We start from the raw sequence: 72,089 nt of genomic DNA, 5'->3' as shown, positions 1-72,089 counted from the left end.
GGCCACTAGCCCAACAAGCCTGCCCACTCTAAGGACCCTCCCCCCTAAGCACTTCCATGAAGTGAACCCACATGCTTATCCCATTTTTTCTTAAAATCGAAAACGTTGCTTGCCTTAATTACCTGAAGTGGAAGATCATTCCAACGATCAACCACCCTTTCAGTGAAGAAATACTTCCTAGTATTGCTATGAAATCTCCCACCCCTGAGTTTCAACGGATGCCCTCTTGTCTGTTTTTGAGAAAGACATGGGGGAAGCCACTGTTTGCCCTGGATCGGTAGCATGGAATGTTGCTACTCTTTGGGGTTCCGGAATCTTGCTATTCTTTGAGATTCTCCCTTGAATCTTGATACTCTTTGGGATTCTAGAATCTTGTTACTCTCTGGGATTCTGGAATCTTGCTATTCTTTAGGATTCTATATGGAATGTTGCTACTCCTTGGGTTTTGGCCAGGTACTTGGGACCTGGATTGGTCACCGTGACAACAGGCTACTGGGCTTGATGGACCATTGGTCCGACCCAGTAAGGCTATTCTTATGTTATTACTGGGAAAGATAAAAGGAATTGACCCCGAAATATCCACAAAGAAGAAAATCCAGAGAAAACCAAAAAAAACTCTGTGGAGTGATGATGTTCCTAAATGGACTTTATTTGAAAGTGTCAAAGTTCCAAAGGTCCACTGAAATCATCCACATAAAATAATTCCATCCACATAAAAGTGAATCATCCACATAAGAGCCTTAAAGGACCTAGTCCGCTAGGGATACAGGACCCAACACGGTCCGCGTTTCAATTGTGTGGTGAGCAGAAAGTGAGACACTGCTTGCATTTGCAATGGACCCCTGAAGAAGACTTTTTGTCAAAACGCGGACCGTGTTGGGTCCTGTATCCCTAGCGGACTAGGTCTTTTAAGGCTCTTATGTGGATGATTTACTTTTATGTGGATGGAATTATTTTATGTGGATGATTTCAGTGTAGCTTTGGAACTTTGACACTTTCAAATAAAGTCCATTTAGGAACATCGTCACTCCACAGAGTTTTTTTGGTTTTCTCTTTATTACTGGGAAAGAGCCAGCATGAATTTAGGAGTGAAAGGGAGGCTGGTCCATGCAAAGCTATTGGGATTTCTGTAAGGTATTTGATAGAATCATAAGAACATAAGCAGTGCCTCCGCCGGATCAGACCATAGGTCCATCCTGCCCGGCAGTCCGCTCCTGCGGCGGCCCAGACTGGTCACGACCTGTCCGTATCACCAGAAGAGGCTCCCTTGCCACCTTGGTTTCTCATTTAAGTCCTGTCTTCCTATCGAAGTCCTAACCTTCCGGTCTTGCACATGCACGACTTGGTTTGGTTTCTATACTCATTACTTGGTTAGCTTTTTATACTTGTGTTACATCCCAGCTCCTCCCTCAGTATCCCACGATCCCTTTATCCCTCAGGAATCCGTCCAATCCCTGTTTGAATCCCTGTACCGTACTCTGCCTGATCACTTCCTCCGGTAGCGCATTCCAAGTGTCCACGACCCTTTGGGTGAAAAAAAACTTCCTTGCGTTTGTTTTGAACCTATCTCCCTTCAGTTTCTCCGAATGCCCCCTCGTACCTGTTGTCCCCTTCAGCCTGAAGAATCTGTCCCTATCCACCCTCTCTATGCCCCTCATGATCCTGAAGGTCTCTATCATATCTCCCCTGAGCCTCCTCTTTTCCAGAGAGAAGAGCCCCAGCCTATCCAACCTCTCAGCGTATGGGCAGTGTTCCAGCCCTTTTACCAGTTTCGTTGCTCTCCTTTGGACTCTCTCAAGTACCGCCATGTCCTTCTTGAGGTATGGCGACCAATAATGAACGCAGTATTCCAGATGCGGACGCACCATCGCTCGATACAATGGCATGATGACTTCCCGTGTTCTGGTTGCTATGCCCCTCTTTATGATGCCCAGCATCCTGTTGGCTTTTTTCGAGGCTGCTGCGCACTGTGCAGATGGCTTCAGTGATGCATCCACCAGCACACCCAAGTCTCTCTCAAGTCTGCTGTCTCCCAACAATGCCCCCCCCCCCCAATTTGTAGTTGAACAACGGGTTCTTTTTCCCTATATGCATGACCTTGCATTTTTCCACGTTAAAGCGCATTTGCCATTTGTTTGCCCAGTCTTCCAGTTTGTCCAGGTCCCTTTGTAGGTCCTCACACTCCTCCCTGGTCTTAACTCTGCCGCACAGAATCCTGCAGGAGAATCTTCTGAAGAAGTTAAAGAGCCACAAAAGAGATGGAATATGATTTGATAACTGAGCACAGAAGTTCTCAGCCCAATCCTAGGACCCACCCAGCCAACTCGGTTTACAGGATATCCACAAAACATATGCATGAGAGAACTTTAGGGGGGGAGGGTTGCCAGATTTTCCCCAAGGAAAATCCGGACTCATGGCTACGCCCCCCAGGAACGCCCAGTTCTGCCTGTGTCACACCCTGGTCTGCCCCCAGCCCCACCCCCAGCCGGCGTCCGCACATGCGCGGACACGATGCAATGATGTCAGACGCAAGTGACATCACCGCATTGCATCCGCGTATGCACGAATGCCCCCTCCCAACGCAATTTTAACGAAAAGCTTTTCAAAATCCGGACAAAGTGCCGGGTTTTGAAAAGCCGTCCAGACCCCTGGACTTGTCCTCGAAAAGTAGGGCGTGCCCAGGGAAATCCGGACTTCTGGTAACCCTATTAGGAGGTAGTTTTCGGCTTGTAAACTGTTCACAGCCGCAGGCTGATCTAATCCTGGATATTTAATGTCGGGACATATGCAGCTTCCGGCATTGAATATCTGGGTATGTGCAGTCCTGAAAGTTCAAACTGGTGCCCGGTTAACTCGGCACCTAATGCTAGGACAGCATTTTTGCGGTCGTAACTTTATCCAATAACTTTGCCAGCGAGTGGATTGAATATCATCGCTAACCAAATAAGTTGCCACTTTGCCCAGACTCTGCTCCTGGACCGTCCCTAGTCTAGCTAGCTAAACTAGTTAGAGCCTCTATTTGGCTGAATACTGGTGGCCAGCCATCTTAGCAAGGTTTAACCAGGCAGAAGCTTCTCCTATCCCATTAAACCCCTTTGAATATCTATCCCTTCCTATATTAACTTATGTACCACCTGCCCTCTGGAAAGTATGGCATGCAAAGACGGACATTTCTCTCATGCGTGCTCACTGTGGATATTGTACAAATCTGGCTGGCTGGCTGGATCTAAAAAACTGGGTTGAAAACTGCTGACAATGGACAGGAAACAGAGTGGGACTAAAGACTAGTTATAACAGTGAAGTGCCCCAAGGATGTGTACTGGGCCAGGTCTAAACTTATTCACTAGTGATATAGAGAGGAAGGCAAAGAATGAGCTGATCAAATTTGCAGATGTTCAAATACAGGCAGGCTACATAAGAACATAAGCCGTGCCTCTGCTGGGTCAGACCTAACATAGTAACATAGTAACATAGTAGATGACGGCAGATAAAGACCCGAATGGTCCATCCAGTCTGCTCAACCTGATTCAATTTAAATTTTTTATTTTTTCTTCTTAGCTATTTCTGGGCATGAATCCAAAGCTTTACCCGGTACTGTGCTTGGGTTCCAACTGCCGAAATCTCTGTTAAGACTTACTCCAGCCCATCTACACCCTCCCAGCCATTGAAGCCCTCCCCTGCCCATCCTCCACCAAACGGCCATACACAGACACAGACCGTGCAAGTCTGCCCTGAGGTCCATCACGCTCAACAGTCCACTCACGCGGTCCAAATTCCTTCTTGAACTCCAATACCTTACCCTGTCCTATCACTCCTTCTGGAAGCGCGTTCCAGGTGTCCACCACCCCGTTGGGTGAAGAAGAACTTCCTAGCGTTGGTTCTGAATCTGTCCCCTTTCAATTTTTCCGAATGCCCTTTCGTTCTTGTAGTTGTCGAAAGCTTGAAGAATCTGTCCCTCGGAGACTGTTCTCGTTGGCAGATGAAATTTAGCGTGGGTAAGTGACACACACTGGGGAAAATAAATCCTAATAGCGGGTGTTATTCTATAACTACACAGACTGCTCAAAGGTGAAAAGCATGCACGGTTTTTAGCAGAGCTGAGAGGAATTTTCAAAGCAGAAGTTCTTACCAGCACTTCTGCTTTCAAAATGACCTCAGAAAAACTGTGCTGCAAAAAATTTCAGTGATAATTTATACATATGTGGTTGACTTTAAAAAAAAAAAAAAATTCTTTATTGATTTTATTAAGCATATAAAAAGTGCAACATTTAAATATTCAATAAACAGCACTTAACATAGAAACATAGAATATGACGGCAGAAAAGGGCTGTAGCCCATCAAGTCTGCCCACGCTAATGACCCACCCCCAGACTTCACCCCGCTAGAGATCCCACATACATATCCCATTTCTTTTTAAAATCGAGCACGCTGCTGGCGTTAATCACCTGCAATGGAAGTTCATTCCAATGATCGACCACCCTTTCGGTGAAGAAATACTTCCTGGCGTCGCCATTAAATTGCCCGCCTTTGATTTTCAGCGGATGACCTCTTGTGGTCGAAGGTCCTTTAAGAAAGAAGATATCGTCTTCCACCTCGATGCGGCCCGTGATATATTTAAAAGTCTCAATCATGTCCCCCCTCTCTCTACGTTCCTCGAGCGAGTATAGCTGCAGTTTATTCAGTCTTTCCTCATATGGGAGGTTCTTGAGTCCCGAGACCATCCTGGTGGTCATTCGCTGAACCGACTCAATTCTCCGCACATCTTTTTGATAATGTGGTCTCCAGAATTGAACACAATATTCAAGATGAGGTCTCACCATGGATCTGTATAGGGGCATTATGACTTCGGGCCTCCGGCTGACGAAACCTCTACGGATGCATCCCACCATTTGTCTAGCCTTGGATGCAGCTTTCTCCACCTGCTTGGCAGTTTTCATGTCTTCACTAATGATTACCACTGAATCAATTTCCCCAACTGGATGTGTGTGGAAACCAATAAAGAAAAAAATTGAATCTGATAGGTAAATTACAAATCTAAACTATTTAACAAATGAATCCAATGGACCCCCAAATCTCTTTAAAATTCTTGATTTTCTCTCGCTGCTCTGCTAACATTCTTTCATATTGGTAATATAGACAGAGGGCTCCTTTTACTAAGGGGTGTTAGGGCCTTAATGCGTGGAATAGCATGTGCTAAATTGCCACGCACACTAGACCTTAACGCCAGCATTGAGCTGGCGTTATTCTAAAAGCGTACCGCACGGTAATTTCGTGTGTGCACTAAAAAACGCTAGCACGCCTTAGTAAAAAGAGCTCAGAGTGCTTCCCACCAAAATGTACGATTTAGTCGATCCCAATTTTTTTAATTTCTAGTGACTACCGTAGTTGTATGGCCACCCTAGTCATTATAAAAAGTCTATCTTTATTATTATCAATTGGGCTTTTAGGTCTCAACGATGAACCAAATAGAATCACATTATAGGACAACGGAACAGAGACTCCTAAAACAAAATTAATTTTGCCCCAAATTGATTTCCAGAAATGAAGGGCTCCTTTTACTAAGCTGTGATAGCGTTTTATAGCATGCGCTAAACCCGCGCTACGCGGCTAGAACTAACGCCAGCTCAATGCTGGCGTTAGCGTCTAACGCGGGTGCCAAAACCGCTATCGCAGCTTAGTAAAAAGAGCCATAAGTATCAATAAAATAAATGATAATAATAATAATAATAATAATAACTTTATTCTTGTATACCGCAATACCATGGAAGTTCAATGCGGTTAACAATAGAAGAAAACTGTACATTTACAGCGATGATACATATTACAGTGTTGTTACATTTACAGAGATGTTACATAAATAGCAGTAATAAAAAGGCTTATACTAAAGAAGAGACAGTACGTATATAGCGATGTTACATGTTATAGCGGTGGTAAATGGGGGCAATGAAAAGGCAGGGCAATTAGATAAAACAGAGATTGAGAAAGAGAGGCCATAATGGCTTGGGAGGGGGGCGTAGTCAGAGGGAAGGAGGCATGTCGAGGTCAGGAGGGTGCAGGGAAGGAGGGAAGGCAGCGTTAGCGGAATTTGTCGAAGAGGTGTGTCCCTACTTCAGGCCCCTACCTACCTCGGCTTCAGAAAATTACTCAAAACGCACCTATTCCGCGAACAAGACCCTTCACCCACTTTCTCCCGCAATTTAACCAACTCCCGCCCCACCCCCCTCCTACTGCTCTCCCCCTTCCCCCCCCTCTCTTTTGGTTCTCTCTCTCTCTCTCCCTTACCTTCCAACCTTCTTCGTTGTTTGAAACTCTGACAAAATTGTTGTAAATCCGTGTGTCATCTCGGATCTTAATTAATTGATGTGAACCGCCTAGAACTCCTTGGGTATGGCGGTATACAAGAATATAATAATTATTATTATTATTAGATTTTTGTATTATCCAGAATATTCTATATAAGAGAAAAAAATAAAGTTTGTCCCTTAGATGCTGAAGCTGTATCACACATCCTCCAAAAAGTTTGTCCCTTTTCCGGTTCCATTTCCCTCCGCTCGGTCTGGATGAATTCACTTGCACACAGGCCAGACACACCTACTTCTGCATATTGGACGAGCAATTTTGTGAATCTGAATTGTATTTTAATATGCTGTAAGCTGCATTGGATCGTTCTAAATTGGAATACGAAGTGAAAGATTTGATTCAATTAGGATTCACATTAGAAGCTATCAGTCTGGTGAAGGATTGTAGAACAGCTGAGAAAATACACTGAAATTCTCAGTTCAGTAGGCAGCAGGGGTCAAGAAAAGGAAGTCAAATATTTAAAAATTATTTGGAAATGAATAGAAAATGAACCCCTTCTTTTACTAAGCTGCGTCAGAGGTTTCTACCGCAGCCCGGAACACGAAATGCACCGATGCTCATAGAATTCCGATAAGCGTCGGAGCATTTAGTGCCCCAGGCCGCGGTAGAAACCTCTAACGCGGCATAGTATAAGGGGGCCAGAATTGGCAATAGAGTAATTAATGTCTGTTTTAATTTCAGACAGGGGACGCACCTAGCCAGTCAGATTTTCAGGATATCCAAAATAAATATGCATGAAAGAGATTTGCATAAAGTGGAGGGGGGGGGGTGCAAATTTATCTCATGCATATTCATTGTGGCTATCCTAAAAACCTCGGTTGAGAACCCCTGATCTAGGATGCTGCAACCCTTATAGCAGGGAATGCTGTTCCGATTGCTACGTCTCAGAAAACAGAAAGCGGAGAACCAACAAAGATACAGAGGAGAGGGACAAAAATGATAAAGGGAGACGAGAAGACTACAAGGTAGAGAATGACATGGGGACAATTTGTCCCCGTTTCCATCCCTGTCCAGGGCTCTGTCTCCAACCTTGTCCCGTCAACTCTGTCCTCATTTGCACAAGCCTTGAACACATATTTAAATCTTTTTATTAAAATATAAAAAGAGACAATATTCTGTACAACTGTTAATAAATCACAAACAGAGTTTCCATTTCATAGAAACATAGAAATAGACGGCAGATAAGGGCCCACGGCCCATCTAGTCTGCCCACCTTAATGTCCCTCCCCTACCTTTGCCCTGTGAAGAGATCCCATGTGCCGATCCCATTTGGCCTTAAAATCAGGCACGCTGCTGGCCTCAATCACCTGTAGTGGAAGACTATAGCAGGGAATGCTGGTTTTGGTACAACCTTCCCAAAGATTGAGTTGCCTGTGTTTATGCATCATCTGGGAAGATAACTGGATTGTCTTTCAGACATGGGTGTAGACGAGAACCTAAATTGTGTAGTGGGTGAACAGGAAAATAACCCCCTCCCCGCAGAAGCGGTTTTTAGAGCAGGCCGGCACGCTGAATGCGCTGCGCTGCTCCCAGCGCTCCTACGAACTCTATGAGTGTCAGGAGCAGCGCAGAACATTCCGCACACTAGCCAGCGCTAAAACCCCTTTTGCGGTTTGGTAAAAGGATGGGGGGGGGGGGGGCAAATGGCTGGTAGAAAACTGGAACGCTCTTCCGGAGTCTGTTATAGGGGAAAACACCCTCCATGGATTCAAGACAAAGTTGGACAAGTTCCTGCTCAACTGGAAAGTACGCAAGTGAGGCTGGACTCATTTAGAGCACTGGTCTTTGACCTAAGGGCCGCCGCGTGAGCGATGGACCACTGGTCTGACCCAGCAGCGGCAATTCTTATGTTCTAAATGTTGGAGATGTTCCTTGATGCCAGCAATGATGGATGAATCTGTTGCAGTAACAGTAAGATGCTTGAGCAGCTGGGCACATGATGGAAGGATGTTGCAAGTGGTGAGAGTCTGACAAGACTCTTGTTGCCACATCAAAGGCAGACAAGACACTAATGATGTCATTTAAATCCAATAGCAACTTCTGCAGTTTTTTAAATAATAATTAAATTCAATTGCCAATTGTCTAAGATGTGTTAAGTTTCTACATACTGATACTAGTCTCAAGTTTAAATTAGAGAATGACATGAGGACAAAGTTTGTCCCTGTTCCCATCCCCACAAGCTCTGACCCATCCCTGCCCTGTGGTTAACCGTGCGTACCTGTCCACATGTCATTCTCTACTGAAAGGGGGATACGATAGAAGTTTATACAATCAAGAGTGCAGTAAATAAATAGGGAATGGCCATTGACCTTTGCAAATAGTATTGCAAATAGGGCAGACTTCAGGAAAACGTATTTCTTTCAAACTGTCGCAATCAAGAGGTGCCACGGCTGATTCGGCCATGGATCAGGCCACGGCCCCTGGATCCGCACCAAAAGGATTCATCCAAACACAGACAGGACTTCCCCAGATAGTCAAACCCAGCAGTAAACGTAGTGTCAACTGGATAACTCCAGCGCCCCTTACAGGTGTCAGTTCAGTCAGCTGCAGTCCATTCCTCGGTCCAGTACAATCAGGGATCCAGGTCACAGTGCACTTTTTGCGATCACGCACATAAAATCCGCCCAAACCACCAAAATAGCCCAGAAAAGAACCGTGATTGGAGCCCAAAGAGAGAGCAATCATTTACATAGCTAATGATACAAAAATTCCACGCTCTCTTCATTTCCTTAAACTCTGGGACTGTTCCCAACCCTTTCCCCTATGGGTTCCACTATAGTCCCTAGGCCAGGGGTAGGCAACTCTGGTCCTCGGGGGCCGGAATCCAGTCGGGTTTTCAGGATTTCCCCAATGAATATGCAAGAGGCAGAGATTCCCAAGACACTAAAAAAACTATTCCAATTACTAAAAGAACTCACAGACACCAAACCCTATCTGGCCAATAACGACACCTCCACCCTCAGCCACCGTTTCAGCTGAATACTTCAAAACCAAAATCACAACTGCCAGGACTGGAACCCCTACCCACCTAGAAGAGATCACAATGCCCCCTACAGAAAAAGAATCAGCTGCAACAGACAGAACCTGGTCCCACTTCTCCACAATTGTTTTCTATCGAAGAATTTTCGAACTTGCCTTAGGTTTCTCATGACTGCGAATGATTTCTGTATTGTTTTGTTGAGTTGTGGCTGCATGGTACAGCCTCTGTCTATCATCATTCCCAGAAGTTTTAGAGTGGGTTGGTCCAGTCCCTAGTCCTGGGTCTCCTAGACCACAGTTCTTCAACCGCCGGTCCGCGGACCGGTGCCGGTCCGCAAAAAAATCTTGCCGGTCCGCGAAGGATTCAGGACCCCGCCGCAGCAAAAGGTGCCGGTGTCAGCTGACTTGCAACTTCCTGTTGCCGTCGCTATGCCGGCACTCCTGCCTGCCACCACCGACTCCTGCCGCGTATGTCTCCGCACCCCCATTAAAGCAGCGGCAGGTCTGTGTGCTTTTAACTTCGGCACACAGCTGCCCCTAGGCAGTATTTTAGCGTGGTTTCATGAGGCAGCCTCGGGGCCTTTGTTAGGCCGGCCCATATCGCATCATCGAAGCGGGCCGGCCTACCAAAGGCCCCGAGGCTGCCTCATGAAACCGCGCTAAAATACTGCTTAGGGGCAACTGTGTGCCGAAGTTAAAAGCACACAGAGCTGCCCCTAGCCTACGAGGAAACATTTGCTGGAGAGGGAAGGGAGTAGAGGTGCTCCTAGACAAGGGAGGGGAAGGGGCTACTGCTGGCAGGGGAGAAGGGAAAGGGAAGGGATGAGAATTATTGTTGGATAAGGGGAGAAGGAAAGGGAGAAGGGGTACTCCTGGACAAGGGAGGGGAAGGGGCTACTGCTGACAGGGGAGAAGGGGAAGGGAAAGGGAAGAGAGTTACTACTGGATAAGGGGAGGAAGAAAGGGAGAAGGTACTGCTGGAACATTGGAAGGAAACAGCTGGCAGGGAGATTAGAGGAGGGGAAGGAGTCAGGATGGAATGGAGAAATCAGATGAGGGAAAGGGGAGAGACAGAGGAATGACAAGGTAGAGAGAGATTGATGCTGGGAAGGGGGGTCAGATGAAAAATAAGGAAAGAGGGACAAAGATGCTAGATCTGGTGTAGGAGAGAGGGGCATAGAAAGAATGCAGACACCATAAGGGAGGGGGAGGGGTAGGGGTAGAGGGCAGACAGTGGATGGAAGAGGCAGATGCTGGATTGAAGAGACAGAGGGCAGACGTTGGATGGAAGAGAGTGAAAAGACGATGAAAGCAGAAACCAGAGACGACAAAAGGTAGAAAAAAATAATTTTATTTCTATCTTGTGATTAGAATATATCAGATTTAAAATATGTATCCTGCTAGAGCTGATGTTAGACATAACTGGGGAGTGCAAAGCCCAGGCAGTGCGTCTTTAGCTTCCAGCTGGCTTAGGGCTTTCTCTGACCAGGAGGCAGTTGCCCTAGTTGCACTCCCCCTAACACCATTCCTGCCATGTGTGACTGCGGTATTCTGTTAGCATGATATTTGTGTAGCATTCTGTAATAATTTGGCTTATTCAGTTTTCTTGATAGTAGAGGGGATATATGTGAACGGGAGGGGAGACGGGGGTTTTGTTGATCCTTGCCCTGTATTATTTATATTTATAAAATGACAATTGTACAGAATATTGTTTCTTTTTATACTTTAATAAAATATGTTCAGTATAAAATCATAACTATTTGAGGCTTGTGCAGATGGGATCAGATGGTTAATGGGACCGAGCTCGCGAGGACAGGGCGGCAATGGGGTTTTTTAAAATTTCAGTCTTATTAGTTTGCCGGTCCACAAAATAATTATTTTATTTCTGCCGGTCCATAGGTGTAAAAAGGTTGAAGAACACTGTCCTAGACTACTGCAACATCCTCTATCTCCCCTTCCCCACAACCATGATAAAACAACTACAAACAGTACAAAACACAGCTCTGAGACTTATCTACTCACTGAGGAAACACGACCACATCCTCGATTCACACTGGCTCCCAATACAAGTAAGAATACTCAGCTATTTCCTTTTTGGCTCCCCGTACAAGCAAGAATACTCTTCAAATTCTACTGCCTACTATTTAAGACCATAAATGGAGACTGCCCAGCCTACTTGAACAACCGACTATGGTAATCCAAACCAGACATAGGATAACCCACACTCCATTCACGCACCCTCCAATCAGAAACGTCAAACGAGAAGAAATGTACGATGGCCTCCTGGCCACTCAAGCAGCAAAACTAGAGTACCAATTCTCCAATTTAGTGATCACGACCCCAGACTACAAAACCTTCAGAAAAGAAATAAAAACCCTGCTATTCAAGAAATCCTTAAAGACACACTAACACAGCAAGAATCATCTCAATCCCCAATAGCAACCCGCTCCACTCCATAACCCCTTATGTATTCCTAAATGTCCAAATAACTCCTTATGTAATCCGCCTTGAACCGCAAGGTAATGGCGGAATAGAAATCACTAATGTAATGTAATCTATTTGGATGCACTGCTTTCAGTGCATATTTATTGGGGAAATCCTGAAAACCAGACTGGATTCCGGCCCTTGAGGACCAGAGTTGCCCACCCCTGCCCTAGTCTAGAACAGGGATCTCAAAGTCCTTCCTTGAGGGCCGCAATCCAGTCGGTTTTCAGGATTTCCCCAATGAAAATGCATTGAAAGCGGTGCATGCAAATAGATCTCATGCATATTCATTGGGGAAATCCTGAAAACCCGACTGGATTCTGGCCCTCGAGGACCGGAGTTGCCCACCCCTGCCCTAGTCTAGAATAAAGCAGTGCCCCAAAGTCTTCAAGGCTGAGCACGGTGGCTTAGGGTGAGAGATGCCCGGGGTGCTGGCACCCCTCTCCTGCCCTCTTCCCCCTCACATCATCACATCAACGTCCATGCATGTGCGGAGACCCTCCAGATGGGCCCTGAGGCTGCAACTACCACACCAGTGGGGGGTACTGGAAGAGGAGGTGAGGTAATAATCATAATAAAACTTTCTTTTTGAATACCGCCATACCAATACCAGTGCTGGCTAATTACCTACAGCAGGGCTGCTCATGTCCGGTCCTCGAGATTTACTGGCAGGCCAGGTTTTCAGCATATCCACAATGAATATGCATGAAAGAGAGATTTGCATACCAAGAAGGCAGTGGAGGCAAATCTCTCTCATGCATATTGATTTTGGATAGCCTGCCTGTAGCTCTCGAGGACCGGACTTGGGCAGCCCTGACCTACAGGATATGCCTCTCACCGCAAGATGTGGACAAGTCTAACAGAATAGCTGGAATTAAACAAGGTCTGGATAGTTTCTAGAAGGCAGGTTCATTACAGCTATTTGCCAGTAGAGGGGGGATGAGCAACATTTAACAGTAAGCGCTAGGAATTACAGCTCCTAGATCAGTGTTTTTCATCCTTTTTACACCTATGGACCGGCAGAAATAAAAGAATTATTCTGTGGACCGGCATCGGTCTGTGGACCGGCGGTTGAAGAACACTGGGCTAAGTCATGGGCCAGACCCCGCCCATCTCTACCCAATCTCCACCCCAGACCCCCACCCCCATAATAATACTAATTGCACCTTGCATGTCCCGTGCCTCATCTGGAAGCCTTTCCTCTGACGTTGCAATGTCAGAGAGAAGGCATCCGGTTCAGGCGCAGGACGCCCGTAGGAGCCGCTGCCCGTGGCTTTGTGCACTGAATCACTTAGGAAGAGGGAGCTGGCTCAAAGATCGATCGCACCGTGGACTGGCGGTTGAAGAGCACTGTTTTGGGCCTGATGCACGTGCTGGCCCTATGGACCGGCAGGAAATTTCTGTGGACCGGCACTGGTCCATGGACCGGTGGTTGAAGAACACTGTCCTAGATAACAACTGCCCTATACATAATATGAGGTTACATAGTGGCTCTCAACCCTGTCCTAAGGGACTCCCCCCCCCAGCCAGTTGGGTTTTCAAGATATCCCTAATGAATATGCATGAGAGAGATTTGCATACCTGTCACTTCCATTATATGCAAATCTCTCTCATGCATATTCATTAGGGATATCTTGAAAACCCGACTGGCTGGGGGGGTCCCCTAGGACAGGGTTACAGGGTGCTAGACTTATTTATTTATAATAATAATAACTTTATTTTTGTATACCGCAATACCAGAAACAGTTCAGAGCGGTTTACAGAGGAAGAGGCTGTATACAGACAGCGATATTACAAAAAACTTTCAAAATTACATTAACATGGGAAGATGAATCATTTTTTTTCCTGGAAGTGTTTTAGAAGTGCATCATGGTAGAAGTGGGGTCAGAGGAATTTGTCGAAGAGAAAAGTTTTGATTGACTTCCTAAAAGTTTGGTAAGAAAGAGCGTTTGAGATAAAGTCGGTTAAACATTTATTCCATTTGCCTTCTTGCAATGATAATGATCATTTATCCCATGTTCTATACCAGGGGGTCTCAAAGTCCCTCCTTGAGGGCCGCAATCCAGTCGGGTTTTCAGGATTTCCACAATGAATATGCATGAGATCTAAGTCCATGCACTGCTTTCAATGCATATTCATTGGGGAAATCCTGAAAACCCGGCTGGATTGCGGCCCTCAAGGAGGGACTTTGAGACCCCTGTTCTATACTGTTCTCCCAGGGAAACTCAGAATGGTTTACATGAATTTATTCAGGTACTCCAGCATTTTCCCCTGTCTGTCCCAGCGGGCTCACAATCTGTCTAATGTACCTGGGGCAATGGGGGGATTAAGTGACTTGCCCAGGGTCACAAGGAGCAGGGTAGGTTTGAATCCACAACCTCAGGGTGTTGAGGCTGTAGCTTTAACCACTGCACCACTCTAGAAATCAAAATGTATAAAAGTGAGCCAAGTATAGAACAATGAAGCCATTGTGACATCACTGATGAGGTTGGCTCTTATTGGTGGAATGAGGCATTATGACGTCACAATACCAGCTCTGGTTATCAGAGGCTGAAACTTTTCACACTATATATTTATTCCATTTTCTATACTATTCTCCCTAGGGAGCTCAGAACGGTTTACATGGATTTATTCAAGTACTCAAACAATCTTTCTAATGTACCTGGGGCCATGGGGGGAGGGATTAAGTGACTTGCCCAGGACCACAGGGAGCAGTGCGGGTTTTGAACCTACAATTTCAGGGTGCTGTGTCAGACTCAGGAAATACTTTTTCACAGTTAAGATGGTAGATGCCTGGAATACCCTTCTGGCAGTGGAGGCAAAAACAGTGACAGAAAGGATCCCGAAATAGAAAGAAGGTACCACAGTAGTATCGAAGGGGCAGTTCTTAATGGCAGCTGATGCTGGATGGACTTCTACGGTCTGCGTCCCGCCTAGGGCAAGCAATGGCATAGCGAGGGTGAAAGGTGCCTGGAGTGGTGGCGCCCCTCTCCACCCTCTTCTCCACCCACCTCCACACACTCCTTCCCCTCCCCCTCTGGCTGCACGGGCGTCGCTTCCCGTACCTCTATAACATTCCCTGGCACAAGCAGCAATCTCCCAACCTGCTAGTGTCGGCTCTTCCTCTGATGTCACTTCCTAGGTGCGGGTCCAGAAAGTGACGTCATAAGAAGAGCAGACGCTGGTGAGACAGCAGGCTGGGGGTTGCTGCTGGCACCAGGAACGTTAGAGATATGGGGGAAGAGAAAACCCACTTTTTTTTATATAGCCTTCAATCCTTAACCCTACTTCTCTGCCCTCCAACCCAGCCAGCAGATTAACAGTTCCTCTTAACTGTATCCATGGCATCCTGTTTGTCTTATCTGTTTAGACTGTAAGCTCCTTCAAGCAGGGACTGTCTCCTTCGTGACTCTGTACAGCGCTGTGTATGTCTGGATGTGCTATAGAAATAATTCATAGTAGTAGTGTGAAGAGTTTCAGTCTTTGGGAAGCAGAGCTGAGATGGTGATGTCATAATTCCTCATTCCACCAATAAGAGCAACCTCTTCAGTGATGTCACAATGGCTGGATTGTCCTGTACTCCCCTCTGCCCTCCAACCCAGCCAGCAGATTAACCGTTCCCCTTAACTGTACTCATGACATCCTGTTTGTCTTTGGGAAGCAGAGCTGAGCTTCTGATGTCATAATTCCTCATTCCACCAATAAGAGCCAGCCTCATCAGTGATGTCACAATGGCTGGATTGTCCTGTACTCCCCTCTGCCCTCCAACCCAGCCAGCAGATTAACCGTTCCCCTTAACTGTACCCATGACATCCTGTTTGTCTGTCTTGTCTATTTAGATTGTAAGCTCTTTAGAGCAAGGACTGTTTTCTCATTCTTTGTGACTCTGTGCAGCGCTGCGTGCGTCTGGTAGCGCTATAGAAATAATTAAGAGAAGCGGCACGCACGCTTGGCAGTGGGTCGGCAGGGAAGGAGCGAAGAGGTCCGGTGCCTGTGCCCTCACCAACATGGCGCCCGGGGCGGATTGTCCCTCCCCCCTTGCCCTCTTTACTACACCATTGATGGCAAGACAGATCAAGATGGGCCAGTTTAGGTTTTGATGGTAACTCCAGTATCTGGGAAGGAGGATCGGTGAAGCAGACTTTTATGGCCTGAGCCCTGAAAATGGCAAGAATGCGTATGCGCATTTTATACCACGCGCTGGCAGATAAACACAAGTTAATAGTGAATCTTCATATAAATATATTCCACAAAATGTTCACTATATAAATTTAACTATAGCAGACTTCGGCCTCATAAGAGTAATTTGGCAGCCTGTATCTTCATAAGTCAGTTTTAAATTTCATTACTTCATATAAAAGTTGATCAGTTCTTATAAATTTCTTCATACATGTAGGCCAGTGGTCTCCCAACTCCAACCCTTTGCAGGGCCACGTTGTGGATTTGTGGGTACTTGGAGGGCCTCAGAAAAAATAATGAATGTCTTATTAAAGAAATTACAATTTTATTTGAGGTAAAACTCTTTATAGTCTATAAATCTTTCCTTTTAGCCAAGTCTTAATAATAATATTGTCATTTATAGCTAAAGAGACATATGATCAAGAAACTATTTTTATTTTACTTTTGTGATTATGATAAACATATCGAAGGCCTTAAAATAGGACCTGGCGGGCCGTGAGTTTGAGACCAGAGTTAAGGGGAACAGTTAATCTGCTGGCTGGGTTGGAGGGCAGAGGGGAGAACAGGACAATCGAGCCATTGTGACATCACTGATGAGGCTGGATCTTATTGGTGGAATGAGGCATTATGACATCACAATCTCAGCTCTGCTTCCCAAAGACAAACAGGATGTCATGGTTACAGTTTAGCCAGTGTTCTGAAACTCCAACCCTTTGCAGGGCCACATTTTGGATTTGGAGGTCCTTGGAGGGCCTCAGAAAAAATAGTTCATGTCTTAGTAAAGAAATGATAATTTTGTTTGAGGTAAAGCTCTTTATAGTTTATAAATCTTTCCTTTTGGCTAAGTCTTAATAATAATATTGTCATTTATAGCTAAAGAGACATACGATCAAGAAACGGTTTTATTTTACTTTTGTGATTATGATAAACATACCAAGGGCCTCAAAATAGTACCTGGCGGGGCCGCATGTGGCCCCTGGGCCGCGAGTTTGAGACCACTGATGTAGACTATTTAATTCTCTTCACTCATTAACCTCCTCTTTTACTAATGCGCAGGAATTCTATGAGCGTCGGAGCTGATACTGCCTCGGCTGGCAAAAAAAAAAAAAAAAAGCCTAACACAGCTTCGTAAAAGAGAGTAAAATTTGTAAACTGAAATACAATTTTCAAAAGTACGTATTTTTAAGAGACAAACTTCCAAAGTCAGTAGACCAGGATTCTCTATGCAGCAAATGCAGATCAAATAACCGCCAGAGAGAATGAAAGATCAACACACATTGGACAGGTACTGCAGGTTCCCTGGGCCAAAGAGCTTAGTAATGAAGTGGGTGGACAGGATAATGTCAGTGGCAAACACTTGCTCAGACAACTGTGACAGAATAACGTTCAGTGAGGCAGAACCAAAATGTCTTTCAGCCTACTCAGTCATTTGGAATTCATGGGTGCAGGATTTCCATATATGCACAATCCTGTGCCTTGGAGCAGTGTTCTTTAACCACCGGTCCGTGGACCGGTGCCGGTCTGCGGCCGGAATGTGCCTCGGGCCTGAGGAGACCAGTGCACAAAGCTGCGGGCGGCGGCTCCTACGCGCGTCCTGCGCCTAAACTGGCAGCCTTCTCTCTGACATCGCAATATCAGAGGAAAAGCTTCTGGATGGTGCGCGGGACATGCGAGGAGCCGCCACACGTGGCTTTGTGCACTGATCTCCTCAGGCTCAAGGCACATTCAAGGCGGACCGGCAGTGAGGAGGAGGAAGCCAGCCGCAGACAGTGAGAAAGAGGGAGCCGGCTGTGGGCTGCATAAATCGGCCAGGTGGGAGTGCTGTATGTTTCTTGCAGAGGGGGAGAAAGACAAGAAAGACAGCTGGCTTTCTCAAGGCATTGTTTGTAAAGAAGAGAGGGCAGGATACCCAGCCTCACCCAGCTGCCGTGATGTAGGGATGGCACATGAAGGGAGGGAGACAACAAAGGTAGTGGGAATGATTTTTTTTTTCAATTTAGTGATTGAATTGTGTCAATTTTGAGAATTTACATCTGCTGTCTATATTTTGCACTGTTCAGGAAGAAATGCATTTGTTTCTTTTTCTCTGGGGTTGTACTGCATGCAGAGTCTTGAATCTTAGGGTTTCCTGTTGTATATATTAGTACTTTTAGTTTTTGGTCCCGCATTTGCGTAGGGGTTATCTGTGTTCTGGTAGGAATGAATGTTGAGAAGCATACAGTGGGCTTTCTGTACTAGTAGTCTAATTTTGGGCTTAACCATTATGTGTTGTTAATAAGATTATATTGTGTGTATATATGAAAAATGAATGGAAAAAATAGTGTTACAATTATTACTATTATGGGGGCGGGATCTGGGGTGGAGAATGTGTAGAGATGGGCGGGGTCTGGCCCACGGCTTAGCCCAGTGTTCTTCAACCGCCGGTCCACAAAATAATGCTTTTATTTAGGTGTCAAAAGGTTGAAGAACACTGCCTTGGAGGGGTCTGCAAGGCTCTGAGAGTGCACAGATTCACTGTCGCTCATTATATAAGGTTAATTATAACTTTTTTTACTTTGAAATTTCATAGAGAGAGAGAGAGTTTACTAGAATCTAAGTTTAGGCTTGAACAATACATAAGGTATGAAATAGTCATTTTCATGATTTTGGTAAGAATACTGTACCTTTAACTATGGGATACGATAGAGACTTTCAAACATCTCACAGGAACACATTTTATTTTGAAACAAGAGGTCACCCCAAGGGCTCAAAGGGGAGATTCTGATGTCATACAAGGCAATATTTCTTCACAGCAAGGATTGTAGAGATATAAAAAAAAGCCTCTCGGATGAGGTAGGAAACCTCCTTTCCCACCACCCTGCCCAGTTCAAAAAAGAATTGGAAATGTAGCCAAGGATCTAATGATATGAGGAAGTGAAGACAGCGCCTGACTTTGGGTGGATTGAGGAGGTGAGTAGGGCAGACAAAATCAGCCTAGTGAACTTTCACTGCCATCTTTGGGATGCCAAAATTCAGACACAAACAGCTCACATTTCAGGATATCCCTTATGCTAGAAGCCGGCCCTGTGGGCACAGGGGGGCACTGAGAACCCCTAATATTAAGCATGCTCTTTCATTTTTGTCCAGAGAGGGACGGTTTGCATTGCGTTTGACACCCTAAATCAGGGGTGTCCAACCCTTTGGCTTCCCTGAGCCGCACTGGCCGAAAAAAATGTTTCTGGGGGGGCCGCACAAATGCGCAAACGCTGCAGCAAGACAGAGGAGGGAGCCAGCAAGACGGTCAACACCCGGGGGCAGCGAAGGAAAACACTGGATTGCCCTCGACTGGGACCGTACAAAATACTTCACGGGGCCGCAGGTTGGACACCCCTGCCCTAAATCCTTTTGAAATCTAATCTAATCTTCTGTCACGCATACCAGAGAGAAGGGAGAGGGAAAAAGAGAAGACTTAAAGGACAGTAATTGACTTGTAAGGAGAGAGTTTTGAGAGATTCGGGTAGATTCAGGTATCAAAGAGAAGCATTTTCAGTCTGTTCCGGAATAAGGTGTAGCTTGTTTCTGTTCCGACTGTGGCATAGGAAGGGGGGGGGGGGCAGATCGCCCTGGGCACTGGCACCTCTCCACTCCCGTTTCTCTTTAAAATCTTGCCAGTGTGAGCAGCTGCTCTGGCCTGCTCTTCGTGCTGGCCTGGTTCCCTCGGAAATCACTTCCGGGTCGTGGAGCCAGGAAGTGACGTCAGCCAGGGAAAGCCAACGCCGGCACGCGCAGCAGGCCGGACGAAGGCGCAGAGGTGACACCCCGGACGGCTCCCACCCTCGCTACGCCACTGTTTGTGCCGACTAGGATGGCGCTTAGCGTGATTCTATAAAAGGCACCCGTTCTATATAGAATCACGCTTAGCAGCTGTATGTAACATAACATAAATTACTAGGTGTTAGTTGCCAATTAGTGGCACCAATTGGATTGGGTAGGCAAATTGGTTGTGCACGCTGTTTTGTGCGCAGAACTTAGCACGCCGTATACAGACTTTGGGCATATATCTCATGCATATTCCTTGGAAATACCCTGAAAATCCAAGTGGTCTGCAGCCCTGGAAGACGGAACTCTCGCACCCCCGATGCGAGCAGCGTAGCGCACTTTAGCAGACTCTGTATACGGAACTGACACAGGTAAGGGAATACTGTCCCCGCTAATCGGATATAAGCAAAAGACATTCTTGGAAAAAAGTCTACCAGACACGCAACCACCTATCCCAAGATTTAGGCGGGGCTGATGACTGCAGCATGCCATAGAAATGGGAGCCAGAGGTCTGCACGGGAACGGGGATCGCGGGAATCCCGCGGGACTCCCACGGGGATGGAAGGCTTTGGAAGCAGGGTTCATCCATATAATATAATGGACACGTCAGCCTTAGTAAAAGAGGGGGTTTATAAGTTAATTACCTGAACAGAAAACAAAAAAAGGGTTCCACCAAAGAGATTCCACAAGGAAAACAGCAAAAGAAACTGTGGAATTGATGATCCTGTCAGAAGTAATTGCTGCTTTTTATGGGGATGGAGGTAATTCCTTGCGGGGATGGGTGGGGACGGAGAGGATCCTGACGGGGTCGGGCGGAGATGGGTGGGATTTCTGTCCCCGCGCAACTCTCTAGTGGGAGCTCCTTCCCATAACCTGCCAGCAAAGCCACTGGCAAGCACAGACCTTTCTAGAATCCGCAGCTCCTCGGCGTGCAGGATTGCACTAAGTGTTTTGCTTGTTGCCTTTAACCAGCAAACTTTCCATCTGCCCTGCTCCTGACTTGAGCGCAAACAGACACTCACCGACAGCAGAGAACACTGGGAAAAAAATGTGCTAGGTATGTGGAAAAGGAAAGATTGCCCAATGGCCTCTTGAAAGTTATTCACAAAATTCCATCTTCCGATAAGCCTTGACCAGACTGAGACAAATGGAAACCTCTGGCATGCCACATGAACAAACACGTCTACATTACTCAGCCTCCCAGCTCTTGCAACCTGTTTTAAATGTTGAGCAGGTCACAGATTGCATTAAGTTTGACGGACCTTTCCACTTACTTTGCTGGGGCTTTGGAAGTTGCAAGGGGCTTACAGATACCTGACTCCTCTTAACTAGAAATTAGCCAAAAAATAATGTTCACCTGTCTTCAGCCTTTACATTTACAGGGCTGCCCAAGTCCGGTCCGCGAGATCTTCTGGCAGGCCAGGTTTTCAGAATATCCACAATGAACATGCAAGAGAGAGATTTGCATATCAAGAAGGCAGTGCAGGCAAATCTCTCTCATGCATATTGATTGTGGATATCCTGAAAACCTGGCCTGCCAGTAGATCTCGAGGACCGGACTTGGGCAGCCCTGCTTTACAAGTATTTCCCCTTAATCATGACTTTAAATGCCATCTACTACTGCATAGACCAGGAGTCGCTGAAAAGTTCTCAGCCCAGCCAAGAAGAGAATGATGTGGAGCCATGAAACGGTTCATAGTTATTCGCGCGTGGGACTTCGGCGCGCCGACAAATCGGCGCAAGACCCCAGCGCGCCGCCTAAAAAGTTACTTTTAAAGAGCTCCGACACGGGGTATAAGTGGGGAACCTCCCCCAGTTTACTTCATACTCTTCGTGCTGCCGTGTGGGGGGGGGGGTTTGGAACCCTCTATTATAGAGTAAACTTAACTTTTTCCCGATTTTTTAGGAAAAAGTTAAGTTTTCTCTATAATGTGGGGAGTTGCACCCCCCCCAACGGCAGCTCAAAGAGTATGAAGTAAAGTGGGGGGTTCCCCCCCCACACCCTCCGTCGGAGCTCTTGAAAAGTAACTTTTTAGGCAGCATGCTGGGGGCGTTGCAATGTCGGCACGCCAAAGTCTTGCGTGCTTTTGTCCCGCCACCCATGAAACTTACAAGTTATTCCACTCTTTTCTTGCTACTTTTCATTTCATATCTTTTAAAAGTGCCAAGAAAAATGTTGTGGAATAACTTGTAAGTTTCCTTGGCTGGGCTGAGAACTTTTCAGCGGCCCCTCGTATTGTGATGTCATAATGCCTCATTCCACCAATGCCTAAGAGCCAAGCTCATCGGTGATGTCACAATGGCTTGGCTTCCCTATACTTGTGCCCATTTGCTAGATGCATTTGCCTCATTGAGACGAAAAGTGTGGAATAACCTGCCAGTTTCATGGTCCACATCATTCTCTTCTTGGCTGGGCCGAGAACTTTTCACCGGCCCCTCGTATCTGTGAGTTTTAAGCTCTATTGATGTTCTCACACTTCCCCTTATGAAGAGGGCTTTTCTAAGAAAACATCATTTTGACTTCTAGCTTTTACGCGTCTCTGTTTCTCCTGAAAATGCGGTTGCGGTAGGTTGAATGGTTTGGGGTGCATTTTATAAAATACCAATGTACATGCAAATCTGTCCCAGCTCCGTGCCAACAACGCCTGCGCAGAGCGCACTATAAGTCTACCCTGTCAGTGCGTATACCTGCATGCACGAATTTGGCATTTTTATGCGTAAAACATACTATACACATGGAAAAAGCCTTATAAATGTAGCATTAATATATACAGTGACAGAGAAAGTCATAACGTTATTCTCTCTTTTCAGAATAAAAAAATCCCTGTTTCTTTTAGATTTCCCTCTACTTGTTGAAAGCATAAATGTTTATCCATTCTACTTGTGCTCACCTCTCTCGTTATTTTCATGTCTCAGTACACACAGCCTACCATCGGATAGAGGGAGAGGAAAGAGAAATAGAGCCAAGTTGAATGAGGGAAGATCGGAGGAGGAAAGAGAAAAGGAAGAGAGGAGGAAGAGAGCCATTGGGGGGGGGGCGAAGAGTAGAGGGGAAAGAGGAAGGAGGGCGAAAGCCACAGGGGACGATGGGAGGAGGAAAGATAAGAGAGAGAGCCTCAGAGATGGGTAAAATTGGAGGAGGAAAGAGAAAAGGGAGAGAGGAGGAAGAGGGCAATTGGGAGGGGGGAGGGAGAACAGAGGGGAAAGAGAAAGGGGAGATGGGGGAAGATCGGAGGAGGAAAGAGAAAAAGGAGAGAGGAGAAAGAGAACCATTGGGGGGGAGATAAAGGAGGGAAAAAGCCAGTGGAGATGAGGAAAGAAGAGAATGAGGAAAGGCCAGACAAGAGAGAGGAGGAAGAGGGCCATGGGAGGGGGGAAGAGCAGAGGGGAAAGAGGATGGAGGGCAAAAGCCACAGGGGAAGATTGAAGGAGGAAACATAAGGGAGAGAGCCTCAGGGATGGGTAAAATTGGAGGAGGAAAGAGAAAAGAGGGAGGGAAGGAGGGATAAGGGAAGATCGAGAGGGAGAGAAGAGGAAGATAGCACTGGAGAAAACCAGACTTTGCAAGTATGGGGCCAGTGACCGATTTTTCCTTGTTTCATACTCCAAACACCATTTGTTCACCTGTCCTAATGACAAGCGCGCCTTGCGGTATATTCAGATTTCCCCTTTAGAGGAGTCTCTGAACGCAGGGAGCAGGACTTAGGCAAATGCAGTTCATAGTCCACGATTTAGTTAAGGGCATTGCCCAAGAAGAAGAAAGCTATCTTAGCAAACACTCCTGGGACAGCTATGCTGTTTCCTTTATCTGTTAGATAACGGATGTTTTTATTATAGGCTAAAATAATATCTGGGCAAAATTCTTGCTCAAACCAGTTATTTATTTGCTTAACCAAAAAAGGGTGTGTAAAAACATATTTTGCCCCGAAAGAATTTCCCGGGTTAGAATGTCATCAGAGGTGAAAATATTACCCACTCCCACCTTTAAATCGCCTTTTCGCTCGCTGTGGTTTTCCCAACATAAAGCTTTAACTAATAAAATATGTCAATCAATCAATTCCTGCAAAACAAGGACAATTCTGGTCTCTTTCAAAATCGAGTACTTTTCCACAGGTTAAAGTCCACACTTCTTAATTGCCTTAAATAATCCAAGGTTACACGTAAGCGCACAGGGCCCCTGGAATAGCGCGCGCGTCTTGGAAAATCGCATCCCTTTCCCTGTGTCGGAATTAGCAAGCATCCTACCCCATGTGTGCGAAAAAGGTCAGGAAAATACGTATGTTTTAAAATACAATTTTATTTGATAATTTAATCCGTTTCCCAACAAAACAACCCCCCCCCCTTTTTCTTTTCATTATAACACATTTCCAAAACATAGAACATACGCCCGATTGTGCTGCGTCTGAATTTATTGCACATAACGTCACTTATCTACCTAATCGTAGCGGAATATAAATATTTTTCTTTTTGTATGAAACAGGCAAGAGAACGGAAAAAAAAAACCATAAAAGTGCTCAAATTATCAGCAGATTCACATGTGCAGACATTAAAAAAAAAAAAAAGAATCAGATATTTTTTCAGTCATTTTATATTTAGGTTAGCAAATATTACAGTACCTTGATAAATATGGGGGAAAAAGTCACTGTCTCGGTACTGTAATTCATCCCACCCCCCCCTTTGATAAAATTTGTGCAATGTTAACATCCTGCAAAGACTTTTGCAATTCCTAACACTGCACACAATAATTATATACATACATACATATATATATATATATATGTATATATATATATATATATATATATATATATTCTGCAACTTTTCCTAGGCGCAGCAATTTCTCCTGCTGAAAAGTCAGATGTGGAATAATCTGCTGCCACATAGGCGTTGTGCGTTTGTCTCTTACCAGTATTGATACAGCATTATCCTGTTTAATATAAACACTTTTGTATTTTTCTCTGTACGAAAATTGCACAGGCTGAGGTAGACGTTTATCAGACGCATAAAAAGCAGGAGATGCGGTTTCAAAGAAACAAGAGTGGGTATAAAAACGAAGAGCAACTCCCAAGTCCAACGAATTTTTGTTAAAAGCTTCTTTAGAAATCTGTGTCTATTTGCAAAACTTGAAAAAAAAAAATAAAAGGCTTTAGTTTGCAAGAGTTTAAAAAAAGCTCTGTCAGACTGAAGTTCCATCGTGGCAGAAGGCTGGGTGGGGTGAGGAATCGGATCCTGTCAAGTCCCAGGACTAGGGGATGAGGGCAAAGAGGGCATCGTGGCACAGGGGAAAAAGTGGCACAGGGGAAAATGTCACTAAGTGCAAGAAGGCAAGCGTGCGAGTTTTTTTTTACCCTGCAGCAAAAACTTCTGCAAAGTGCAAACTTTGCAATGAGCCAGAATCAAGTCTTTCCCCCCCCTGAGGTATAGCGGCTCGAGACGAGGCAATCCATGTCCTTATAGCTGCGAGTCGGAGGGGGGCGAGCATTTGCCCCCGCTGCCCTCCGGGGCGCCGTTGCACTCGGACCAGGTGGCCAGGGCGCCGGGCACCAGGCTGTTGGCGAAGCCGCCGGTGCAGCGGGAGAGGCGGCGGCGGGCGGCGCCCGGGCAGCAGAGGAGCCGCTTGAAGGCCCTCCTGAAGTCGGGGCTGCGGCAGTAGATGAAGGGGTTGAAGGCCGAGTTGGCGTAGCCGAGCCAGTTGAAGAAGAGGAAGAGCTTATCGGGCACCAGCGTGCGGTGGAACACCTTGACGATGTTGACGAGGAAGAAGGGCAGCCAGCAGAGGGTGAAGGTGCCCATGATGATGCCGAGCGTCTTCAGCGCCTTCTGCTCGCGGGCCACCAGCAGGCGCGAGGGACGCCGCCGGCAGCCGCCCGGCCCGGCCGCGTTGCCCTCCCGGAAGCGGCCCTCGCAGCGGTCGATCTTGCGCAGCTGCTCCTTAGCCGCGCGGAACACCCGGCCGTACACGAAGAGCATGACGAGCAGCGGCGCGTAGAAGGACACCATGGACGAGGCGATGGCATAGGCGCGGTTGGTGACGAAGTCGCAGCAGCCCGGGTCCGCGTAGCAGAGCAGCGCCTCTGGGTCGCCCGTGTCCCGCCACCAGTGCATCAGGATGGGCAGGAAGGAGACCAGCGCCGAGATGGCCCACACCGTGCACACGATGGCCCGCGCCCGCCCCTTGGTCAGCAAGCTTTGGTAGCGGAAGGGCGAGCTGATGGCCAGGTAGCGGTCCAGGGCGATCACGCACAGGGTCTCGATGCTGGCCGTCACGCACAGCACATCCACCGAGGTCCAGAGCTCGCACAGGAAGGAGCCCAGCGGCCAGTGGCCCCGCACCACCAGCGTGGCCCCCAGGGGCACCACCAGCACGCCCATGACCAGGTCGGCGCCCGCCAGCGACATGATGAACAGGTTGGTGAGGGTCTGCAGGCGCGGGGTGCGCGCTATGGCCGCGATCACTAGCGCGTTGCCCGCCACGATCAGCACCACCAGCAGCGCCATCAGCGAGCCCAGGCCGGCGGCCAGCTGCTCGGGCATCGCCGTGCGCTGCGGCCCCGTGGTGGGGCTCGAATGGTTGTGGCAGTCGGCCGAGCGCCAGCCGTCGCCCATGCTGGGTGCGGGGGATCGGGCTCCGGCTCCCCGGCCGCCCTCCTGGAGCTCAGCATGGTTCTGCCGGCTCCGGCCCCTCCGGCGCCCGCCACTACACACCCCGCCCGGCGCGTCGGACGGCCCCCCGGGCCCACCCGCATGGAGACGGCCCCGCCTCCCGGCCCGCCCCCCCGGCGGAGGGAGCGGACGGGAGGGGCTGGAGGAGAAAGGAGGAGGAGGCCCGCGGGAGACGGGAAAGAAAGGGAGAGAGGAGAAAGCCAACCATCGGGAAAGGGGAGAGAGGGAGAAGGCGGGGAGAAGTAGGAAAGGACCATTGGGAGCAGAGAAAGCCAGGGGAATATTGGAGGAGGAAAGAGAAAAGGGAGAGAGGAGGAAGAGAACCATTTGGTGGGGAGAAAGGAGGTAGGAGGGCCGCAGGAGACAGGAAAGAAAGGGATAGAGGAGAAAGACAACCATCAGGAAGGGGGAGTGAGGGAGAAGGCGGAGAGCGGGGAGAAGTAGGAAAGGACCATTGGGAGCAGAGAAAGCCAGGGGAAGACTGGAGGAGGTAAGAGAAAAGGGAGAGAGGAGGAAGAGAGCCATTTGGTGGGGAGAGAGGAGGGCCGCTGGAGACAGGAAAGAAAGGGATAGAGGAGAAGGGGGAGAAAGGGAGAAGGCGGAAAGCGGGGTGAAACAGAAAAGGGCCATTGGGAGCAGAAAAGGCCAGGGGAAGATTGGAGGAGGTAAGAGAAAAGGGAGAGAGGAGGAAGAGAGCCATTTGGTGGGGAGAAAGGAGGGAGGAGGGCCGCAGGAGACAGGAAAGAAAGGGATAGAGGAGAAAGACAACTATCGAGAAGGGGGAGACAGGGAGAAGGCGGAAAGCGGGGTGAAACAGAAAAGGGCCACTGGGAGCAGAAAAGGCCAGGGGAAGACTGGAGGAGGTAAGAGAAAAGGGAGAGAGGAGGAAGAGAGCCATTTGGTGGAGAGGGAGCAGGGCCGCAGGAGACAGGAAAGAAAGGGATAGAGAAGAAAGACAACTATCGAGAAGGGGGAGAGAGGGGGAAGGTGGAAAGTGGAAAGCGGGGTGAAACAGAAAAGGGCCATTGGAAGCAGAGAAAGCCAGGGGAGATGGGGAAGATTGGAGGAGGTAAGAGAAAAGGGAGAGAGGAGGAAGAGAACCGTTTGGTGGAGGAGAAAGGAGGAAGGCTGCGGGATACAAGGAAGAAAGGGAGAGAGGAAAAAGACAACTACCGGGAAGGGGGAGAAGGTGGAGAGCCAAGGGCTATGAGGGAAGATCGAGGGGGAAACCGAAAAGGGCCATTGGGAGCAGAGAAAGCCTGGGGAGATGGGGGAAGATTGGAGGAGGTAAGAGAAAAGGGAGAGAGGAGGAAGAGAGCCATTTGGTGGAGTAGAAAGGAGGGGGAGGGCTGCAGGAGACAGGGAAGAAAGGGAGAGAGGAGAAAGACAACCATCGGGAAGGGGGAGAGAGGGAGAAGGCGGAGAATGGGGTAAAGTAGGAAAGGACCATTGGGAGCAGAGAAAGCCAGGGGAAGATTGGAGGAGGTAAGAGAAAAGGGAGAGAGGAGGAAGAGAGCCATTTGGTGGGGAGAAAGGAGGGAGGAGGACCGCAGGAGACGGGAAAGAAAGGGGGAGAGGAGAAAGACAACCATCGGGAAGGGGGCGAGAGGGAGAAGGCGGAGAACGGGGTGAAGTAGGAAAGGACCATTGGGAGCAGAGAAAGCCAGGGGAAGATTGGAGGAGGTAAGAGAAAAGGGAGAGAGGAGGAAGGGAGCCATTTGGTGGGATGAAAGGATGGAGGAGGGCCGTGGGACACAGGGAAGAAAGGGAGAGAGGAAAAAGACAACCACCGGGAAGGGGGAGAAAGTGGAGAGACAAGGGGAATGAGGGAAGATCGGGGGAACCGAAAAGGGCCATTGGGAGCAGAAAAAGCCAGGGGAAGATTAGAGGAGGAAAGAGAAAAGGGAGAGAGGAGGAAGAGAACCATTTGGTGGGGACAAAGGCGGTAGGAGGGCCGCAGGAGACAGGAAAGAAAGGGAGAGAGGAGAAAGACAACTATCGAGAAGGGGGAGAGAGGGGGAAGGCGGAAAGTGGAAAGTGGGGTGAAACAGAAAAGGGCCATTGGGAGCAGAGAAAGCCAGGGGAGATGGGGAAGATTGGAGGAGGTAAGAGAAAAGGGAGAGAGGAGGAAGAGAGCTGTTTGGTGGAGGAGAAAGGAGGGGGAGGGCCGCAGGAGACAGGGAAGAAAGTGAGAGAGGTAAAAGACATCCACCGGGAAGGGGGAGAAGGTGGAGAGCCAAGGGTATGAGGGAAGATCGGGGGGGGGGGGAAATCGAAAAGGGCCATTGGGAGTAGAGAAAGCCAGGGGAGATAGGGGAAGATTGGAGGAGTTAAGAGAAAAGGGAAAGAGGAGGAAGAGGGGCGTTTGGTGGAGGAGAAAGGAGGGGGAGGGCCGCGGGAGACAGGGAACAAAGGGAGAGATAGGACTTAGGACGGATGATGGCTAATAGGTCGTTGCTTGTATGAATGAGGGGGTGTTTGGTGAGTTCTGACAGGTGAAGTAGTCGATGTGCTGGATGTGTGACGGTTGACAGTGGTGTGTGCATGAGGGGGCCCCGTGGGCCTTGATTTGTCATCGCTATTCTGTTCTCACAGTTGGAGCTCCGCACTAAAGCTCTTTTGCAATTATCATCCTGTTATGTTTTGGCCTGTTCTGTTTCTATTGCAATTTTCAATAAAAATTATATATTTATATAACTAAAAATAAATAAAAGGAGGCTTCCAAGAGACAAGAACGCCCCAAGACAGTAGATATCAAATTTTACCATCCCTTTATACAGCGCTGTCACCATGGCCCGGTGTCACCGATATTTTCAATGAGGTTCACCCTGCATGCTCAGAGCAAGAGAATACTTGTGTCACTGAGCTGATTTTAAAAAAGGCCTTTTTTTTTCTGGTGACGGGGGAGAAAAAAAAGATGAAATGCTTTGAAGCGGTGGACCTCAGTGACTTCTATTCAAAGGATGGAGGAACAAGAAGGCAATCAGTTGGGCTATTACTGCCAGATGTTAAAGCCAAGAGAAGCGCAAGGTGTCACCTCCATGGAGAAGCACTTTTGGAGACCAGACACTGCTCGATCAGGGAAATTTGAAATAATCCAGTAGTTAAAATGATCAGACTCTTTGGAACTGACAAGATTGATTTCTTCAATTTTCTATGTCGTTCTCCCAGGGCAGCTCAGAATGCTTTTACATGAATTTATTCAGGTATGTCTTGGGGGGCTCACTAATGTAGCTGGGGCAATGGGGGGGGACTAAGGGCTCCTTTTACTAACCTGCGCATAGCGGTTTTAGCGTGCGCGCTAGATGCTAACGCCTCCATTGAGCTGGCGTTAGTTTTTGGCATGTAGCGTAGGGTTAGCGTGCACAACAATGTAGCCCTAAGTGACTTGCCCAGGGTCACAAGGAGCAGGGTGGGTTTGAACCCATAACCTCAGGGTGCTGAGGCTGTAGCTTTAACCACTGCACCACTCTAGAAATCAAAATGTAATAAAAGTGAACCAATCAAGCCATTGTGACATCACTGATGAGGTTGGCTCTTATTGGTGGAAGGAGGCATTATGATGTCACAATACCAGCTCTGGTTATCAGAGGCTGAAACTTTTCACACTATTTATTCAATTTTCTATATCGTACTCCAAGGGGAGCTAAGAACTGTTTACACAAATTTTATTCAGGTACTCAAGCATTTTTCCCTGTCTATCTCAGTGGGCTCACAATCTATCTAATGTACCTGGGGCAAGGGAGGATTAAGTGACTTGCCCAAGGTCAAAAGGGTGCTGAGGCTGTAGCTTTAACAACAACACCACCCTCTCCTGTGTTTCTTAACTATGTATGAATCATAAAATTCTACAGTCTTCTGACCATCCATTAACTCCTACCGCTCTTGCACTCTTTCTGTTCTGACCCATATAAAGGTGTTTTAACTCCTGAAAGCTAGTCCAAAATGTGTTAAGTTAGTCCAGTGAATGAATATTCCGTTCTTATCTTTTTTTTCTTTTTCAAGATGTCTTCATTTTCTTCCCTTCAAACACAGGCCTCCTTTTACAAAGCTGTGCAGCAAATTCTCAGACGCCCATTCAAGTCTTAAAAATATAAGAGCATAAGAATAGTCTTACTGGATCAGACCAAAGGTCCATCAAGCCCAGTAGCCCATTCTCACGGTGGCCAATCCAGGTGCCTAGTACCTGGCCAAAACCACAAGAGTAGCAACATTCCAGAATCCCAAAGATTCTAGAACCTCAAAGAGTATCAAGATTCCATGCAGAATCTTAAAGAATAGCAAGATTCCAGAATCCCAAAGAGTAACAAAAGATTCCGGAACCCCAAAGAGTATCAAGATTCCAGAATCCCAAAGAGTAACCAAAGATTCTAGACCCCCCAAAGAGTATCAAGATTCCATGCAGAATCTCAAAGAATAGCAAGATTCCGGAACCCCAAAGAGTAGCAACATTCCAGAATCCCAAAGAGTAACAAAAGATTCTAGAACCTCACAGAGTAGCAACATTCCATGCAGAATCTCAAAGAATAGCAATATTCCGGAACCCCAAAGAGTAGCAACATTCCAGAATCCCAAAGAGTAACAAAAGATTCTAGAACCTCACAGAGTAGCAACATTCAATGCAGAATCTCAAAGAATAGCAAGATTCCGCAACCCCAAAGAGTAGCCAAAGATTCTAGAACCCCAAAGAATATCAAGATTCCATTCAGAATCCTAAAGAATAGCAAGATTCCAGAATCCCAAAGAGTAACAAAAGATTCCGGAACCCCAAAGAGTATCAAGATTCTATGCAGAATCTCAAAGAATAGCAAGATTCCGGAACCCCAAAGAGTAGCAACATTCCAGAATCCCAAAGAGTAACAAAAGATTCTAGACCCCCCAAAGAGTATCAAGATTCCATGCAGAATCTCAAAGAATAGCAAGATTCCGGAACCCCAAAGAGTAGCAACATTCCAGAATCCCAAAGAGTAACAAAAGATTCTAGAACCTCACAGAGTAGCAACATTCCATGCAGAATCTCAAAGAATAGCAAGATTCCGCAACCCCAAAGAGTAGCAACATTCCAGAATCCCAAAGAGTAACAAAAGATTATAGAACCCCAAAGAGTATCAAGATTCCATTCAGAATCCTAAAGAATAGCAAGATTCCAGAATCCCAAAGAGTAACAAAAGATTCCGGAACCCCAAAGAGTATCAAGATTCCATGCAGAATCTCAAAGAATAGCAAGATTCCGGAACCCCAAAGAGTAGCAACATTCCAGAATCCCAAAGAGTAACCAAAGATTCTAGACCCCCCAAAGAGTATCAAGATTCCATGCAGAATCTCAAAGAATAGCAAGATTCCGCAACCCCAAAGAGTAGCAACATTCCAGAATCCCAAAGAGTAACAAAAGATTCTAGAACCCCAAAGAGTATCAAGATTCCATTCAGAATCCTAAAGAATAGCAAGATTCCAGAATCCCAAAGAGTAACAAAAGATTCCGGAACCCCAAAGAGTATCAAGATTCCATGCAGAATCTCAAAGAATAGCAAGATTCCGGAACCCCAAAGAGTAGCAACATTCCAGAATCCCAAAGAGTAACCAAAGATTCTAGACCCCCCCAAAGAGTATCAAGATTCCATGCAGAATCTCAAAGAATAGCAAGATTCCGCAACCCCAAAGAGTAGCAACATTCCAGAATCCCAAAGAGTAACAAAAGATTCTAGAACCCCAAAGAGTATCAAGATTCCATTCAGAATCCTAAAGATTAGCAAGATTCCAGAATCCCAAAGAGTAACAAAAGATTCCGGAACCCCAAAGAGTATCAAGATTCCATGCAGAATCTCAAAGAATAGCAAGATTCCGGAACCCCAAAGAGTAGCAACATTCCAGAATCCCAAAGAGTAACAAAAGATTCTAGAACCCCAAAGAGTATCAAGATTCCATTCAGAATCCTAAAGAATAGCAAGATTCCAGAATCCCAAAGAGTAACAAAAGATTCCGGAACCCCAAAGAGTATCAAGATTCCATGCAGAATCTCAAAGAATAGCAAGATTCCAGAACCCCAAAGAGTAGCAACATTCCATGCTACCGATCCAGGGCAAGCAATGGCTTCCCCCATGTCTTTCTCAATAACAGACTATGAACTTTTCCTCCAGGAACTTGTCCAAACCTTTCTTAAAACCAGCTATGCTATCCGCTCTTACCACATCCTCTGGAAATGCATTCCAGAGCTTAACTATTCTCTGAGTGAAAACATTTTTCCTCCTATTGGTTTTAAAAGTATTTCCCTGTAACTTATGGGTGTCGGAGCATTTACCACACCAGCCTTGTCGCTGGCATTTGTAAAAGAGCGGGGCGGGGTCAGTTGGAGTGGATGATGGCTTTCTCCACTTTTCTGTTCACTTATTGGTCCAAATATTGGTTTACGCTACTCTGCAAATTTGAACAGCTGTAGGTCAATCAGATTTCCCCTTTTCTAACACAGACATGCCAAGCCACACATCCCCTTCTGTCTCCATTTCCCCCACCCTCACCCCACCTCTTTTTTTTCAAAATTATTCACAAGACAAACTCTTGTTACAAGAAACTCAGAGACAAACAATATTATAGGAAATAGACATTTCTTCAAAGAAGCATCAAATTTTAACCGTTCCTTAGACTTCATATAATGAGGAGTGAACAAAAGAAAATAACCAAAGAAAACACAAAGATCGTCAAAGAGGAAAAGGCTTAATGGGACCCCTTTTGTAGTATCGTCATTCTAAACCAAAGTTAGTCTTTTATAATTTTCTTTAAGTCAAGGAAGTCCTTCAACTGTTCAGGGGAATAAAAACAAACAAACACATATTCAGATCCCGTAAATCGAACCGGGCAGCAATGAGGTCGCTCCTATTGTAATAGTCTCTTGTCTTAAAGACAGAAACATTTTTCTCCGTTATTGTGTTGTCTTTGCAACGTCTGGATAAACCCAGATTTTTTGACGCCCAAAGGGGAGACGAGAATTTTTAAAGTAAAATTTTAATATTATATTCCTATCTTAAAAACATAAGAACTTAAGAATTGCCGCTGCTTGGTCAGACCCAGGGTCCATCGTGCTCAGCAGTCCGCTCACGCAGTGGCCATGTGGTCAAAGACCAGCGCCCTAACGTTCTGGTTCAGCAGGAAATTGTCTAACTGGAGGATGTTTTCCCCTATGATAGACTCTGGAAGAGCGTTCCAGTTTTCTACCACTCTCTGGGTGAAGAAGAACTTCCTTACGTTTGTAAGGAATCTATCCCCTTTCAACTTCAGAGAGTGCCCTCTCGTTCTCTCTACCTTGGAGAGGGTGAACATCCTATCTTTATCTACTAAGTCTATTCCCTTCATTATCTTGAATGTTTCAATCATGTCCCCTCTCAAACTCCTGTGTTCGAGGGAGAAGAGGCCCAGTTTCTCCAATCTTTCACTGTATGTCAACTCCTCCAGTCCTTTAACCATTTTAGTCGTTCTTCTCTGGACCCTTTCGAGTAGTACCATGTCATTCTTCATGTACGGCGACCAGTGCTGGACGCAATACTCCAGGTGAGGGCATACCATGGCCCGGCACAGCGGCATGATAACCTTCTCCGATCTGTTCGTGATCCCCTTCTTTATCATTCCTAGCATTCTGTTCGCCCTTTTTGCCGCCGCCACACATTGCGTGGACGGCTTCATCGACTTGTCAAACAGAACTCCCAAGTCCCTTTCCTGGGAGGTCTCTCCAAGTACCACCCCGGACATCCTGTATTCGTGCATGAGATTTTGGTTATATTGCTTTACATATCAACCCCATTATATTTTTAGCATATAAGCTAAGAGAGGAAGAGGGCACAATGGTACTTATTGTGTTGCATTTAATGATCCTATGCATATCTTGTGTAATCCACTTAGGACATTAGAGGCGGAGGTGGAATGTTAATCCTTGTATCTGTATTTATATTAACTATCCTTCTGTATTCTGCATCCCTCCAGTGTGAGATCTCAGATCTCAGGTACTATCTCCACTTCTGATTTCAACTTACCCTTGATTCTAGCCAAAAATAAAGGCTGAGAAAGCAAGTTTATTGTGTCATCTACTTATACATCATGTGAAAGCGCCCCCTATAGAAACATAGAAAGATGACGGCAGAAAAGGTCTATAGCCCATCAAGTCTGCCCACTCTATTGACCCACCCCTTTAAGTCTACTGACCCCCTTAAGTATACTGCCACTCTACTGACCCGCCCCTTCAAGTCTATACCCTAGTTACCTATTCCTTGACTTGACCCTCGTAGGGTCCCACATAGGGACCCTCATAGGGATCCCTCATAGGGATCCCATTTATTCTTAAAGTCTGGGATGCTGCTGGCCTCGATCACCTGCACTGGAAACTTGTTCCAATGATCAATCACTCTTTCCGTGAAGAAGTACTTCCTGGCGTCTCCACGAAATTTCCGTCCCCTGAGTTTGAGCGGATGTCCTCTTGTGGCCGAGGGTCCTTTGAGAAGGAAAATATCATCTTCCACTTCGACACGTCCCACGATGTACTTAAATGTCTCAATCATGTCTCCCCTCTCCCTAAGTTCTTCGAGAGTGTAGAGCTGCAATTTGTTCAGTCTTTCTTCGTACGAAAGACCCTTGAGCCCCGAGACCATCCTGGTGGCCATCCTATGTCAGTGTATCGCAAACTGTGTGCCACGGCAAGATTCCAGTTGTGCCATGAGAGGCACGTCCTGTAGGCAGTCAGCTCCTCTCTGCACCCTCCCCCACCCCCCGATGTAGTAATTTCAGGGTTAGCAAGCTTAGGACCCCCTCTGGAGGGCCTCCACGCATGCATGGATGTTGACGTAATGACATCACACCTGCAGCCATCCATGCACGCCCAGAAGCCTTCTAGAGGTGGCCTTGAGTTTAGTGTGCCGAGGCTTGGAAAAGTCTGCGAGACACTGCCCGATGTATGCCTCTTTCCCGTTCTTCCTTCCATCGTTGTTAATGCGAACAGCTATCCCCTGACAGATCTAGGCAGTTCATCCCCGAATCATCTTTACTGTTAAATATGTATTTTCGAAAACCAAATTTCTATCTTTGTTTGTCAGAATATGTCAGCATGAAAGATGTATTGTATGAAAACACAGATTTGAAAAAACAGGCTCTGGCATTACATATTAAACGCTGCAAATGAGATCATTATAATTTGTTGGCAGGTTTTGCGACTAGTACATCCATTTCACCCACTCATAGTGTTTTCAACAACTGCATTTCAGAGCTTATCTATGTCATCTGAGATATTCCTGAGGGAAGTGCAATTTTTAAACGGAAAACAAAAGACAACGTTGACGAAAAAGCCAGAGTGTTGGCCAAAAACATAGAGGCCTTGATTCCGCCTAAGGCTGGGTCCCAATATCGTTGCCTAATTTAATCAATCGATAGGCTTAATCGGTGACGATATTGGCACTCAATGCCTCACAATTGGCTTTAGCTAGACTTGATTGAAAGTTGGTGCCTAATTTGAAAAACCCGATTTTATAAAAAGTAGTTGCTTAGCCCAATGTGCCAGGGTCACAAGGAGCAGCACGGGTTTGAACCCACAACCTCAGGGTGCTGAGGCTGTAGCTTTAACCACTGCACCACTCTAGAAAGTGTAGGAGAAGTGAGCCAAGTATAGGACAATGAAGCCACTGTGACATCACTGATGAGATTGGCTCTTATTGGTGGAATGAGGCATTATGATGTCACAATACCAGCTCTGGTTATCAGAGGCTGAAACATGTCACACTATTTATTTATTCAATTTTCTGAACTATTCTCCCAGGGAAGCTCAGAAAGGTTTACATGAATTTATTCAGGTACTTAAGCATTTTTTCCTGTCTGTACCTGGGTCAATAGGCCACTCCTCACCTCTTAACTCCATATTCTCCTGTTCATTCCTATATTACTCTAACCATTTCTCATAATAAGTTCTCTTGTTCTTCTGCATCCAAAAAGACTACGAATCAACCATTACCCAAGTGAATTGCTTCATAAAAGTAGATAATAAATCCCAATCAATCAATCAATCAACCAACCAGAAATTCCGGGGGGGAGGGGGGGTGTTGGCCCTTAAATTGTGGAATCCTAATCTAATCTAATCTTCTATTTGTGCGTTGCTCATACCTATACAGGCTCAAGGTGACTTGATCCTAAATCTTTTCAGAACTTTCTTTTATCAAATGTAAAAGTCATCTTAAGACGTAGTACTTTGAACAGCCTTACAATATGGCCTAGGCTTAATCTCATATAAAACCCAATTGGGAAGCAAAAGCTTGCCAGTAGAGTTACTTAGAGAGCACAATGCTAATTAAAATCAGATTATTTTTTTTAATTGAAACCTCAAAGGTGGAAGGGGGAATGGGACCTTTTTTGTGATTAAACATTCAAAGCAGTTTACATATGCCTGTATACATGTGCTTATTTTGTACCCAGGGCAAAGGAGGACTAAGTGACTTGACCAAGGTCACAAGGAGCAGCTCTGGGATTCTATCCCACAACCTCAGGGTGTTGAGGCAGCAGCTCTGTCACTAAGCTAAAATTAGCACCACAGTCTAATCACACTAGTCAACACCTAGAACATGTGCCTAAGACCCCTGCTAAGGGTGGGGCCTTAGGCATCTGGGCCATTCAGGCCCTAGGCCCCTCCCACAATGCACTGGGAAGGGACAGGCCCACCGTTCGGAGGAAGGCGGGCCTGCCGGACAGACAGAGGAAGGACCCAACTGTCCGGCCTTCGATTAAGGTTAATGGGGGGGGAGGGTTCAGGGGGGGGGACGCTGTCAGGGGGGAAGGGGATTCAGGGTGAGGTTGTTCAGCAGGAGGGCTTGAGCTCCCTCCTGCCACTGAGTGGTTCGGGGGAGGTTGTCTGGAAGGAGGGCTTGGGCTCCCTCCTGCCATTGAGCGGTTCGGGGTATGGGGGAAGTTGTCCGGCAGGAGGGCTTGGGCTCCCTCCTGCCGTTGAGCGGTTCGGGGTTCAGGGGAGGTTGGCAGGAGAGCTTGGGCTCCCTCCTGCCACTGAGTGGTTCGGGGAGGCTGTCTGGAAGGAGGGTTTGGGCTCCCTCCTGCCGCTGAGGGGTTCAGGCGAGGTTGTCTGGCAGGAGGGCTTGGGCTCCCTCCTGCTGTTGAGCAGTTTGGGGTTCAGGGGAGGTTGTCCGGCAGCAGGGCTTGGGCTCCCTCCTGCCGTTGAGCAGTTCGGGGGAGGTTGTCTGGAAGGAGGGCTTGGGCTCCCTTCTGCCGTTGAGCGGTTCGGGGTTCAGGGGAGGTTCTCTGGCAGGAGGGCTTGGGCTCCCTCCTGCCATTGAGCGGTTCGGGGTTTAGGGGAGGTTGGCAGGAGAGCTTGGGCTCCCTCCTGCCACTGAGTGGTTCGGAGTTTGGGGGAGGCTGTCTGCAGGAGGGCTTGGGCTCCCTCCTGCTGTTGAGCGGTTTGGGGTTCAGGGGAGGTTGTCCGGCAGCAGGGCTTGGGCTCCCTCCTGCCGTTGAGCGGTTCGGGGTATGGGGGAGGTTATCCGGCAGGAGAGATTGGGCATCTCTCTTGCCGGGGAGGTTTGTGGGGGGGATCGCGGCAGAAGAGATTAGGCATCTCTCCTGCTGCGATCGTTACCAGTGCGGGGGGACAGGTTGCCTGGGCTGCTGAGCTGATTGCGGCAGCCGCGATCAGCTCAGCGGCCCGATTCAGAACTTAGACCTGCTTTGACTTGGTCTAAGTCAAAATGTATAAGTTCTGTCTGGCAACCTGTCAAACCTTTTTGGTTATGGCTGCCAGACGACTTAAGTCTAGGTTGACCCACCTCCCGCCCTATCCACAACTCCAAAAACGCCCCTTTTCGCTCTAGGCGTACAGAGGCAGGGTAAAGGCCTAAGCTGTACTCTGAACCCTCTGAACCTTTCTATGTTACTATGGGGCTCATAATTAAAAAAAAAAAAGTACAAAAAGTAGCCTAAGTCAGTACTTGTTCGATCAAAAAAACAGATCATCCGATACCGATAATCAAAACTGGTTTTAGACGTATCTAAAACCAGTTTTAATTATCGGTATCGGATGATCTGTTTTTTTGATCGTCCAAGTACTGACTTAGGCTACTTTTTGTACTTTTTTTTTTTTTAAATTATGAGCCCCATAGTAACATAGAAACGTGATGGCAGATAAAAGCCAAATGGCCCATCCAGTCTGCCCATCCACAGTAACCATTACCTCTTTCTTGCTCCGAGAGATCCCACGTGCCTATCACAGGCTTTCTTGAGTTTAGACATAGTCTCTGTCTTCACCACCTCTTCTGGGAGACAGTTCCACACATCCACCACCCTTTCTGTAAAAAAGTATTTCCTTAGATTACTCTAATTCAGTGGTTCCCAACCCTGTCCTGGAGGAACACCAGGCCAATTGGGTTTTCAGGCTAGCCCTAATGAATATGCATGAAGCAAATTTGCATGCCTATCACTTCCATCATATGCAAATCTCTCTCATGCATATTCATTAGGGCTAGCCTGAAAACCCGATTGGCCTGGTGTTCCTCCAGGACAGGGTTGGGAATCACTGCTCTAATTAGCTGCAGAAGAATTTTCATTAACTGTCATCACAAAATACTTGGATAATTTCTGTTTGCATGTCTCAAAGGAGAAGGTCTTAGGATATTAATATTTCAGTTACTGTGTGAAATATATTCATGACTGCAGACAGGAAAAGAGGAATGAGAAGGCGGCATCGTGAGTAAGAGAGGGTGACGGCAAAACACAGTGAGTAGTGATCTGAAAGAGAACAAATCCTTATAAATAACTAGAAATATATAAGTAGGATCTAATTTTGCAAGAAGGCTCAGGACAGGAGGGTTCAGAGTACAGAATAACAACTGACGGAAATATAAATCTGAGAGAGAGAGAAACAATGAATAAAGGAAAAGGCTTAAAAAAGAGAACTAGAAGCCTAAATGGATAAGAAAAATAAGAAAGAAACTGAGGATCATGAAAGAAAAATTAAAACCTTTTACCAAACTGTGGCAAAAAGTGGCCTTAGCCCATCCTTACAAGTTTATTCAGGTTTTTGATTAAACGCTTATTCAAAATGCACAGCGATCTACAAAATATAAAAAAATAACATATAGACAAATAAATATTTTGACAAACTGAACATACTTGGCCAAAATAACAAATCTACTAGGGATCAGACAAGTAAGACGTACATGACTAATAACAAGTAGAGCCCCTAGGAACAAATAGGAAGGGGGGGGGGGGGAGAAATACAATCGTTATAGAAAGAAAAAAGAAACAGTTAAGGTAAATACAAAAGGGAGTTGGGAAGATAAGAATGAGAATCAAAAAGAAGTAAATTGTGGACACTTTCCCTGGAGGTGTATGTAACCATTCAACATTATTAAGAAACATGTGGTCAGTTGAAGGCATCTTTAAAAAGAAAGCACTTTAGGCTGCTTTTAAATTTTTGTAAGTTTTTTTCGATTCTTAAGTATGAAGGAAGAGAATTCCAAGTCATAGGAGCGGTCACGGAAAAGATTAAGGTACGATGTGTACCAATTGTTTTTAAAGATGGAACATTAAGAGTAAACTGTGAAATAGATCTTAAAGCTCTGGGGGGGGGGGTCATATGGAATCAAGAGTCTGTCTATAAATGCTGGGGTGTTGGTCTGTAATGGTTTTAAAAGTCAAGAGAGCAGATTTATAAGTTATCCTATGTATAACAGGCAACCAGTGGGCTTTTTGTAGCAGTGGGGGTAACGTGGTCAAATTTCTTTGCATGGATCATTCCTGCACGGATAAGATAGCTGCTTTTTCTATTTTTTGAGTTAATGGCTACGCTCTAATTTTCCCATTCATGCGTAACCATTGGCATAACGGGGGTAGGAGGTGCCCAGGGTGGTGGCAACCCCTCCGCCCTCTTCTATTTTCCCACCTCCCCTGCCGCCCGCGCACCCTTTTCATTCCTCCATACCTCTTTAACTCTGCCGGCATGAGCAGCATTTCCAACCTGCTGCCCGCACTAGCCCCAGCTCTCCCTCTGATGTCACTTCCTGGTGCCGCAACCATGAAGTGACTTCAGAGGAAGAGCTGAGGCTGGTGCAAGCAACACGTTGGAGATGCCGCTTACGCTGGCAAAGGGTTAGAGGCACGGGAGGAAGAGAAAGGGGCACACGCAGCAGGTGAGGGGCAGGGAAGGTACAGAGGGCGGAGAGGAGGGGAGGTGCCGGCACTCCACCGAGACGGCGCCAGGGGCGGTGCGCCTCCTGCCTCACTTACTACACTACTGTGCATAGCCATTAACACATGAGGCCCTGCCAGCACCAATTTTGTAGGCGATAAGGGAAAGAGGCAAAAAGGAAAACACCTCGCCTTGGGATATGGACAGTCTTACAAAAGGCATGGGAGACGTCTTTTCAACCAACGACAGAGTCTTTATTCAAACCAATGGTCCCAACAAGGATCCTAGTTTCAGCGTATTGAAGACGTCTTCCTCAGGGGACACATGGAGGCACTCAGACATCGACAGCAAGGTTGTAAAAGCGAGAAATTCCTAAATCACTCTTTAGCATCTCAAGCAGCTTCTCATGAAAAAGAATTTCGATCATTGTTGCTCACAGCTGTTTCTTACAGACAATTTAGGAAGCGCCTAAAAACATACCTGTTCCTGAAATACCAAGACAACTGACCCACTCTTCTTCTTCTCCACAATAAAGGTCCTCCCAACCTCTTACCCATTCCCTCTCTCCCCTCATAAGTCCGTATAGAACTTTACTGTTTAGCGATATATATAAACTGTTATTATTATTATCATATTGTAATTTTTTGCTGTATTTTTTGAAATGCGTGACCTTTTCCTATCAGGTCCTCTCGGAAATTTCTTAGCAAACTGTATATCTTATATTCTCGCTCAGCAAACTGTATATTCATATTTTTGCTTTCTTCAAATATCTGCACTCTGTATTTCCTCTGATCATCCGCATATTGTAACTCGCTGGACGTCCAGCTCCCTCGATTGTAAACCGCCTAGAAGTCGCAAGATTGGGGCAGTATAGAAGAATAAAGTTATTATTATTATTTTAGAAAACAGCTAAAAACCTATCTTTTCTCCAAATACCTGACTAGCTGACTCATTCAAATATACGATTAAGTTTAATGTTTATAATCTTTTGTAAACCGCATGGAACTTTTTGGTAACGCGGTCTCTAAGTATAATGGCATGTTATGTTATGAAGTGATAAATATATGAAAAATATGTTTTGTAAAATTTAGTTATTAGTAGGGAAACATCCTGGTCATGTATACCAAGAACAAAGCTGACAACACATAAACCAAAAATTGAGAGGAGTCGGCTTCACTACCAACAAATTGTAAGAAGCATGGAGACAGCAGAAGTTGGCTTTTTTCCCCTGAAGTAGCCCTTGTCGGGCGAAACAGAAAGTCTTTTCTGTCGGGAGTATGAGTTGGAAGCCTTTGGTGAAAAGCCTGTTTCAGATGAGTGTATTTTTCCTTATTATTTTTGACTGTGTGCTCCATACCTTTAAGAACTCTTACACTAATGCAATTAAGCTGTAGCCCTTGCTGATTAATTCAGTTAAGTTTGGGATTCTGGCCTGTATTACTACACACTGACGTTTACAAATTAAAAAAGACTCTGGTGAAAACAGAAGAAAGTAAAAAAGTGACCTAAATAAGATTTTGTATGAATGGAAACGATTGAAGCAGTTACTCATATATATGTCTACGGAGTTTTTTTATAAACCCGTGATGATGTGTGGATGGTTGGGTACTTGTGTAGTCCCAACCTCCCTCAATTGAGGTTTATTTTTTCTCCGCTTCAATTTTTGGTTTATGTGTTGTCAGCTTTGTTCTTGGTATACATGACCTGGATGTTTCCCTACTAATAACTAAATTTTACAAAACATATTTTTCATATATTTATTAATTATTTTGTTTTGACCTTAATAAATTGCATGTTATGAAGTGAATCTTCCACGTCGCGACCACCGAATTCCTATGGTCGCGACATGGAAGATTAGCTTCACAAAGGGATAGCAGCCCTGAAGAAACCCTCGGGATGTTATGAAGCGAAACACAGACCAAAACGTAATTGCAGTACCTTGTATTGGAACATTGAAATCTCAAGAGCGCCTTCACTTCAGTGAGATTTGAATGTTCCAATACAAGCTCATTGGTTTGAATAAAGACTCTATCGTTGGTTGAAAAGACGTCTCCCTTGCCTTTTGGTAGGCGATAAGGGCTCATGTGCCAATTGCGCCAATTAGCAGCAAACATGCTTACTCTCTGCTTCAACGTGCCCTCGACACTATAAAATGAAATCTATTTTGTAGCGTATGGGAAATGTGTGCCAGTCACAAAATTACCGCAGGATGCCTGGTAAGGTCTTTTTTTGCTGTGGGAAGCTTGCATGAATGCTTACCACAGCTTAGTAAAAGGACCCCAAAGGATGCTAACAAGAATAGAAGATCAAGACAGCAGAAGATGGTAAAACAGGGCGTAGGGAGCAAGGGGGTGGGTGGTAGGGGGAAGGAAAGAGAAACAATATTTGCACCCTGTCTCTCATTCAGTCTGTATCCAAACTCAGAAGTAGTGAAAAATCCAAAATTATATCCGTAATAAACACTTTCACACGGATTTTGTGGAAGGCAAAAAACAGTACATCATGAGCTAAAAAAGCCCCCACAGGGAGGAAAAGCCTCAGACAAAGCCCTCCCACTGCCACAGCTGTGGCCAAGGTGTTCAGGCGGAGAACATCATCGACATAAAACCTCCCATGGAGACCACTATGGCTCTATGTCAGGGGTCTCAAAGTCCCTCCTCGAGGGCCGCAATCCAGTCGGCTTTTCAGGATTTCCCCAATGAATATGCATGAGATCTATGTGCAGGCACTGCTTTCAATGCATATTCATTGGGGAAATCCTGAAAACCCGACTGGATTATGGCCCTCAAGGAGGGACTTTGAGACCCCTGGATTAGAGTGTCTATGTCAGGGATGGGCAACTCCGGTCCTCGAGGGCCGCAATCCAGTCGGGTTTTCAGGATTTCCCCAATGAATCTGCATGAGATCTATGTGCAGGCACTGCTTTCAATGCATATTCATTGGGGAAATCCTGAAAACCCGACTGGATTCTGGCCCTCGAGGACCGGAGTTGTCCACCCCTGATCTAGACTAGGGATCTCAAAGTCCCTCCTCGAGGGCCGCAATCCAGTCGGGTTTTCAGGATTTCCACAATGAATCTGCATGAGATCTATGTGCATGCACTGCTTTCAATGCATATTCATTGGGGAAATCCTGAAAACCCGACTGGATTGCGGCCCTCAAGGAGGGACTTTGAGATCCCTGCTCTATGTTGTGTAACCAAATCAAAAGTGGCAAAATGGTCACACTATTAAAATTATAGTGACTTAAAAAGACGCCAAATAGTCACACCTTAGAATATAAAGTGACTTAAAACGTATCTTTTGTTTGTAAGCTCGGTCGGAACACCAACGATGGCCATCGTTTCACATAATGCTGCCTCAGGGTGTAATCTCCGATCGTGAGCTGAAAAGGAATAAATCAATAAAGAAAAGTTATAAATTGCCTAACCTCACCTTTAGATGTGTAATAAACGCAAAAAACTAACATCTTTCAAAAACGAACACGCTGAATCGTGTCTCAGTGCAAAAAAGGTGGTGTCTGAAACACACAGCTGAGCGGGATTTAAACAAGCTGAAAGCTAGGCGCAACCGGAAGTGTCTGCAAGGCGCGCCACGCAGAGCACCTCCGGAACAGGCGCCAGAATTTGAAAAATCAAAAAGAATCTATATTAATTGTCAGCCCTAGCATTGCTGGCAATCAGCATTTTCGGTTAGCCTAACCAATGTCAGCAAAGGCCTATGGGAGATCATATCATTCATGTCTGACCTTAGGGAATGCCATTGCAGACAGCCTTAATTCAATCAATGATTAGAGGACTTGGCAGTAAAAAGGTGCTAAAGACAGCTAAGAGGTGTTAAGAAGATGTGTTAATGTCTGGTGCTTCAGATGGACAGCTTACAATGGATCCAGGTGCACCGATATTGTCAGAGGAATACTGGAAATAACATTTGACTCCAGTCTATTCTTCTCCAGTCTAGCACACCTGAGAGTAGAGTCGGTGCAACGGATGGCCAAGGTCTCGGGGCTCAAGGATCTATCGTATGAGGAAAGGCTGAAAAATTTGTGGCCGTACTCACTCGAGGAACGTAGGGAGAGAGGAGACATGATCGAGACGTTTAAGTATATTACCGGCCGTATCGAGATGGAAGAAGAGATTCTCTTTCTCAAAGGACCCTCAGCCACAAGAGGGCATCCGCTCAAACTCAGGGGCGAGAAATTTCATGGCGACACCAGGAAATATTTCTTCACCGAGAGAGTGGTTGATCCTTGGAACGAGCTCCCGGTGCAGGTGATCGAGGCAAACAGCATGCAAGAATTTAAGAGCAAATGGGATGCCCATGTGGGATCCCTTAGAGGGTTAAGCCAAGAGAACCTGTCACCAGGAGTGGGATCCCTAGGATAGTAGACTTGGGGGTGGGTCAGTAGAGTGGGCAGACCTAATGGGCTATTGCCCTTATCTGCCGTCATCTTCTATGTTTCTATGTTTCTCACTTCCCTTCCTGGTCAGTGAAACTAACTATTGTTTCAGACAGTTTACTAAGGATGGGGATGCTTAACTTCAATAGATTATATTGAAGTTCAATAGATTCTATGTTTAGAATAAGACTCCAAGCTATAAAAGCCCCCTCTCAACATCAAACAACCCTTCCTTTTGCTCTCTTGCTCTTTTGCTCTATCTCGGGAACCCGAAGCTTAGACCATCACCCTCATCCCCCTTTCTCTCTCTCTCTCTCTCTCTCTCTGCCTTGCCTTGGAACTTCTCTCTGGACTCTGCAAGGCAGGGAAACTGCTTTGCTCTTTCCTTAATTGTAATGCTTAATTGTAATGCTTATGAATATTGCTTTTCTGTAAGCCTATATCTATATTATATTCATTATGCAATCACATCTGGCTGTGCTTATTTGATTCTATCCCTAATGAAATTTCTGTGAAGGTATTGAACCCGGGACCGCGGATTGTAAGGCTGCTTCAACCATAACCCCTCAAACCTTACATTTTGGAGGGGGGTCAAACCTTACATTAATCATCTGCAGGAACTAACGAAATCAAAAAATGAATAATAATCTACTATAATAAAATGCTAAGCGTGCATGCGCACTCTTACTTGCGTGATCCGTGATCTGTAGGTCCGTGGCTGGCAGGAGTGCGCATGCGCACATACAACGGTCCCTCTCTCGCAGACCCCAAGGTGATGTGCGGTCTTGCCGGCTCCCTTACAATTCATGCCTGGCCGAAGTTTATTTTTAAGTTAAAAGCCGCAGCGGCGGCTCTCATGAGCCGCACCTACACCGGAGAAGGCTTCCGACACAGGTGGCGATCGTGAGAGGAGCCGCCACGGCACCTTTAAACTTAAAAATAAACTCCAGCAAGGAACTAAGGGAGCCGGCCAGACAGTGGGAAGGGAAGGGGGGCAGCAGCAAGGGACTAAGGGAGCAGGACAGACCACGGGAAGGGAAGGGGGGTAGAGGAAAATGTTGCTGTTGATGCACATGGACATGGAGAGGGAGGGAAATACCGCTGCTGCTGCATAGAGAAGTGGAGGGGGAGGGAAATACTGCTGCTGCTGCTGCATAGGGAAGTGGGGTGGGGGAGGGAAATGCTGCTGCACAGGGAAATGGAGGGAGAGGGAATGCTGCTTCAGCTTCTGCACAGGGTAGTGGGGGGAGGGAAATGCTGCTGCTGCACAGAAGTGGAGGGGGAGGGAAATGCTGCTGTTGCACAGGGAAGTGGGGTGGGGGTGGAAATGCTGCTGCACAGGGAAATGGAGGGGGAGGGAATGCTGCTGCAGCTGCTGCACAGGAAAGTGGGGGGGAAGGAAATGCTGTTGCTGCTGCACAGGGAACTGGGGTGGGGAGAGGGAAATGCTGCTGCACAGGGAAATGGAGGGGTTGGGAATGCTGCTGCTACGGCTGCTGCACAGGAAAGTGGGGGGGGAGGGAAATGCTGCTGCTGTTGCACAGGGAAGTGGGGTGGGAGATGTAAATGCTGCTGCACAGGGACGTGGAGGGGGAGAGAAATGCTGCTGCATAGGGGGCAGGGAGAGAGACAGATAGAAAGAAAGATAGACAGCGGGAGGGAGGGAGAAAGAAAGAAAGATAGACAGCGGGAGGGAGACAGAAAGAAAGAAAGGAAGAAAGACATAGGGGCAGGGAGAGAGACAGAAAGACAGACAGACAAAGGGGGCCAGGGAGAGAGACAGACAAAGAAAAACAGACAGCGGGAGGGAGAGAGACAGAAAGAAAGACAGACAGCGGGAGGGAGAGAGACAGAAAGAAAGAAATACAGAGAGACATATATTCTAGCACCCGTTAATGTAACGGGCTAAAAGACTAGTGAAAATAATAAAACATTAAGGCCTCCTTTTACAAAGGTGCGTTAGGGCCTTAACGCATGGAATAGAGTGCGCTAAAATGCCATGTGCGCTAGCCGCTACCACCTCCTCTTGAGCAGGCAGTAGTTTTTCGGGTAGCGTGCACTAATCTGGTGCGTGCGCTAAAAATGCTAGCGCACCTTTGTAAAAGGAGCCCTAAAAACACTGGCTCCATTTGATTTTCTGGTTTAAACTCTCGGGTTCCTCACTATCAAGGGAATTATCCAGAATTGCTCACGCTGTAGCAAGCTACGTGCCCTATTCGGTGTAGTGCTGGTAACATAATCAATAATGACACAACGCCGCAGGTCCGTGATAGTGTGTCCATATTCAAGGCAATGGGTGACCATAGGGGCTTTGACTCTGTTATGAAGACGACAACTCTTGTGTTCAGTAGTGCTGCCCGATTCAGGAAAAAAAAATTCGATTCGATTCAGCCTAATGAATCGATTTTTCGATTCGATTTTATATTCCTGCCCAAGTGGATGCTTTTTTCAAATATCCGCCATTCCACACAAAAAAGATATCATCTATGAAACGCTTCCAGCATAAAACATGCTGGAAGTGTGGTGAAGTATAGACATATGTTTCCTCGAACTGAGTCATATAAAGGCAAGCAAGTGTGGGGGCCACTGTAGCCCCCATTGCCACCCCCTTTGTTTGAAGAAAAATATCATTTTCAAATTTGAAATAATTGTTGTAAATAACTAATTCAGCTAATTCTATCAATAAAGATGTTTTAAGATCTGTTAATTTTAGTTTCAGTAATCGAGTTTTAACTAATTTTACTGCTTCCTTCTGTGGGACATTAGTATATAACGCCACTACATCAGCCGTTACAAGTATTGAATCTTCTGTTACTAAATTTCGAGAGTGTTGTTCTATGACCTGTAAAAAATGAGTTGAATCTTTAATATATGACTCAGCCAGAGGAACTAAATGTTTTAATTGACTATCCAAGTATTGAGATATAGGTTCTAAGACTGACCCTATACCAACAACTATTGGGCGTCCCGGTGGTTTAGTATCTGATTTATGTATTTTGGGTATAAAATTGATTTTGGGTATCCTGGGAAAATCGCTAGTTAGGAATCTAATTTCTTTGGTTGTAAGTATTTGTAAATCCCTGGCGGTGTTTATCATTCCATCTATTCTTGATTTAATTTGTATTGTAGGATCTTGCTGTAACCTTGTATAGTATGTAGTATCAAGTAATTGACGCAAAGCTTCTTCCCTGTAATCTTTATAGTCCTTGATGACAATTCCCCCTCCCTTGTCGGCCCTTGAAATAACTATTGATTGATCTGCTTGAAGATCTTGTATGATATTCCTCTGTTGGTTAGTTAGATTCGAATGATTAATAGATCTGTCTTGGGATTCCAAATTTTGGACGTCCCTTAGTACCAATTTTTCAAAAGTTGTTATTAAAGGATCCGGCTGTCCTGGCGGCATCCATGTAGATTTAAGTTTCAATCCCTCTGGTAGGGATGGTACGTTGGTTTGTTTGTCTTGAAAAAACTGCTTCAATTTAATTGATCGAAAAAATCTCTGAAGATGCACTCGGGCATCAAAACTATCGTGTTTGATGCTCGGGACAAATGAAATTTGACAATCTGACAATCTGAATCATCACGATACCAGAAATAAGCTTTCCCACAAACCTTGTGGTAAATGTAGGGTCTGCCGTTATATATTAGACACGAATTATATTGAAATACCGGGATCGGAAGGACGACACTTCAAATTAAACACAGGAACAGATTGTGAATCCAAAAAAGTGATTTACTGTATACAGTGCCCCTGCAAAAAATTTTATATAGGCCAAACGATTCGTATGATCAAAACACGAATCATAGAACATCTGAGTAACATAAGAAAAAATTGTGTCTCCGCCCCCCTGGTATCTCATTGGATGGAAAAATCACATGCATTGGATGACCTCAAATACACAGTGTTAATACAGATACACAACACTGAAGGGGATATATCAAAAATGTTAATTCAAAAAGAACAGCGTTTTATATATAATTGGCAGACCTTGCATCCAAGAGGTTTGAATGTGGATATAGAGTGGTTAGCCATATAGTATAATACCGTACTTCCCTGGCGTTGTTTACATCCGGGGCTTAACAGGAACAGCCTTTTCCGCTTAGCTTCCCTTATAAGCGTATAGTCACAGTAGTGTTATTCAGATGGCCAGAAGATTTTGAACGAGTCTGGCCTCAGTTAGCCAGTATCAGGTAACAAGATAATTTATATTAGTTAAAAACTGAAATAGTATTTTGATAAGTTATAGCTTGGATCTTTTCTTATAATATATATAATTATTTAGTTAAACAGAATTAATGACCATGTTTTGATTTAAATTTCTAGTGTCCCTCCCCGACGAAGAAGACGAAACTCGAGTCGGGGGGACGGGAATTGATGACAATAAAAATAATCACCTTTGGATTTTAATCGCCACTTTATCTGTTAGAACACAGTCACCATTGAGATTTAACTAGACCAAGTTCAACAACAAAAACCTCTCCATTCAGATAAGTACAAATATAGTATCTGAATAAGTTCAAGCTCATTCAGGGATGGTCGGGGACAGGTGGTTGCAATGATGGTCCTCTTGTTAAACTCATGGTAGTGACTTCACTATTTATTGGGTTATAGGTCTGAGCACATCACCGTAATAATTTTAGATATACAATTGTTAATGAATAGAATACATAGATATAATAACTGTGAAATCTAGTAATACACATAACCAAAATTGCACAATAAACCTGGTGGGTTTATTTTATAGCCTCTTCCCCCACTTTGCCCTCTCCTGGCGCTGTGGTGTAAACAAAATAAACAAACAAAAAACACTTTTCCTCTCTCTCTTAAATCCTAGCTCACGTTTGTGGTCTAACACCACAAAATAGAAAATAAAATTATTTTTTCTACCTTTTGTTGTCTGATCATTATTCAGATCTTATCGGTCCTAGGCTCTGGTTGTCTTCTAATAACTTGCTTGCCAGGGTCTCCTTCTTTCTTCTTTCTCCGTGCTAACCATCTATCTTCTGTCTCTGTCCTCCCCTTCCGTTTCCCTTCCCTCCCCCGGAGGTCTGGTATCTTTTCTTTTTTTTGTCTCCATCCACTTTTTCTGAATTACCTTTTCATCCTTCATCTCTCTCTCCTTCCCTACCACCCCAGGGTCCACCATGTCTCCCTTTCTCTTCCCAACTTCCCAGTATATCTATCCCTCTCCTCCACACCATCCCTTGTGTTCAACTTGTCTTCCTTTCTGTTCCTTCCCTCCCTAAATCCCATTGTCCACCATCTCTCTCCCTCTCCTGTTTTAGATCCTTATTTCTTCTATCCTTCCCCCCATCTCCCCTCTCCATGATCTCCCCAAAGTCCATCTCCCCCTCCACCAAGTTCATTTCTCCCATCTATCTTCTCCCCATCTCGCCTCCAGTCCACCAACTCCCCATCTCACCTCTCCCTCCATCTACCTTTTTAAAATTTTTTTATGGTACTCCTAAGCTCCTACCACCACCACACTCCCCGCGCCTTTCCCAAAGAGAGTCCGGAAGAGGTCTGCTGGTGGCGGTAGCAATCCACTCCTGCCACTACTCCTAGCGTCTTCTCTCCACTGCAGCCTGCCCTCAATGAAAACTTTCTGTTTCCGCTTGGGCAGCCGAATGGAGAGAAGACGCCCAGAGTAGCAGCAGGATAGTGAATTGAATTCGCTACTGCCGCTTTTGCCTGGCCAGAGAGGAGAGGAGAAAGCCTTGCTTGTGGGAAGGAGAGAGCCGTGCTGCCCCGAACTGCACCAGAGATCCATTCGGGTTTCCTCTCTGCCACCAGAGTCCTTGCTTTGATGTAACTTCCGGTTTTGCAACCTTTTGGCTTCCCTGGGCCGCATTGGCCGAAAAAAATGTTTCTGGGGCCGCACAAACACTGCAGCAAGACAGAGGAGGAAGCCGGCAAGACAGTAAACACCCGGGGGCAGCAGAGGAAAATATTGCATCACCCTTGACTGGGGCTGCACAAAATACTTTATGGGGCCGCAAGTTGGACACCCCTGATGTAAACTATAAAATTTGAATCGGGATGAATTTCTGGCTTTAAAATCTCTCAGATCTAACCATGACTTCCGCATATGTAGAGCCGACAAAGGAGGCGCTGTCGTCGTATTGGACGTGTGCAGATATGAAGCTGAGATTTTGAGACTGTGTCATCTTTAAAATTCTCTTTGGTATTTTCATTCCTTTAGTTTCTCTATCTTGGAATCTCTATAGATTCTCTTTTGCAAGGGGCGAACAACAACTTAAGCTATCCTGCCCTTCTAGAAAAGGTATTAAAAGAACCAAGGCTTTTGGTCAATCTCTGTCCTTTAAGTTCACCCAACTTTGGAATGATCTTCCACTTTGTTTTGGGAAGCTCTAGTTCCCTTCCTTTCTTTCGTAAGTCTTTGAAAACTATTCTGTTTACTAAACATTTTGGTAATTAATTTTTCTTCTACTTCTGTTATATTATTATTAGCTTAATTGAATTACTGTTTTATACTTTCACTATCTTATCCTAATTACTGTCAACCGAGTCGAGCTTTCCAGGATTGAAGTCTCGGTATACAAAACTAAGCATTAGATTAGATTAGACTGTTAACTGTTCAAGCAGATTATGGGCTCCTTTTATCAAGCCGCGCTAGCAGGGTTAGCGCGCGCAACTTTTAATCACACGCTAACCCCTGCGCCGGCCAAAACACTACCGCCTGCTCAAGGCAGGCGTTAGCAGCTAGCGCGGCTGGCGGTTTAACGCACGCTATTACGTGTGTTAAACCGCTACCGCGGCTTGATAAAAGGAGCCCTATATAGAGCTCACTACAGACCCCACTTCTACATTGATATCAGTTGCGGAACCTGGACTCCCTTCAATTATTCCGCAAACAACTGAAAACCTGGCTTTTCATCAAATTGTAACTCTATCCTCCCCCCCTTTCTCTCCCCCCTTCTACACATAAGTTCATGTAATCCTTTTCTTCTTCTCTAGTGGAGGAGAGGCCGCAGGGCTGCAGACCAACATCGGGCCTGCATCGGCACCCATGGGCCTGCAGCCGCGTGGATCGGGAGGGAGGATGAGGCCCGCCGCCGTGCGGCCGCCACAGGCAGCAGCCTCCCACCCGGCGATGCAGGAGGCTCGCCCCGTTCTTGAAGAGGACCGCGGCCGCCGCGTGGCGGAAGCAGCCACCCCCATCCGACAACCAGGCAGACAAACTCACCTTCATTCTCGGCCCACCATAAGGCGAAGCAGGAGGGTGGTGACGGGCTCCAAAGGCCGACATCGCCGAAAGGAAGCAGGATTGCGGTGGAGCTGTGAGAATGCTGCCCCCTTCTCCTAGCTCTTGCCTCGCTGAAAAGGGGGCGGCCTCCCTCCCACTCCTCTTTTATCTCCCCCCCCTTTCTCCGCCCCCTCCACCCCCCCCCCCCCCGGCTACGATTGGCAACGGCTTTCGGCCGATTTGCCATCACTCCTCCCTATGGGGATCGGAGCTGATTCTTACCTACTATTTAAGTTCTTGTAAACCGTGTCGAGCTCCATACTCATGGAGATGATGCGGTATATAAACTTAAGGTTTAGATTAGATTAGATTAGATTAGTTGTGAAATCTCTAACAACAGAAGGTCTTGAATCTGTTTTTTTGACAAGGAAAGGATTTGGGCCTCAGTGAAGAGCATTTGGTGCTTCTAACCTCAGCTGGACGAAGAGGAAGGACAACGACCAGGCTTCCGGTTCCCTTGTGTTCAGGCTGCTTTGAGGTATCGGGACTCAGCTCCTAGGGCCTCCTGGAAAAGAGGAATGATGGAAAACCTAGTTTCCATCTAAATATTGCCATGCTTCTCTTTCCCAACATTGTATTGTATTTATTGAAAAAATTTTTTGTTTTTTAAAAGTTCAATTTCTTTATTCAGTTTTTACAATGTGCATGATTCTATTGACGTGGTACGGTAATTTGATATATTAAGTGGTTTCCAAGACTAATAATATAATAGGCGCATTGAACTGTCCTCTCTGTCCCAGACGTGCTCACAATCTAAACTAAAGTGCCTGAGAGAAAAACATTGCTTGGATAAAAAGATAAATCGAAAAGAGGGAGGAAAGAAGAACCCCCAGAGAAAATGTCATAATATTACCGAACAATGTAGTTCTTAAATATAGAATTATAACCATGAAGCTCTATGACCTCACAATGCAAATGTTAAGAGCCTTAGAGGTACATAATTGAAACAGAAATGCATCTAAAAATCCGCCCAGATCGGCATAATCAAAACAGGTTTTTAGACGTATCCAGTGACGTTTTAGGCCTCTGAATCCCGCTGTGTGCCCAGAGCTCAAAGGGGGCATTTATGGAAGAGTGGTTAGGGCGGGAGGTGGGCCGACCTTAGACTTAGTCGCCCTGCATGGATAATTGAAAGTTTAATGAGATTGCTTTGACGGAATTATACGTTGCGACTTAGGCGATCTAAAAACAGGTCTAAGTGCCCAGAAGGTATCCAAAGTGACTAGATGACCAATGCAGGGACAAAGTACAGACCCCCCCACACACTCCCCCCGTGTTCAATGACCCCCTCACACTGCCATAAAAATCGGAATAGAAACATCCATATCTGGAACAAAGTTGTGCTCTCCCTTTAACATTAAAAATACTCCTATCAATACAGTTTCATCATTAAAATTACTTGGAGTCATCATCGATGATCATTTCTCCTATCATGAGCACATAAGTAACATAGTTAAATTTTGTTTTTATCGATTACGTTTTTGATTCGTTCTATTTCCAAGTTTTTGGAACCAAAATCTCTGAATATACTTATACATTCACTTGTTATTGCCAAGCTAGACTATTGCAATTCATTACTACTAAACATTACTCAAAAAGAAAAGAAACGTTTACAGATAATTCAAAATCTTGCTGTTAAACTTATTCACAATGGTAAAAAATATGACCCTGTAACCCCTTTCCTAGTTGCCTCACACTGGCTTTCCATTAACCATCGCATTACTTTTAAAATTCTACTTTCAGTATTTAAAACTTTATCCACAAACGAACCGCAATTTATAAACAGGATCCTTATTCCATATAACTCTTCTCGCCCCCTTCGTTCATCGACCCAAGGTCTCCTGGTAGTCCCTTCTTTAAAAGTGATCGGTACTAGATGACATGATATATTTTCAATAGTAGCCCCCCCAAGTCTGGAATTCTCTACCCCAATATATAAGAGACCAAAAAGATATTAGCCATTTAAAAAATAATCTAAAAACCTTCTTGTTTAAAGATGCTTTTACCCTCTGATTGGAATAGTTACAGTGCAGTAGTCTCTTTATCAAAAATAAAAAAATAAAAAAGATACCCCTCCTAATGGTTTTTTCTCTTTATTGTTTCCCTCTTTTCAAAATTATTAATATTGTAACTTTATCCCTTCATTCCTCTCACATCCAGTTTTGTCTGTTGGTCTAACCCCTTTTCTGAGTAGTTATTTTTTAAAATTTATATGTTGTATGCATATTTTGGATTTTAATGTAATTCGCTTAGTCATTTATGTATAAGCGATTCATCAAATTTCTAATAAACTTGAAACTTGCCTCTGGAACATCAGCAACTGGCATAGGAAAGCCTAGTCGAGCTGCATAGAGGTGATTTAATAATAATAATAATAGCTTTATTTATATCCCGTCATACCTTTCCAGTTCAAGACGGTGTACAACAAGAGGTGCTGTAAGTAGTCTGTTGCCATGTCTAGGTGTCCACCTCCCACGTCCAAAAGGTCTTGCTCTGGTAGTTTGGGACTTGGATGATTTTTTGGACGAGAATGTGGTATAAAGATAGACGACTTGGCAGCAAATGGCTGGATGTAGAATTAGACGTTTTCGGTAACAAAAATTGTGGACGTATATTTCAAGAATGGACTTAGACGATGCCGATTTGGGGCGACTAGTGCCCTAGGCCTAAAATGGACTTAGACTTTTTTTTTATTATGCCCTCGTAGCTTATAATTTAATTTAATTTAATTCTTATATACGCTAATAACCGTGAGGTTTCTAAGCGGTTTACAAAAATGAATGCATTAAAAAATACAATAAATAAAAATAAATAAGATAGGTACTTGGAAATTCCCTAACTGTCCCGAAGGCTCACAATCTAACTAAAGTACTTGAAGAAACAATTTATGAAAAATAAAGGTAAAATATAAAGACAGAGATAGAGATAGAAATGAGTATTCCACCAAGTAATGAATAAATAAATTTAAAGATAGAATTAAAAATAAATAAGTTAAATAAATAAAAAATAGAGATAAAAAATAAGTATCAAGAGAAATAAAAAATATATATTTAAAGTATTCTCCCCTGCTGGATCGGGGGAGGGGTGTAACTGTGATCAGGTGCCCTGCTGGAGAGGAGCTCCCGATGCTGCTGCTGGTTTCTCTATGACCTCTCAAAACTCTATGACCTCACAATGCATGATGTAGATTAGAACAATGTGGAATAAAACAAATGTGGCAAGTTCCTTTCCCCATAGACCTTCTTTGTAAAGATACTGAAATTGCGTAAAATTTGTCCATTTTGCGGCATTTTCCAAACCTCTTTTCCGATTCGTTCTTTAAACGGCTGAAAACAACATCCTGCATAAATGGTGAAACATACTATTTTATGCTTTGCGAATAGGAATTGTTCCCATTAAAATTCCTGACAAATATTTTTCACCTATGTATTTTTGGTAAAATATTTGTGAACAGAAATTTTCACTTTTCTCACAGACATTTGATTTACAAGAGAAACTTTTGATGAATTAGGCCTTGTATTTTAACAGCCAACCTATTAACTACAAGATAAATATTCATCTTTGAGGAACACATCTATCACCCAACACCTCAGAATTCATTCCTAAAATGAGCCGGCAAAGCTTAAAGAGTACTTACAGGGCCGCCAGGCTGTCGTCCACTCGGTTTGTACTGCTGCAATCTCTTTCACCTCCAGTTTCAATTTTCAGAAGCTATGACGCGGCTCTTCCTTGTCTGTGTTCAACAATAGACGCTTTAAATTTCAATGTGGATGAAAGGTGACAGATTTACAGCTGCGAGAGCCAAAGCCGTCCATGTACATGGAGAAGATGGACTCTGGCAATGCCATTAACAAACGTTAATTGGACACCAAGTGCCTGGTCCTGTATATGACGCCGATATCAGTGGCCTCCTATAAAAACTAAAACTTAACTTTATATACAGAGGAAGCTCGACGCGGTTAATAATAAGTTTAAAAAAATAAGCTAAAATGCAAGAGGATTAATTTTAAAAATGTTTAGCAAATAGAAAAGTTTTTAAAGATTTACGGAAAGATTGGAAAGAGCTGGGACACCTCAAAATTAAAGGAAGTTCATTCCATAATTGGGGAAATTTAAAAGCCAGAGAAAGGCTAAAATTCTTGACTTCATGAGTTCCTTTCCTAGAAGGGAGGGAAAGTTTAAATCGTTGAGTGCCTCTCGCATATGAAAATCTATACAGTGTTAGCACACCCGGCTCGTTCATTCTCTGCAACTTTGTAAATACCCTCAATAATGTCATTGCAAGCAGTCTCGGGCATCAGGAACTGATGTCAAATGGATACTTGGCAACGTGTCATCCATAAATAAAACATGACAGCCAAAATCAAGTAAAAAGTGTCCACATGAACCCCTCCCGAAAGACCTCCCCCCACAGACCCAATCAGCATAAGACAGATGCCCAAAGCACCCATACCCAAACCCCAGCCTGCGAGCCACCCTCCTCCCCACCTCCAAAACGAACGGACCAGAACACAGAAAATGATTCATGCTTTCCAGGTTTCCTTGGCATTCTCCCCTTGGGCAGTTCCTATCTGACAACGACCTGTTCTTCAAATTAGCGCGCACGTACAGCCTACCCTGAAAAGCCAACCAGACGATGTCGAAACATTTTGGGGGAAGACGTCGCATGGAGAGACGCTGAAGCGCCTGCTGCCTCTAGGATCCCCGGACAATCCCTTAAGCTTGAAGCCACGATGAAGAATTGTTGCAGCACCCTTGTTACCCAGGTAGAACGGCCCTCCCTAACCTCCCTTGGAGCCACCCCCCACCTTTTGACCAGCCTTACTAATACTCCCCGAGAGACCCCAACCACCCTCTTCCGTATCGTCCCACCTGCCAACCACTCCCTCCACAAAGATGGACCCCGATCCCTCAGGCTCTCTACCCATTCCTCCCCCAGATACCCGACCACTCGCTTCAAGTGAAATTGCATATACAGTGATGAAAAAACTAGAATGGGATGGATCATCCCCAAACCCCCATTGCTCCCTAGACAGATAAGTCACCCCCCACTTTACCGAATTCAGGCGATTACCCCAGAGGCATTGGAAGAACACGCTGCAGAGCGAAGCATACAAACATGGGGGCAAAAAACACACTGAACCCACAAACAGAAAGAGGGGAACTAGGAACGTCTTGATCAGGCGGACCTTCTCTCTGAATGACAACTTCCATCTCTTCCACACTGCCACTTAAGTCCCTTGCTCAACTGCTCTTCCCAGTTGGAACAGTTTTACACCTCCGAGGTCCCATGAAGTGTGATCCCAAGGATTTTAATCCGTTCCTCTGGAGGGGGAAACCCATTGTCCCTGCTTAGAACCCAACCCTGCCCGCCCAGCCACAATGAATGGCATTTGTCTTTCTTTATCTGGGCTCCTGTCACCCTTGAATATTGTCTGAGCTGATGATGGACCCACCGGACTTCCCCTGCCGAAGCCACGGTCAAGGTTACATCGTCAGCATACGTGATTGTGTATAGCATCCTTAAACCTCCCTTAATCCGCCCCCGAGCTGAAAACGCTGCAGTACAGGATCGATGTAGAGCAAGGGGCTAAGAGGGCACCCTTGCCTCACCCCAATCTTAATGGGAAACTCCGTCCCTCTCCAGCCGTTCACCAGGGGAAAAACCCTTGCCCCTTCATACAGGACCTTCGGAATGTTGATAAACTCTTCCATAATGTGCCAGAACTTCCCACAGGTAAGAACATAAGAACCTAAGAATTGCCGCTGTTGGGTCAGACCAGTGGTCCATCGTGCCCAGCAGTCCGCTCACGCGGCGGCCCTTGGTCAAAGACCAGCACCCTAACTGAGATTAGTCCTACCTGCGTACGTTCTGGTTCAGCAGGAACTTGTCTAACTTTGTCTTGAATCCCTGGAGGGTGTTTTCCCCCATGACAGACTCCGGAAGAGCGTTCCAGTTTTCTACCACTCTACATTCGCACGGGATCTACCCCCTTTCAATTTTAGAGAGTGCCCTCTCGTTCTCCCTACCTTGGAGAGGGTGAACAACCTGTCCTTATCTACTAAGTCTATTCCCTTCAGTACCTTCTCCGATCTGTTCGTGATCCCCTTCCACAGAGGTCGGTGCTAGGACCGCTCCTGTTCAATATTTACATAAACGACCTAGAGGCGGGAACCAAGTGTGAGGTCATTAAATTTGCAGATGACACCAAACTATACAGCAGGGCTCAAACCAGGGAAGACTGCGAAGATCTCCAAAAGGATCTAACGCAGATGGAAAAGTGGGCCGAAAAATGGCAAATGAGCTTCAACATAGGGAAATGCAAGGTCATGCACGTGGGGAAAAAGAACCCGATGTTCACATACAGAATGGGGGGAACACCGCTAGGGGTCAGTAACCTGGAGAGAGACCTGGGAGTGATGGTAGACGCAACACTGAAGGCATCGGCGCAGTGCGCCACAGCCTCAAAGAAAGCAAACAGAATGTTGGGTATCATTAAGAAGGGTATTACGACCAGGACGAAGAAAGTCATCATGCCGCTGTATCGTGCAATGGTGCGGCCGCATCTGGAGTACTGTGTCCAGTACTGGTCGCCGTACCTCAAGAAGGACATGGCAGTACTTGAGGGAGTACAGAGAAGAGCAACTAAACTGATAAAGGGAATGGAAAATCTCCCATATACCGACAGATTGAAGCAGTTGGGACTTTTCTCACTAGAAAAGCGGAGACTTAGAGGAGACATGATAGAAACCTTCAAGATCCTGAAGGGCATAGAAAAAGTAGACAGGGACAGATTTTTCAAATTAAGGGGCACCACAAGTACAAGGGGGCACTCGGAGAAATTGAAAGGGGACAGGTTTAGAACAAACGCTAGGAAGTTCTTTTTCATTCAGAGGGTGGTGGATACATGGAACGCGCTTCCAGAGGCTGTTGTAGACAACAAAACATTAAATGGTTTCAAAGAAGGTTTGGATAGATTCCTAGAAGAAAAAGGGATTGAAGGGTATAGAAAGGTATAGACCACTACTCAGGCGATGGGCCTGATGGGCCGCCGCGGGAGCGGACCGCTGGGCAGGATGGACCTATGGTCTGACTCAGCGGAGGCAACTTCTTATGTTCTTATGTTCTTTATAATTCCTAGCATTCTGTTCGCCCTTTGTGCTGCCATCGCACATTGCATGGACGGTTTCATCGACTTGTCGATCATAACTCCCAAGTCTCTTTCCTGGGAGGTCTCTCCAAGTACCGCCCCGGACATCCTGTATTTGTGCAAGAGATTTTTGTTACCTACATGCATCACTTTACACTTATCCACATTGAACCTCATCTGCCATGTTGACACCCATTCCTCTAGCCTGATTATATCACATTGCAGATCTTCACAATCCTCCTGTGTCTTCACTACTCTGAATAACTTTGTATCGTCTGCAAATTTAATCACCTCACTCATCGTACCAATGTCTAGATCATTTATAAAGATGTTGAACGAGGTCACGTGATGTGCTGAGCCGAGCAAGACGTGCCTTGCTCGTGCTCCGGGGCCCCGAATCTCTCAAACCCTGACATTTCTGGTTTTTGTCGGCCCGCGCATCTTCGGAACTTTTGGACCGTGCATGGACCGGTTTGTGCAACCGACTAGCCCGGTCATGAGCAGCAAATCGAGTCGTGCCACTAAAGACAGGGAGACCCGTTCGGCGCGGCCGGATCCGAAAATGGCGGCGGGGGACCTGGGTTCCGCGCTCCCCTTGTCTGAGGCGCATATAGCGGCGCTTTCGGCTTCGGTGGTGCGGGCGCTGGACTCCCGCTTTGATCATCTCTCGAGCCAGTTAACGTCACTTGAGGCTCTGCTGGGGGAGACCACCAGGCGCACGGGAGAGCTGGAGAGCCGTGTCTCGGGAGTTGAGGACACGTGTTCGGCCTCCGCCGCCGATCTGGTTTCCATGAAGGCACAGCTCCAGCGCCAGGCCGACAAGCTGGAGGACCTCGAGAATCGCTCGAGGCGGGACAACTTGCGCCTGGTGGGTCTCCCGGAGACGGTCCCCGACGCCCGACTTCTCTCCACTTTGGAATCCTGGCTCCAAGCGGCGCTGCCGCTCCCAACTGGCGTGGGACCGTTGCGGTTGGACCGCGCACACCGCCTGGGTCGGCACTCGGATGATCGGGAGCGGGCTCGGGTTATTATCTTCAAAATACATAACTCGGCTGTTAAAGCGGAGTTGATGAGACAGTACAGGCTAAAGCGGAATACCTTATCGTTTGAGGACTCCCCTGTGCGGCTGTTCCAGGACTACTCCCCTGCGCTCCAGGAACGCCGGAGGCGCTTCTCACCGGTGTGTTCGGCTCTCTACGACCGGAAAGTTCGATTTCAGCTTCTTTATCCGGCGCAGCTCAAGATTTGGACTCCCTCGGGCTGGCGTATGTTCCCCACTGCTGAAGCCGCGCAAAACTATCTTGACGCGCTACCCGGGGAAGCGGGGCCCTCTTCGGCCCCCTGAGTTTCTGGTCCTGGCTGCTGAGCTACCCTAGCACTCATCTGTGGAGCGCTTCTTTTCTAGATCAACAGTCCCGGCCTCGAGAATGGGATGGCCTCCTGCTTCCCTTCGTGCCCTCTGGCATGCTGGCCCGTGTTGGATGGATTCTATTCCCATGTTTGTTTTAGTTGCGACATTTACTTTGCCCCTCTGTTTTCTATGTTGTCGCTTTCTGCTATACCTGGCCCCGCACTTTGGCAGCACCGGTTCTCCTTGCTTGGTTGGCTGTTATGTTCTAAGGTTTGCTTGGGGATCTAGCGGGCCGGCTGCCTGGGTGTGGGGCCTGAAGGGGCCGTTGCCATACCTCGCTCCTGACACCTTCGTAGGAGGGTGACCTCTCTTGGGCTTGCCTGGGGGAATGATCGGCTTTGGAAGGTTTTCCTGAGCCTCCTACTCACCCTTTCCCCTTTTGGTGGGCCTCTGGGTACTGGCTTCCTGTTGGTTTTAGTTTGGACGCAGATCCTGTCTGGTTGGGCTGCTCGTGGAGTCTGGTGTGGCTTTGGTCCTGCTGTGAATGTGTTTGATTGGTGTGTCTGTTGGGGGGTAGAGCCTGCTTGTTTTTCTTGGATTAAATGGACTTTGCATGGTTTGGGGGCCGCTTCTCAGTTTTTGTTTGTTGGGTCTCTGGCGTGCTGCTGGGATGCGAGGGAGTGCTGTACTATTGGCAGTTCCAGGGCTTCTTTGTTCCTGTGGCTTTCTGCCCTGTCGCATTTGTGGCACCTGTGTCTGCTGCCTATTGCTGAGGTTTGTTTGATTGAATGGATGCGTGTGGTAGAGCTTGGGGTGCTTGTGTTGGGTGTGGGTTTGGGGATTTGGGGCCCCATAACCATCTCTGTGTGACTCCTTTCTGTTCCACTTCTGTGGAACGGTTTCTTTCTTGGGGTTGGAGGGGTTGGGATGGGTTGGGTGATGGAAAGGGTATTGGGATGGGGTGGGGTGGGTTGGGTTGGATTGGGGGGGTGGGGGGTCCTCCTTCTATGGGGTTTGCTTTTGTTACTGTCTGGAATGTTATTGTGGGTTTCCTCTTGGATTATTGCTATTGTGTGTTCCTGCTCTGGGGGGTGGCTGGGCCCTTGGGGTGGTTTTTCAGTCTCTTCTTTCTTCTCTTCTGTGCCTTTTTCTAATTTAGGACCTGAGTACCCCGTTTAGACTCACCTCTTGGAATGTTGGGGGGATCACGTCGCCTGTCAAGAGATCCAAAATACTTGTTGCTCTCCAACGCTACCGATCTGATATTGCTTGTCTACAGGAAACTAGATTAACTGATGCAGAACATCTTAAGTTGCGTCGTTCTTGGGTGGGGGAGGTGTTTTTTGCTTCTTCTTCGGGTCGTCATGGGGGCATTGCAGTGCTGGTCCGTAAGTCTTCTCCAGTAGGTGTCCAGGTTCTGGATAGGTCGCCTGACGGTCGCTTCTTGCTTCTTCGCCTTACTCTGGGTGGTCGCTCTTATCTTCTCCTTGTGGTATATGGCCCTAATTCTGGAGAATCAGCCTTCCTACAGCGATTGCTTCATCTTCGTTCTCGCTTTCCTGATGACCCGCTGCTTCTTTTGGGAGATTTTAACTTGGTGATGCATCCCGATCAGGATAAGTCTAGCTCTTCTGCTTCTTCTTTGGGTTCTAAGAGTCATCTCCTTTCCGATTTCTGTGACTCACTTTCGGTTGTAGACTCGTGGCGTCTTCTCCACCCTGAAGTTCGTGACTATACCCATCTCTCTCGTGCCCATGGTACTTGGTCCCGTCTCGATTATATTTTCTTATCTAACTCTTTGTTTCCTTCTGTTCACTCGGCGGAGATTGGACCTGTGTCGATTTCGGATCATGCCCCGATTTGGGTTGATGTTGTCCTGGATCCTACCTACCTCCGCGCGCCGTCTTGGAGGTTTCCCTTTTATCTTGCTAAGGATGAGGAATTTCGTGCCTTTTTGCAGACCCAGTGGGACGATTATTCTACAAATAATGCTTCCCACATGGCTGATCCTATTTTGTTTTGGGAGGCTGGGAAGACGGTGATTAGAGGGCATATCATTTCCTTTCTCTGTGCTCGTCATAGGCGTATTAATCAGGGGATTGTTACCCTGGAACGGGCTTTGCGTTTGGCAAAGCGGTCTTTTTCTCTTCACCCTTCTCCGGGGACTCGGGACTGCTACTTGTCTACTCAGGTGGCCCTGAACTCCCTTCTCCATTCTCGTTCCCAAAAATGCAAAGCCTTTTATCATCATCGTTTCCTTCGCTACGGTAACAAACCCGGCCGTCTTATGGCTCGTTTGGTTAACGCTACGACTGGCAGGAAGCCGATTTTATCTCTGCGTACCCAGGGCGGAGGTGTGGTGTCTCGGACTTCTGAGATCTCTGGGGTCTTATTTGATTTCTTTAGTCGGTTATATGAAGCTCCGGAAGACGCTTCTTTGGATATGATTTCGGACTATCTTCACTCTTCTGGGTTGCCTCGTTTGTCAGCGGATGCGATTGCCTCTCTTAATAGTCCGTTTAGGGCGGTTGAATTGGAGTCTGCTATTAAATCGCTCCGCTCTGACCGGGCTCCGGGTCCGGATGGGTTCTCGGGTGATTTCTATCGGCTTCTTTCTCCGACACTTTATGGACCTTTATTGGCATATTTTGATGCTGCTTCGGCCCGTGGTTCTTTTCCACGTTTTGCAAACGAGGCCCTTATTACCTTACTCTTGAAGCCTGGTAAGACTGCTGATTTGCCGGAATCTTATCGTCCCATTTCATTGATCAATATGGACCTTAAACTTTTTGCTCGTATGTTGGCTGATCGTCTTGCTCCTCATTTACCTCAGCTTATCCATGAGGATCAAGTAGGCTTTGTTCGGGGCCGACAGTCTGTACATAATGTTCGCAAGGTACTTCTTGCTCTTGCCCAGTGTCAATCTTTCCGGATTCCGACCTTATTTGTCAGCTTGGATGCTTCTAAGGCGTTTGATAGTATTCACTGGTCCTTCTTATTTCGTACCTTGGAGTATGTGGGGCTCGGGGGATTCTTTCTAGACGCTGTGCGTTCCCTATATTCCAATCCCTTGGCATCATTGCTTGTTAATGGGACTTGTACTGACTCCTTCCCTATTCTCCGTGGCACCCGACAGGGCTGCCCTCTCTCCCCTCTTTTGTTTCTTCTTTCTTTGGAACCGTTGTTATGCACTCTTCGGGGGTTTGCGGAGGTGCGAGGTCTCTCGGTCGGTGACTTCGAACTTAAGACCCTGGCGTACGCAGACGATATGTTTCTAATTCTTACCCGACCTGAAGATTCTCTTCCGGCGGCTCTGGATCTCATCTCTGAATTTGGGTTTTATTCAGGGCTGTCTCTTAACTTAGATAAATCCTTGGCTTTACCTTTTCCACTAGATTTACGTACTTCATGGCGGGGTGTATTCCCTCTTCGGTGGGCAGATTCTTCTTTGCGGTACTTGGGGGTTACTATTCCACTCGACTTGTCTAGTTTGTACCGGTTGAATGTAGCCCCGTTGTTTCAGACGTTACAGAATAGGTTGCACCTTTGGGAGTCTCTTCCTTTCTCACTTTTGGGTCGAGTACACCTGTACAACATGCTACTGGTCCCCTGTTGGCTTTATGTTTTCCAGGTCCTTCCCCTTTATTTGACGTTTCGGGACGAGCGCCGCTTGGAACGACTGGTCCAGAAATTTCTTTGGGCAGGGAAGAGGCCTCGCTTGCTTTATAAGCGGGCGGCAACTCCCTGGTATAGGGGTGGCTTGGGATTACTGAATCTCCGCTATTTGACAGTTGGTTGTGGAATGAGGCATATTAATGATCTTTTACGGGGTACTTCGGCATTCACTAACTCAGCTCTGGAACTTTCCTGCTTTTCTTCTACTCATTTCAGTGCATATCTTCATTCTGTTTCTTCTTCAGAACCTGAATCTCTTTCTATGAAAGTTTTACATCAACCCTTAAGGAAGGTTTGGCGTTGGGTCTGTAAATTTCACTCTCTTTCTCCTTCTGTCTCTCCCTTCCTTCCTATTCGTTTCAATGGTTCTTTCTTACCTGGGATTGATGGGCCGAGTTTTGCTCGGTGGGAAACAAGGGGCATTCATTATCTATTTCACTTGGTTAACGATGAAGGCGCCATTAAATCTTTTGCTCAGTTGCGAGCTGAATTTGATCTCCCTGCTACTGACTATTTTGCTTACATGCAAATCCATCATTATATCTCTTCCTTACCTTCTAGCTCCTTGAAGGCCGCTTGTCATGAGACTTTGTCCACGGCCTTTACCCTTGGTTCTCAACAATCGGTCCCTCTCAAGTTTCATCACCGCCACTTGAAGGATGAATGCCCTTTGTTTGACCATTCTAAGCTGCGAGATGCTTGGTCCGGTGATCTTGCTGTTGATTTGCCTTCTGATGTCCTTCTTCAGGCTGTCCGGCGCCTGCCTGCTTTTCGTAAATACACTACCTTTTGGGAGCAGCATTTTAAATTGATTTTTCGTTTATATGTTTCTCCTAGAAGGGCTTATTTGGCTCACTTCCGTCCCCATGCAGCCTGTCTTCGTTGTCAGGCTCCGGAAGCCAGCTTAGGCCACATGTTCTGGACTTGTCCTCAGATACAACTTTTTTGGACTGCTGTATTTGCTTTTGTGGAGTCTATTTGGCATGTTACTGTTCGCAGTTCCCCTTTGCTTTTATTTGGGACTGTTCCTCACTACTTTCCACGTTTCAAGGGAGTTGCAGCTTTCCTCAAGTGGTCTATCCTGATTGCCTTGAAATGCATCCTGCTGAAATGGCTTGAAGCTGAGGCACCGGACTATTCCCTTTGGAGGAGCCGCATGATCGCTCTTTTGATGTGGGAGCGACGGGATGTGACTGACCTGGCTTCTCGACATGGTCGTCTTTTCCAGACCACTTGGGAACCTTTCTGGAATACTTTGACCCCTCTGGCTCGTAGCCGGATACTTAATTGATGCTTTGTCTGTACTTCCCTTTTGTGCCTTTTTTGTATAGTTTGTTATTCAATTCTTTGTTAATTTGTGCTCGAAGGAGGACCCAGGGGTGGGTATGGTAGGGAGGGGGGTTTGGGGGGGGGGTGGTTCTTTTGGGGACTGTTTCAAAAAACAAAATTTTGAGCTGTTTTTGTACTTTGTGCTACTATGTTGTGTTCTTGCTTGCTCAATAAAATATATTTGACCATAAAGATGTTGAACAGCACGGGTCTAAGCACCGAGCCCCACTGGTGATGTTCTTCCAGTCTGAGTATTGTCCATTTACCCCCACTCTCTGTTTCCTATGATCCAGCCAGTTTTTAATCCATGTGAGTATTTCACCCTCAATTCCATGGCTCGCAATTTTCTGAAGTAGTCATTCATGCGGAACCTTGTCAAACGCCTTCTGAAAATCCAGATATACAGTATCGACTGGGTCGCCCTTGTCTATCTGTCTGTTTACTCCCTCAAAGAAGTGCAGCAAGTTCATCAAACACGATCTGCCTTTGCTAAAACCGTGCTGACTGGTCCTCATCAGCTCGTGTCCATCAAGGTGATCAATGATGCGATCCTTTATCAGCGACTCTACCATCTTTCCCGGTACCGAGGTCAGACTCACCAGTCTGTAGTTTCCCAGATCTCTCCTCAAACCTTTCTTGAAGATCGGTGTAACATTTGCCACTTTCCAATCTTCCGGAATCTTTCCCGATTTGATCGAATATTAGTTGAAGCAGTTCAGGTATGGTCCCTTTCAGTTCCTTGATGACCCTCGGATGGATGCCATCCGGTCCCAGGGATTTATCGCTCTTAAGCTTATCAATCTGCCTACACACCTCCTCTAGACTGACCGTCAATCCTGTCAGCTTTTCTTCTTCATTTCCAACATATAGCCTGATGGGTTCCGGTATGCTGTGTACATCTTCTTCGGTAAATACAGACGCAAAAAATGTGTTTAGTTTGTTAGCGATTGCTTTGTCCTCCTTTAGCACTCCCTTTATTCCATGGTCATCCAACGGTCCCACCGCTTCCTTTGTGGGTCTTTTCCCCTTAATATATCGAAAGAACGGCTTGAAGTTCTTCGCCTCCTTGATCGAAAGCTTTCTCTTGGTCTAAGCAACAGGATCCCCCCGGGAATGCTGCTACCTCTGTCGAAGACCTCTCGCACCGTCACTGCAGCCCTGATTGCTCCCCTCCCCTGGATGCTACACATCTGTGTAGGTAAGAGCAGCTTTGGTGCTACCACCACAAGCCACGAGAACAGTAGCTTGGCAAAGAGCTTTCTGTCCACGTTCAACAGACAGATTGGCCTCCAATTCGACACCTTGGAGCCGTCCCTTCCTGGCTTGGCCACCAGAGTCAAAACACTGCCGCCTGCATTGAGCCAGGTATGGACCCCTGCTCCCCGATCTGGACCAACACCGGAGCTAGTTGGTCCTGGAACTCTATGTAGAACTCTGAAGTGAGTCCATCCGGACTGGGCATCATTTTCTTTGATAGATCCACGATAGCCGCCCTGACCTCCTGCTCTGTCCAAGGCCTGATTAGCCCATCCTGGTCCTGCTGCGGTAAGGAACCCAAAACCTCCGGGGTAGCTGACACATATTCCTCCCACCCATCAACCGCACAATCCTGCCTGGAAAAGAAATGCCCCAAATAGTTCCCTATCACCCCCAGGAACCCTTCCTCTGTCGGACATTACCTACTAAAATGTACATATTACATTTTCGCTCAGCAAATTGTATTTCTATACTATTGCCTCCTGAGGTCTCTGATCTCTGTATTTCCTTTGAATATCTACTTATTGTATTTCGCTGAATGTCCAGCACTCTTGATTGTAAACCGCCTAGAAGTCGCAAGATTGTGGCGGTATAGAAGAATAAAGTTATTATTATTATTCCTCTGTTTCTACATATTCCCCCTCCGCGTTCTCTAAGCCCTGCAACTTCCGGTTCCCCACCCTCCCTTTACACGCTTGAAAGGGGTCTGGCGAGATGAATTTACCATAGTCCCTCTCCCACACAAGGGACTTGTAATGGTCATATTGCAATTTCTCTATAGCGTCTTTTATGTCCCGAAAACCCGCTAGACCACCAGGTAAGGTTTTAGGGGGGGGCGGCTTACAAGGCTTAAAATAGCACGGGGAAGTGGGGGTTAGGGGCAGAACCGGCCCGAATATTATTCATAATTTTTTAATATTTGCGGGCCGGCTCTGCCCCTAATCCCCGTGGATATGGAGGGAGAAGTGTATTGGATTTGTCCTATCCCTGGTAATGGCAGTCATTTTATGAATACAAATATCTGACTGCCTTCTCAACAATTGTTTCTCTCTGGTGTATTTCTTGCGCTGTTCTTTATTTTGCGCCAATTTACCCATAACTGCAACCATCTTTATCTTTTTCTGCAGCTCCTGGGACCTTTTCTCCAGGTCACCCAGCAGTTTCACTGTTTGCACCGTCCTTGCTGCTGGGTCCACAGCATCTAGCTTAAGTCCCTCTGCTTCCAATTCAGGCACTCCCAGCACATTTTCAAACAGTTCATTATCAGACCAAATCTCACCTTCAGAGTCTAGGGGGCTGTCACTCTCAGATGAGGCCTCCAGGACAAGCCTGCCCTTCTTCCACTTCTATGGCTGCAGGATTTGCAGGCCTCCCTCCACTCCTTCCAGGGCCTGCTGAACTGCTGCCAGGCTGGGGCTCCTTCACCTGCCTCCTCTGTACATTCAGGGAACCTTCCTCTAGGAAGGATCCCACTATAGTGACATCAAACTTCCGCCTTGGCCCTTCCATCCTTCCTAGGCCTCACAGCCTGGGCCTTTCCCAGGGAAGGGACCCCAGGGTCCATGGACATTCCTGGGGCACAGAGCTAGGCCCAGCTCCCTCCTTCCCTGGCCTCTGGTTCTCTCCAGCAGCACTACTCAGAGCTCCTTCCACCTCCAACTCCAACAGCAGACTGGATGGACCGTTCAGGTCTTTATCTGCCGTCATTTACTATGTTACATTTACTCGTACATCAGGTTTCAGCAGGCGTAAGTCTGGCACCCAAATTTAGGGACAGAGATCATTGCTAAGCGCAGTTCTATAACCAGTGTGCACGCGCTTTACAAAATCACGCTTAACACTGATCTTTCCTGGTGCAAATGTTTGGGTGCTGTTTATAGCAACCTGTCTCAATACATGCTGTTTCCATTGCCATACAAATTTTCCCCCATCCCCATGGGAACGCATTTTCCCGTCCCGTCCCTGCGAGTTCTTTTCCTGTCCCTGTCCCATTCCTGCAAGCTCCACCCTCATCTGCACAAGCCTTAAACACTTTCAAATCCTAAGCAGCAACATTCTAGAGCTCAGATTTTGATGTCATAATGCCTCATTCCACCAATGCCTAAGCTCCGTCCTCATCTGCACAAGCCTCAAATACTTTAAAATCCTAAGTAACAACATTCTAGAGCTCAGATTGTGATGTCATAATGCCTCATTCCACCAATGCCTAAGCTCCGTCCTCATCTGCACAAGCCTCAAATACTTTAAAATCCTAAGTAACAACATTCTAGAGCTCAGATTGTGATGTCATAATGCCTCATTCCACCAATGCCTAAGCTCCGTCCTCATCTGCACAAGCCTCAAATACTTTAAAATCCTAAGTAACAACATTCTAGAGCTCAGATTGTGATGTCATAATGCCTCATTCCACCAATGCCTAAGCTCCGTCCTCATCTGCACAAGCCTCAAACACTTGAAAATCATACGATAAGTGTCTGAGGCTTGTGCAGTTAAGGCAGAGGTTACAGGAATGGCGCAGGGACAGCAACAGCGACAAAAACTCGTGGGGACGGGGACAAATTTGTCCCCGTGTCATTCTCTTTCCCTAGACTTCTTACACTGAATGTATTCCAAGTGTTCTTTCATTTTCTGTCTCTGCAAAGTGAACTTCCCTGAACCCTGCTGCAATTATGTGGCACAGAGAATCGCAGTATGTGACCTGCGCCCAGAGATAACGAATTTCTGCACTGGATAGACCTTCCAACAGAACAAAGATAAACTTGGCTATCAGAGGAAGGACACGAGTGATATCAGGTGGCCCATAGATGCTGGTAAACTTAACAGGAACAGCAAGCTACACCCAAATCAACGGAGCAGCCAGATCGAGTCCTGGTTTTGTCCCACTGCATGTGTGTTGCTGAAGTTTTGATTTTCGTAGGGAAAATGGTGGCACAATCAGAATTGCAAATCTGTCTATGCAGTAATAAGGGACTGTATCGATTTGTTTTGCTTGGTGCAGGATCCAAGGGAGAAATGAAACCGCTTTGGGTTGAATATCGCCATGAAAAAGGCGGTTTTTAAATCTAAACAAATGAATAAACATGAGGGGGGAGGGAACTGAGAAACTAAAGTACACTGACTAGGTAGGGGGTTTGAGTGGAGGGTCCAGGTGGTGGGGGCAAGAGGTAGTGGGCTTCTCTTCTCCCGATTTTTTTAAAGTTAGGATAATATGGGGGAGGGTGCCATTATAGGTGTGTGTGTGTGTGTGTGTGGGGGGGTCCCTGCATAACTTCTTTTAAATGTGCACAGATGTACGTTTGTAACACTCACACATCTGTGCCATTTAAAAAACAACCCCCCCCCAAAAAAAAAACCCCTCCTACTCTTTCTGCCCCAAACAGCTGAGTGGCAGAACGCTGCATCAGGGCTTCCCCTGCCGCCCAGCTGTTCGGGGCTTCTCCTGCCGGCTCTGTGCATATGAAAATTGCTTTCTCCAATGACTGATCACATGTGCCAACGCTTTCTCCAATGACATCGCAAAACTCATTTGCATATGAAATTGTTTCACTATTGATCACCGTTTTCAAATCGAACCACGGCGACCCACAGGATTTTAACGGTGGTTTTAGAGCAGTGGTCTCAAACACGCGGCCCAGGGGCCACATGCGGCCCGCCAGGTACTATTTTGAGGCCCTCGGTATGTTTATCATAATCACAAAAGTAAAATAAAAGTTTCTTGGTCATATGTCTCTTTAGGTATAAATTACAATATTATTATTAAGACTTAGCCAAAAGGAAAGATTTATAAACTATAAAGAGTTTCTTTCACCTCATGCAAAATTGTCATTTCTTTAATGTGGCCCTGCAAAGGGTTTGAGTTTGAGACCACTGTTTTAGAGCATCCAGGATGCTAGGAATTATTTTTAAAAAGGGATGGTTAACAAGACTAAGACTGTTATAATGCTCCTGTATCGCTCCATGGAGCGACCTCATCTGGAGTATTGCATTCAATTCTGGTCTCCTTATCTCAAGAAAGATATAGTGGCCCTAGAAAAGGTTCAAAGAAGAGCGACCAAGATGGTAAAGGGGATGGAACTCCTCTCGTACGAGGAAAGACTAAAATGGTTAGGGCTCTTCAGCTTGGAAAAGTGACGGCTGAGGTGAGGTAGGATTGAGGTCTATAAAATCCTGACTGGAGTAGAACGGGTGCAAGTGGATCAATTTTTCACTCCGTCAAAAATGACAAAGACTAGGGGACACTCGATGAAGTTACAGGGAAATACTTTTAAAACCAATAGGAGGAAATATTGTTTCACTCAGAGAATAGTTAAGCTCTTGAACGCATTGCCAGAGGATGTAATAAGAGCGGATAGCGTAGCTGGTTTTAAGAAAGGTTTGGACAAGTTCCTGGAGGAAAAGTCCATAATCTGTTATTGAGAAAGACATGGGGGAAGCCACGGCTTGCCTTGGATCGGTAGCATGGAATGTTGCTACTCTTTGGGATTCCGGAATCTTGCTACTCCTTGGGGTTCCTTATGGAATGTTGCTACTCCTTAGATTTTGGCCAGGTACTAGTGGCCTGGATTGGCCCCCGTCAGAACGGACTACTGGGCTTGATGGACCATTGGTCTAACCCAGTAAGGCTATTCTTATGTACTTACATGAGCCAAGAATAGGACAATCAAGCCATTGTAACATCACTGATGAGACTGGTTCTGAGGCACTGTGGAATGAGGCATTATGACATCACAATCTCAGTTCTGGAATGTTGTTCTCATTTCCGGAAACTTGCTATTTTTTGAGATGCTGGTATGTAGCTACTCCTTGGATTTTGGCCAGGTACTAGTGGCCTGGATTGACCACCATCAGAACGAGCTACTGGGCTTGATGGACCATTGGTCTGACCCAGTAGGGCTGTTCTTATACATGCCAAGTATAAGACAATCAAGCCATTGTAACATCACTGCTGAGGCTGGCTCTGAGGCATTGAGGCATTATAACATCATAATCTCAGCTCTGGAATGTTGTTCTCATTGGGGTTCCGGAATCTTGCTATTCTT

General features: G+C 46.2%; 1 protein-coding gene across 1 annotated transcript; it reads right to left on the bottom strand.

Annotated features, from left to right (window-relative positions):
- Window positions 1-24,077: 24,077 nt before the first annotated feature.
- On the bottom strand, window positions 24,078-26,491 carry ADRB1 (adrenoceptor beta 1). Its single transcript, XM_033943875.1, has one exon. The coding sequence runs from the start codon at window positions 26,404-26,406 to the stop codon at window positions 25,252-25,254; it is 1,155 nt and encodes a 384-aa protein (XP_033799766.1). The 5' UTR covers window positions 26,407-26,491; the 3' UTR covers window positions 24,078-25,251.
- Between the last annotated feature and the right edge of the window lie 45,598 nt (window positions 26,492-72,089).

This window comes from Geotrypetes seraphini, chromosome 4 (genome assembly GCF_902459505.1).
Source record: "Geotrypetes seraphini chromosome 4, aGeoSer1.1, whole genome shotgun sequence".
Taxonomy (NCBI): domain Eukaryota; kingdom Metazoa; phylum Chordata; class Amphibia; order Gymnophiona; family Dermophiidae; genus Geotrypetes; species Geotrypetes seraphini.
The sequence above is the reverse complement of the archived record's forward strand: the minus strand, read 5'-3'. Positions and strand labels throughout refer to the sequence as shown.

Bases quoted from the DNA above. Each gene is read 5' to 3' on its own strand.
- ADRB1 (XM_033943875.1), bottom strand. From the start codon at position 26,406: ATGGGCGACGGCTGGCGCTCGGCCGACTGCCACAACCATTCGAGCCCC.